The sequence below is a fragment of the Mustela lutreola genome, chromosome 4 (assembly GCF_030435805.1).
Source record: "Mustela lutreola isolate mMusLut2 chromosome 4, mMusLut2.pri, whole genome shotgun sequence".
Classification (NCBI taxonomy): Eukaryota; Metazoa; Chordata; class Mammalia; order Carnivora; family Mustelidae; genus Mustela; species Mustela lutreola.
The window spans coordinates 28,970-97,847 of record NC_081293.1 but is presented as its reverse complement, the minus strand read 5'-3'; the positions used below and the strand labels follow the sequence as shown (position 1 = coordinate 97,847).

Here is a 68,878-nt window from a genome sequence, read left to right as displayed (position 1 = left end):
TCTGGGAAAAGGGCAGGGGCTTTCACTGGTGGGCAGCTGTGGTTTTGTTTCGCGTGGGAAGACTCTGGGCAAAGTGGACAAAGGCAGTAAACTGATGGTGGGAAGAACACCGGGGGAGGTGAGGTGTCAGGTGGAAAGCCAGCCTCAGGGCACCAGCCAGGCATCTGGACACCCAGATGCTTGGGTGCCCAGGCCGGTCAGTTCACCACTTGGGTCCCTCCCGCCTGGAGCCGCTCACCTTGTCCCTCTGCCCCAGGGCATGCAGTAAGTGCTCTGCTGTCCCCTCTTCCCCAGGGATTACTTTCAACAACGGACCAGGCTGGAAGGACACCCGGAGACTCTCCCTGACGATGCTCCGGGACTTCGGCATGGGGAAGCGTGGCAACGAGGAGCGGATCCAGAGGGAGATCCCCTTCCTGCTGGAGGCGCTCAGGGGCACCCGGGGTGCGTGTGGCCACCGGGTCTTTGCACACATGGTCTGGGGGGCAGCCTTGCTGGGCCTGCGAGACCCCGGACTGAACCGAAGCAGTTGGAGCTGAGAGGGTTGCCTTAATCCACAGACACTGTCTGCAGCTCTGGTCCTCTCCATGTCCGGTGTGTTTATCTGGAATAACTGGAAAGTAAAGGGACCCCCACCCACCGCAATAGCCTCCCACAAGCCTTGTAGAATTACGGGGATGCTTAGGATGACAGATCACAGACTCTGGAAAGTGTGAGTGGGTGGGAGCTGGCCTGATCACTCCCCTGTGTTGCAGGCCAGCCCTTCGACCCCACCTTTCTGCTGGGCTTTGCCCCCTGCAACGTCATCGCTGACATCCTCTTCCGTAAGCACTTCGACTACACGGACGAGACGGCTCTGAGGATCCAGAGGCTCTTCAACGAGAACTTCAGGCTGCTCAGCACGGGCTGGCTCCAAGTGAGGCCCCTTAGTCTGCACTTGCCCTTGTCTGCTCCTCTGAGGTTAGGAAAAGGGTGAGGACGGGACCTGGGGACAGGAAGACAGGACCACAAAAGCCAGGGAACCCCCAGGGCTGGTGCAACTCACCATCTGAGAGCCTGGATGTTGCTTCTGAAGACATCCATGGGCCCAGTGTTTGCCTTGCTGACCACGGGAGACCGTTTTACCCTTTAAAACAGGACCCTGCTAACACGCGACCCCACATACCCACAGCGTGGTGCGGAAAAGATACTGTGAGCCCAAATGTTCTAAATATCAGAATATGACATCCATGAGTTCAAGTCGGAGGAAATATATAGCCCAGTACATAAAACCATGTTGCATCTGATCAGGAAAATAGAAATCCCTCCCCCTCTTTTTCTAGCTTTATAACATTTTCCCAAGCTATCTGCACTACCTGCCTGGAAGCCATTGGAAAATGTTAAGAAACGTGTCTGAAATAAAAGACTACACTTCGGCAAGAGTGAAGGAGCACCAGTTGTTGCTGGACGCCGGCTGCCCCCGGGACTTCACGGACTGCCTGCTCCTGGAGCTACAGAAGGTGCGGTGCGGACGCCGGCCCCCGACCCCACCCAGCTAGACACGTTTGCTCGTGGGCAGGGGCGTGCAGTGCACATGGTGGTTGACGCTGTGACACTCCTGCGGCCCCCGGGGGCATGTTCTGCTGTTCCTGGTCTGACCGCACCCTGGCTTCATGTGACCATCCCACCTGTGCTAGAAGTGTGGGGACGCAGACCTTGCCTGCCCAGCTGGCCTCACTGTCCACACGCTGGGCAGCAAGGCGGCTTTGCTGGGGACGCCCTCAGTGGCTGCCAGGCGGGTGTGTGGGCCCCTCATGGTGGTTCCTTCCAGGCTGTACTTCCTCACCATTTCAGACTTTGATGACTGTGTCTCCTTTGGGGAGAAGCCTTCCACCCTCCTGATCAGCATGTAAACCCCAAATTGTACATGACTTCACGGGCTTCCAGCATCATCTCTTTGACAGCCCTCTGGGACCCCCACCCAGATGGTGAAGCTTCTCCTCTCTCCTTTGACATCTCTTTGCTTCTAGAACAGTATGTGAATTCCTGGACAGCTGCGGGGGGCTGTCTGAGAAGCTCTTCCACGAGTGGGGCTCCTCACTGCCCCTCCTGGGTGTCTGGCGTCCTGGTGACTTCCCTGCCTCCTAGACCCAGTGGTGCTGACTATAGGTGTGGAGAAGGCCCAGGGAAGCGTGTGGCCCTTGGGTTGTTAGCATGGACCCCACAGCTCAGACCCGGGCAGCTGGAGGTCATGGCTCAGGACTAGGGAGATTCTTACTACACTCCTTGCTCCCCCACCCCCCATGACTCCGCTCTGTAGGAGGAATACCAAAGCTGCACAGCCCAAGGGAGGAGCATAGTCCTGCCTGTGGCCGGTCTTCTGGGAGCCTTGGTTTCCCTAATTGTGCCATGGAGATGATCATGTCTCCACAGGATAACTTCATGCACATCTGCCCTCTTCTCTCTGTGGAGCTGACAGCAAGGCTGTTGGGTGTGTTTGAGGTGGAGGGAGACAGAGGTCTCTTTCTCATCCACCAAAGAGCTCTTCTTTTATTTATTTATTTATTTTATTTATTTTTATTTTTTATAAACATATATTTTTATCCCCAGGGGTACAGGTCTGTGAATCACCAGGTTTACACACTTCACAGCACTCACCAAAGCACATACCCTCCCCAATGTCCATAATCCCGCCCCCTTCTCCCAAACCCCCTCCCCCCAGCAACCCTCAGTTTGTTTTGTGAGATTAAGAGTCACTTATGGTTTGTCTCCCTCCCAATCCCATCTTGTTTCATTGATTCTTCTCCTACCCCAAAGAGCTCTTCTTATGGAGTCCCTGTGTGTCTCTAATGTCTGCAGGAAAGATACAGTTCGGAGCCCTGGTTCACCCTGGACAATATTGCTGTGACTGTGGCTGACCTGTTCTTTGCGGGCACAGAGACCACCAGCACCACTCTGAGATATGGGCTCCTGGTTCTCATGAAATATCCAGAGGTCGAAGGTATGCTGCACAGGAGACAGGGTTCTGGGGCCACACTTTGTCAGGCCGGAGTGTTTGGGGTGCAGCTTTCTGCCTGTGAAATGAAAGGCTGGCCGTGCTTGCTAAGCCTCATGGCAGTGACATGGGGTTCACCGCCTGGATTCGGTGGAAGCGCTGCTGTATGATGGGTGCCTGGCGCTCTGGGATGCTGTGCCCCGCGCCCCACTGACACATATCTGACTTCAGAACGGAAGAGCCTGCAGCAGCGTGTGGAAAAGCCATGCCTTCTGCATTCTGCTCCACAGAATAACCTACTTTTGACAGTGAAAATAATGTCTACCTTGCCCTGGAACAAGACCTGGCTGGCTACACAGAGCACAGAGAGAGAGGGCAGGATGGGGTGAGGGTGTCCTCATGCCTAAGACCTGCCCCAGCGTCCCGGCTGCCCCTGGGCTCTGCTCCGGGAACACTCATCACCCTGAGGCAAGCTTGCTGCTGCTGCCCATAATAACTTGGCTCCTGCTGTGTGCCAGGCGTGTGTAGGAGCCCTGAAATACACTGTGTTCTTAAGGGCAGGTATTTTGGATACGAGGTAATTTCCCTCAGGGATGCGGACTGTGACCTGTGCAGGATCAGACCTGGCCCCAAAGGCATTGCTTTTTCTGTCTCACAGAAGGGTTGGGGGTGAAGGAGCCCAAGTCTCTGGAGCAAAGCCTTCCACAGATCTGAGAACTTCTGACCAGTCTGGACTGGGGGGACTATAGCCTGAGAAACTGTGATAAGTTGTGAGCAATCTTCCATATAGAGAAAAAGACAGAAAGTAAATAGGACTGACACCCACACACCATTGCCGGATCTGACACGTGTTAGCCTTCACAGGAGCTGCTTTGGGGCTCTTGGAAACCTGTTGCCGAAGCCCTGCCCACCCCAGGCTTGTCCCAGGACTGTGTGTCACCTCTGCACTCAACTTCGTACCCTTAGTGCTGGTTCAGTGTCAGCATGAGTTTCACACTTTTACCTGGGAACCATACAGCACACGACTTTGTCATTCACTCAGCATACTGCAAAGGCCCCAGCAACTTGTCAGTAAGGGAGGCCCAGACTCTGCTCCTCCATTCTTCATGCAGAAGGCCACATGCACCTGTTTCCATTCTGCCTCTCACCTCCACAGCTCCTGAAGCATGCAGTAAACCAGCCTGGGGTAATAATTAATACAGAGATTTCCCTCCGACTGAAATTTCTAAGACCTTTTTGTTACCCTCTACTCCGGGCATCAGGTCAGGCACTGGGTTAGCTGCCATCAGCTACCAGCTGGCCCTAGCCTCACAGAGCGTGACTCTCATTGGCCTTCGTGGAGGAATTATCCAAGGGTCTCCAGCATCCAGGACACCCCCAAGCACTGCTGAGGGTGCCCTGTAAGCCTCTGCTGGGCGGTGGGTGGGTGTGAGCCAGCCCCGAGCGGGTCCTTTGCATCTGTCTTCTTCACGTCTCGGCAGAGAAACTCCACGAAGAAATCGACAGGGTGATAGGGCCAAGCCGCATCCCTGCCATCAAGGACAGGCTGGAGATGCCCTACATGGACGCTGTTGTACATGAGATTCAGCGGTTCATCGACCTCCTGCCCTCCAACCTGCCCCACGAAGCAAACCGGGACACGGTGTTCAGAGGTTACATCATCCCCAAGGTCAGATGGGGCCTGGCATGCATGTCTGAGCACCACCCGCCAGCCCTTCTGCTGGCCCACGGGAAGGCAGGGTCCCTTGACAGATGTGGCTAAATGGGGGGGGGCAGGCCAGTGTTCTTCCCCCTGGAGTGCTGCTTCCCCAGCTGTCCTCACATGGACCTGGTGACCAAGCCGTGGAGGAAATGGAAGGGAACCCCTGGGCCAGTGCCTGGCTTTGTGGTACTCCCACCCCAGGAACCACGGATAGTACCATCTAGCTGGTGAGCTCCTCCCGTGATGAGATTAGAGCTCTCGCTTCTGTTTAGAATCGGCCCCTGACTGCCTCCCATCTAGTCCTGAAGCAGACGACGTCTCCTGCCGGGAGCCCCCGTGGAAAGCCCATGTTCTGGCAACTTCACTGACGCCAGCCTTTGTTCCTTCTAGGGCACGGTTGTAATTCCGACCCTGGACTCCCTCTTGTTTGACAAGCAAGAATTCCCTGACCCAGAGACGTTTAAGCCAGAGCACTTTCTGAACGAAAATGGGAAGTTCAAATATAGTGACTATTTTAAAGCATTTTCCGCAGGTGAGAAGAGGGAAGATGTAGGGAGGGTCTTCCCGGGGAACTGTCCCTCATTGCCGCTCTCTGCCGTGGTCACGCACTGGTGCGGGGACCCAGATGTCTTCTTCCCGTCCACAGAGGCCAAATGGCATCTTCTCGTCAGAGGTCCTGGGAGCGAGAGGGATTTTCCCTTCTGCATGGCAGATACCGCTCTTCAGCGCTAAAATCCTATCCAATAGTGCTTAGTGAAAATCCCTCAAAACTTTATTACCTAATTCTCCATACTTTTAAACAAGGGTCAGTAACTGAAACCTCAGGGTTGGTTACTGAGACTCACCATGGGACACTCTGGCCTTCCCTAGGCTGTGTCCTTGCGTCCTCTCTCAGACCCTTGGTCTCTCCCAGGGCACTTCCTCAGTGCATGGCGGGAGGGAGTCCATGTAAGCAAATCCCTGATACTCTGTGTTAGAGGCCGCCTTCCAACTGTGGCCCCACTTCTTTCCTGCAGGATGTTAGGGGAGCACTGGGCAGAGATCACTGTTCCAACCCCATATAGGTCTATGCTGCTGAGTCCTGGTGAAGGAGACCATATGAAGCCCTATCCCCAAATATGTCTATCACGGATATTTTTATACTGAATGGTGTCATGTGCTTCCTTCTAAGGGGCAGAGAGGGGTCTGTTCTGCGTGAGGGTGACAGTTTGCCCACAACCCCTCCACCCAGTCCCCGCCCCCCCGCCTCACCTGTGCTGCCTCAGAATCTCAGGAGCACTGTTGTCACTTCCAGGAAAGCGGGTGTGTGTCGGAGAAGGCCTGGCTCGCATGGAATTGTTCCTGTTCTTGACCGCTATTCTGCAACACTTTAACCTGAAGTCTCTTGTTGACCCCAAGGATATTGACCTCAGTCCCATCGCCATCGGGTTTGCCAAGATCCCACCCCATTACAAACTCTGTCTCACTCCCCGCTCAGGCTGAACACCACCCCCACCCCCGCCCCAGGCTCTTTGGGGCAAACCTGGAGTTAACCCAGGCCCCCACACCCTCTCTGCTCGGCCCCTCCAGGAAGGCCCTTTCTGCAGAGTCTCAGTGAAAGCAGTCGGCTTCACAGGGAATAAATCGGGCTAGAGATGCTGCTTTCCACAGTTATGTGCATCAGATGAAATTTGGCAGCAAAGTCCAAATTAATTAAACAAATTGAAACAAACTGCGACCTAGTTGAGTCTGTGCGGGGGTCCTTGGAAACAAGGGTGAGCGGTACTCTGGAAAGGTAAACACGCCTTTTCCAGGAAAGCAAAGTAGCCCAGCCACCAGGGTTCACAAAAAAGAATACCAATGCTGTTTTGTAGTTTGGAAAAGCAGAAAATAATAGACCTTTGAAGGCTTGTTAACCATGTCAAAAATGTATCTGCTACCATCTGTCCCTGGGATATGACGTTGTTCCTTTGGGTTCACTTCTCAGCATCACGTGCTATATTTTAAGATTAAAATATGTCTGAAAAGTCAACATAGACATCTGTTTCTATCTCTTATCATTAAAACGTGACTTTGTACCTGGAACAAAAATTCTAGGCTCGTGGGAACCCCGGGTAGAATAAGGCAGAAGTGAGGAGATAACGATCAGTCTGCTCAGTGAACTAAATCATGTCGTGAAGCAGAAGAGGAGTTTGGAACAAGAACTCTGTCCGCACCCTGTTGGCTCTCACCAAAGCCCCATGGGTGCTCGGCCTTCATGCTCTGACTGCCCACCTGTGGGACGAGACTGATGGAGGTCCCTCTACCCCATAGCCTATGAGGGCTGGGCCGTGTAGGCTTGCAGAGTCTTTGGAACCTGTGGGGCAACCAGAAGTCCTGCATAAATGTTCCTTAATAAAATGAGTAATTTTCGAAGCCAGTTGTGTAGCAGCTTTCAGTCTCTCTCTGGCTGACCTCCCGCCTCCCTCTTATACGGGTCCTGTGAGGATCATGGGCCCCCCCAGATAACACAGGATAGTCTCCCTGTCTTAGAGCTCCTACCTTCATCCCACATTCAGAACCCCTTCTCCAGGTAAGATAGCATAGCCCCGGGCTCCGGGATTGGGACGTGTGTGCCATCCTACCCACCACAAGGCACGAGCAAAACCAACACTGACAGACGGGCAAATCACAAACTGAGGGATGGCTGCCCCATTCTGAAAGCTGTCTGTCATTTTCCTGACACACCTACACAGAGTAATACTGCTTCCAACAGAAAAAGATAAGAACGTGTCTTTTCATGTTCTCTGGGAATTTAAAGTGAGAGAATGTCTAGGAAAATCCTAAAGTACTCAAAAGTGATGGAAAACGTTGGGAGGGAGAGTGGGGGGTGTTGGGGTGTGAGCGCTCAACGGATTCGGGCAGCAGCCAGCTCTCAATAGACTTGGGTTGGTTCCTGATCAGCACATTCCAGAATGCCTCCATGCTGTGGTCTCCTGAGCTCCAGCTCTTATGAGCCCTGCTGTCCCCTCAAGGGCAAGCATGGACTGCCAGGTAAAAATAGCTGGAAAATTAGTCTGAACTTAAGAAACCCTCCACTGATCTGAACCACCTTTGGCAGAACAGAAAGAGAAAGGGTGGGGTGGACAAGGGAACAGAGGAATGACTTGGTCTGTTTGCTGTAACGAGGTGCCACAAGACTCGGGCTTATCACTGACTGAAAGGTCTGGAGGCTGGAAGTGCCAGCTCCAGATGCCAGCAGAGTGGGGTTCTGGAGAGGGCAGATGGCTTTTGGGTCGCAGATGGATGACTTCCTGCTGTGTTCTCATGTGCAGAAAGGGAACTAGGTAGCTCTCTGGCCTCTTTTCCTAAGGGCACTGGTTTCATTCATGGTCAGATCACCTCCCAAAGGCCCCTCCTCCTAAGACCATCACATTGGGATTAGGGCTTCCACATAGAAATTCTGGGGGGACACAGACATTTAGTCTATAGCATTCCATTCCTAGCTTCCCCGAATTCACATCTTCCCAGTGTAGAATACCCTCCCTCCATCCCAGCAGCTTCAAAGTCTTACTGCTTGCAGTCAGCGTTTAAGTCCAAAATCCTGTCTCCTCTAAATACCCACTAAATCAAATGGGGTGAGGCTGGAGGCACTGTTTCTTCTCAAGCAAAACCCCTCTCCAGCTGTTACCCATGATGCTAAAGGAGTTATGTGGTGGGGCAGGCTTCTGATAGACACTCCAATGTCAAAAGGGAGAAATGGAGTACAGAGCCTTTACCTCCTTGGTCAGGCTTATTCTCAGGTGTCTTATGACTTTTGGTGCAATAGTAAATGGAATCAGTTCTCTAATTTCCCTTTCTGTATTTCCATTGTTAGTATGAAAGAGAGCAACTGATTTCTCTATATTGATTTTGTATCCTGCCACATTACTGAATTGCTGTATGAGTTCTAGTAGTTTGGGGGTGGCATCTTTTGGGTTTTCCATATAAACTATCATGTCATATTCACAAATGACAGTACAAAGAGCTGATATTCAAGATCCATAAAAAACTCCTCACACTCAATATCCCCAAAACAGATAATCACATCAAAAAAAATGGGCAGAAGATGTGAGCAGACACTTCTCCAAAGAAGACATACAAATGGCCAACAGACACTTGAAAAATGTTCAACATCATTAGCCATTAGGGAAATAAAAATCAAAACACAGAGAGATACAACTTTACACTAGTCAGAATGGCAAAAATTAACAAGACAAGAAACAACAAATGTTGGCAAGGGTGTGGGGAAAAGGGAACCCTCCTACAGTGTTGGGAATGTAAGCTGGTGCAGCCACTCTAGAAAACAGTATGGAGTTTCCTCAAGACATTAAAAATAGAGCTATGCTATGACCCAGCAATTGCACTACAGAGTATTTATCCCAAAGATACAGATGTAGTGAAAAGAAGGAGCATGTGCACCCCAACATTCATAGCAGCAATGTCCACAATTGCCAAACTGTGGAAGGAGCCGAGATGTTCTTTAACAGATGAACAGATAAAGAAGATGTGGTTCATATATACAATGGAATATTACGCAGCCATCAGAAAGGATGAATACCCACCATTTGCATCGACATGGATGGAACTGGAGGGGATTTGTAGGTGAAATAAGTCAATCATTTGTATGTCTTCATTGGAGAAGTGTCTGTTCATATCTTCTGCCCATTTTTTGATATGATTATCTGTTTTGTGTGTGTTGAGTTTGAGGAGTTCTTTATAGATCCTGGATATCAACCTTTTGTCTGTACTGTCATTTGCAAATATCTTCTCCCATTCCGTGGGTTGCCTCTTGGTTTTGTTGGTTGTTTCCTTTGCTGTGCAGAAGCTTTTGATCTTGATGAAGTCCCAAAAGTTCATTTTCACTTCTGTTTCCTTTGACTTTGGAGACATATCTTGAAAGAAGTTGCTGTGGCTGATGTCGAAGAGGTTACTGCCTATGTTCTCCTCTAGGATTCTGATGGATTCCTGTCTCACATTGAGGTCTTTTATCCATTTCGAGTTTATCTTTGTGTACGGTGTAAGAATGGATGAGTTTCATTCTTCTACATATAGCTGTTCAGTTTTCCCAGCACCATTTTTTGAAGAGACTGCCTTTTTTCTACTGTATATTTTTTCCTGTTTTGTCGAAGATTATTTGACCATAGACAGATAATCATATCAAAAATGGGTAGAAGATATGAACAGACACTTCTCCAATGAAAACATACAAATGGCTATCAGACACATGAAAAAATGTTCATCATCACTAGCCATCAGGGAGATTCAAATTAAAACCACATTGAGATACTACCTTACACCAGTTAGAATGGCCAAAATCAGCAAGACAAGAAAAAACGTGTGTTGGAGAGGATGTGGAGAAAGGGGAACCCTCTTACACTGTTGGTGGGAATGCAAGTTGGTGCAGCCACTTTGGAGAACAGTGTAGAGATTCCTCAAGAAATTAAAAATAGAGCTTCCCTATGACCCTGCCATTGCACTACTGGGTATTTACCCCAAAGATACAGATGTAGTGAAAAGAAGGGCCATCTGTACCCTAATGTTTATAGCAGCAATGCCACGGTCGCCAAACTGTGGAAAGAAGCAAGATGCCCTTCAACGGACGAATGGATAAGGAAGATGTGGTCCATATACACTATGAAGTATTAAGCCTCCATCAGAAAGGATGAATACCCAACTTTTTTTTTTTCATAATTAGAAATCTCTTTATTGACAGTAAGTTAAATACCACATTATTTTTTTAAAATTTATTTTTTATTTATTTTAAGCATAACAGTATTCATTATTTTTGCACCACACCCAGTGCTCCATGCAATCTGTGCCCTCTATAATACCCACCACCTGGTACCCCGACCTCCCACCCCCGTCCCTTTAAAACCCTCAGATTGTTTTTCAGAGTCCATAGTCTCTCATGGTTCACCTCCCCTTCCAATTTCCCCCAACTCCCTTCTCCTCTCTATCTCCCAACTTTTGTAGCAACATGGATGGGACTGGAAGAGATTATGCTGAAAGAAGTTGCTGTGGCTTCTCTAAGTCAAGCAGAGAGAGTCAATTATCATATGGTTTTGCTTATTTGTGGAGCATAACAAATGGCATGGAGGACATGGAGAGACGGAGAGGAGAAGGGAGTTGGGGGAAAATGGAGGGGGAGATGAACCATGGGAGACTGTGGACTCTGAGAAACAACCCGAGGGTCTTGAAGGGGCAGGGGGTGGGAGGTTGGGGGATCCAGGTGATGGGTATTAAGGAGGGCAGGGATTGCATAGAGCACTGGGTGTGGTACATAAACAATGAATTCTGGAACACTGAAAAAATAAAATTAAATAAAAAAAGAAATAGCAACAACAGAAAATTAAAATTATGTGAGAAAATCCTTAAGACAGCTTCTTTTACTGTGGGCAAAAAGCAAACAAGAATACTGGAAACAACACAAATGTACCTTCTTGGGGGAATGATTTATTGAGTGTGGTGTATGTCAATGTAAAAATGAACAAATCTTTTAGAATCTCTAAAAAGAAGAGTTTTGTTCGAGCCCAAGTGAGGACAGCCTGGGGAGCTGCCCGGGGAACATGAACTTCACAGAGAAGGGGACGCCCCAGGAAACAGCATTTGGCACAGGGCTGTGGACATTTACATAGAAAGTTACAAGTCATCAGACAAAGGTCATCAGACAAGGTTGCAGACCTCATTTTCAGCTTCTGGTGTGTGCGGGACTGTGTGACCTTGATTATATGGGCACAGGAGAGCTTTCTTCCTTTTGCTTATCTTTGTGTTTGGAACACCCCTATTTGGTTATATTTTAAACAAAGTTGATGTACAAAGTGCGCTAGGGCAGAAACAGAGCCATGTTTTGAGACTTTGGTCATTTTGACCTTGGTAAGTGTTGAGGGATGGCTTCTCTGGGAACCCAGGAGCAGGGCTTTAAAACATTAAAAGTTGAAAATTTCCTTTATTTTCTCATGTATCACACCATGGGATATTATGCAGCATTTATTTTATTTTATTTTATTTTTAAAGATTTTATTTATTTATTTGACAGACAGAGAGAAATCGCAAGTAGGCAGAGAGGCAGGCAGAGAGAGAGGGGAAGCAGGCTCTCCGCTGAGCAGAGAGCCCAATGTGGGACTCGATCCCAGGACCCTGAGATCATGACCCGAGCCGAAGGCAGAGGCTTAACCCACTGAGCCACCCAGGCGCCCTATTATGCAGCATTTAAAGGAATAACGAGAATCTGCATCTATTGATTCAAAGAAGACGCCCAAGAAATATTTGGTGAAGGAACAAAGCACAATAGGCAAGGGGTTCCTGGGTGGGTCAGCCAGTTAAGTGCCTGTCTTTGGCTCAGGTCAGGATCTCAGGGTCCTGCGCTCTAGCCCTACAGTGGGGTCCTTGCTCAGAGGGGAGTCTGCTTCTGCTTCTTACTTTCCCTCTCCCTCTGTGTGTGTACTGTCTCTCTCAAATAAATAAAAAAAGGAGAAGGGAATTGAGGGAAATTGGAAGGGGAGGTGAACTATGAGAGACTGTGGACTCTGAAAAACAACCTGAGGGTTTTGAAGGGGCGGTGGGGGCGGGTGGGAGGTTGGGGGAACCAGGTGGTGGGTATCAGGGAGGGCACGTATTGCATGGAGCACTGGGTGTGGTGCAAAAACAATGAATTCTGTTACGTTGAAAAGAAGTTTAAAAAAAAGTCTTATAAAAAGTAGGGGAGTGGAATAGCAAGTCCCTGTTTGTTTTAAAGATTTTATTTTATTTTGTTATCCACAACTAATGAATCGTTGAACACTACAACGAAAACTTATGATGTACTATGTGTTGGCTAACTGAACATAATGAAAAATAAAAAAAGAATAAAAATAAAGATTCTATTTATTTGAGAGAGAGCATGATTACTAATGGGGGGAGTGGCAGAGGGAGAGGGAGAAGCAGACTCCTCGCTGAGCAGGGGGCCCTAAGCGGGGCTTGATCCCAGGACGCTGGCATCATGACCTGAGCTGAAGGCAGAAGCGTCACTGACTGAGCCCCCCAGGCGTCCAGCAAGGCCCTGTTTTTTAGGATCCAGCAGCACTGGCTCCCCTACCCCACCTCCATGTGGCCATACGTGTGGCCAGAAGGAGCAATGTGTCTCTGGCTGATGACCCCAGGGACTTTGCAGGGGTGAGTCCGGAGGAGAGATGGGAGAGGTAGTAACTTTTTTTACCTTCACATTGTTCCCCCAGTTAAAATGAGGATCTATCTCAAAGAAACGGACTTTAATTTATAACGCAGGAAAGGAATAAATGGTCATTACATTTCTCATGTAAAACATTGTCTTAATATCCTGACGTGAAATTTGACTAACTGATACATAATTGGGGAACATGTCCAGTAAGTTAATGTGCGTATTGTTTGGGTAGATGGTGTTATCGCCTTTTTTGAAAATTGGCTGTATCATTGAAAAATCAGTAAGGTAAATATCTCCTTAGAAAAGTGGTCAAATAACAGTTCAGATATTACCAATGACCCATAAACCTAAAAATACTAATTGTTAATCTTGTTGATAACCAAATACCAGCCATTTGAAATGAAGAAGCAGCCTGCTGTGGGGCGGAAAGCAGGAAGAGCTACGGAAAGGGGGGAGGTGCCTGAGGTGCAGGTGCCAGGGGTTGTGGAGAGCACCTGTATGGTAGAGACATGAACAGCTGGACCCCATCCCCGGGTCCACAGTGAAGTGGGCACCAGCCCACTGTCCTAAACTCCACGGTTTCTATCCAAACCCAGCGGACCATCAGAGTTAATGTATAATCACCACTTAAGACATGAGAGAAGACAAGGTCGTTGTGGCGAGTGTGCAGGAGAGGCTGGGGGCTGGAGGTGCAGGTGAGTCTGCAGAAGAGGCAGAAAGGGCATCATCAGAAGCAGAGGAAGGGGCTGGGGCAATGCCCTGGAGACCACATGGCATGGACTGTTCTTGGAGCTGAGTGGTGGGAGGCCCCACAGGACAGGAAGGCAAGGTGCAGGCTAGTGTGTGTGGGGGGTCTTGAAGGTCTTTGTAAGGTTTTTGGGTCTTACCCTCGGGTAAATTCCTGGGAACCCACTGAGGGTTTTTCAGCAGGTGAATGACCTGGCCTGATCTATGTCTTTTTTTTTTTTTAAAGATTTTTTTTTTATCCATTTGACAGAGAGAAATCACAAGTAGACAGAGAGGCAGGCAGAGAGAGAGAAGCAGGCTCCCTCTGAGCAGAGAGCCCGATGCGGGCCTCGATCCCAGGACCCTGAGATCATGACCTGAGCCAAAGGCAGCGGCTCAACCCACTGAGCCACCCAGGCGCCCCTGATCTATGTCTTTAAAGGAGATTCTGACTGCTTTGTTCTAAATGGACCTAATGGGGCAGGCGTGATGTAGGGACCCAGCGGGAAGGGAGAAGAAGGTGCCACAGGTGAAGGCACTGCCAATGCCAAAGATGGAGAAGATCAGGCAGGACGTGGTTGGGAAGAAGAGAGGCTCAGGGCCTCCAGTTGAAGACCATCTTCCATCTGCCTGCTCTATGTCTGCTGGAGTAGGACTCAGTCTGGCGGCTGCCAAGAGACACCCAAGTTTTCCCTTTGGGGTTTCCTTTCTATTCCAGGAGAAGAGTCAAACTCATGATGAGATGGGGGACAAACAAAGGGACGAGGAGGAGTCCTGTCCCTGGGGATAGTGTAGAGTCTTAACTAAGTGACTTTGAAGATGCCAAACCCATCACATTTCTAAACGTGGCTCAAGGGAGCATGTGGGTCTCCTGTAGACTTGATTTGCAATTACAACAAACTGTCTTCAACTGTGGCTGACATTCTAAGGGACAGTTCCATGGCCCACACAGGGTGGTGACATGGCTCTGCTCAGTCTGCCCACCCTCCTGGTGGCTTGTGGGGCTTTCCTGCTGTTCACCTTTGTGTGGAGAAGAGGAGGCCCACCTGGCCTTCTTCCTCTTCCCATCATTGGGAATATCCTGCAGGTGGAACTTCAGGACCTGCCCACCTCTCTCTCCAGGGTAAGACCCCCTCAGGTATGACCAGCTGCTCCCTGGGCTTATATAAGTGCTTTACTCAGGTTTCCCAGCCAATGTTGGTGGGGGGAGTTTGTTTCTTTCAGTTGTACTAGAATATCCCATTTTTTATTTGATCCTCTTAAAGAGACCAGGAGTTGTGACCCCTCAAACATGATTCCATTCCTAACTGACGGCTCTCTGAGGTCCCTTTCATGGTCTCTGACATGAGAGGAAGCTTCCAGCTTTGATTCAGACTGACACTGAACAAGAGCCCCATAATACATGGGGCACCTGTTTAGTGAGGATTGTATCCATGGCACAGTGTGGTCGTTGCCAAAGCTGCACCCCATTGTCATGGTACAAAGTGCCCACCACCCATCTGGCTTTCCAACTGTAGATCTGGAGGTCAACTCCAGGGAGACCTGTCAGCATGTTATTGCCACATCCCTGCCCTTTGGTTAGTCTAGTGCCTTGTGGACCCAGGGATCAAAGGCATCCCCTCAGGAAGGGCTATGAGGGGTATAGGGGCATCAGAATCCTCAGACAGCAGTGGATTGTGACCTGAGTGAGGGAGAGGTGGATGAACATGTCCTAGACTTCCTTGCGGTCTAGAAGCTTCTGCAGGGCCTTCATGAAGTCCCTCATCCCCGCTGGTGGAGAGAAGGCCGTGGGCACTCAGTGTTGCCCACTGGAGTGTCTCCACTTTTCCCCATGCCCATCTGGGCACCTTCCTGCCCCAACCTGGCTGGGATTCTACTGCTAGTCATGTGCTTCTCTCCCTGGCATCAACTCTCCTCCCCTTTCTCCCTTCCAGGAATCGATGCCTCTGCCAGGTCAGGCTCAGAGGGACACGGGTGGCCCTACTCACAGTCCCCAAGCTCCCGGGGCCCCTTCATACTCCTGCAGCCCCAGGATGTCCCCTCCTTCCTTTTCCCCGCTCTCCTAGGGGACTATTTCTCCTTTCCTGCCTGCTCTTATTTCTTCAAACCTCCATCAGTGTCCCCTCTGGCCCCCATGTGGTTCTCACCTCCATTTCTCTGAGAAAACCAGGCTGTCAGAGAACACGTCCTGAGGCTTCCACGCCAGCAGCCCAGAGCTCTTCAGCTTCCATACCATGAAGCTCACGGGCTCTTTGTACTGACAGGCACGCAGCTGTGCCCCTGCTTCCTGACTCTGCACCTCCCCTGGCTTTCCTCTGTCTAGAAGGAATGCTCTTGTTCTCGGCACTACTCAGACCAGAGGCCAGGAGTCATCCTGACTCCCCTCTCCCACCACATCGTGGCCACCAGCAAACCCCTTACTCTACGAAGAAAAGACATCAGGAATCTGGTCTCTCTGGACCTGGATCAATCCAACACAGCTTCCTGCCCACAGAGGCCCTTTCTTCCATTCTGTCCGTGCTCCACACAGGGAGACCCTGGAGGGGGAAGTCCACTCCCTCAGCAGCCAGTGCCCCTCTCTGACACACACAAAAGGCCTCCCGGGACCTGGACCTCCCACTCCCCCAGACCCATCCTCCCACCACCTAACCCCCTGTACCATCTCCCATGCTCTCCTGTCCTCCGCTGCCCACCATGGCCACTGACCTCCTCACTTCTTCCCAACACAAACACCCTCAATTCTCAAGGCTTTGCTGGCCCTTCTGCAGGGGCTACTGTTCCCACAGATATCCACCTGGCTGGCATTCCCATCTTTCTTGGTGTTAAAATGCTGCATTCGAGGGTACCTATGAAGATGGCGGAGAAGTAGCAAGCTGAGACTGCTTCAGCTAGCCGGAGATCAGCTAGATAGCTTATCTAAAGATTGCAAACACCTGAAAATCCATCGGCAGATCGAAGAGAAGAAGAACAGCAATTCTGGAAACAGAAAAACAACCACTTTCTGAAAGGTAGGACCGGCGGAGAAGTGAATCCAAAGCGACGGGAAGATAGACCCCGGGGGGAGGGGCCGGCTCCCGGCAAGCGGCGGAGCAACCGCGCACAAAATCAGGACTTTTAAAAGTCTGTTCCGCGGAGGGACATCGCTCCAGAGGCTAAACCGGAGCGAAGCCCACGCGGGGTCAGCGTGGCCTCAGGTCCCGCAGGGTCACAGAAGGATCGGGGGTGTCTGAGTGTCGCAGAGCTTGCGGGTATTGGAACGGGAAAGCCGGCTACAGAGACAGAGCCGACAGTAAGCTCGCAGCTCCGTGTTACCTTGAACCGGTCGCAGGCTCGGTGAGCTCGGAGCGCAGCCGGAGGTCAGGCAGACGGGAGTAACTGGGCGCTGTTCTCTGAGGGCGCACTGAGGAGTGGGGCCCTGGGCTCTCGGCTCCTCCGGGCCGGAGACCAGGAGGCCGCCATTTGTATTCCCGTCCTCTGGAACTCTACGGAAAGCGCTCAGGGAACAAAAGCTCCTGAAAGCAAACCCGAGCGGATTACTCACCCCGGCCCCGGGTAAGGGCGGTGTAATTCCGCCTGGGGCAAAGACACTTGAAAATCACTACAACAGGCCCCTCCCCCAGAAGATCAACAAGAAATCCAGCCGAGACCAAGCTCACCTACCAAGGAGTGCGGTTTCAATACCAAGGAGAGCAGCAGAATTCCAGAGGAGGAGAAAGCCAAGCACGGAACTCATGGCTTTTTTCCTGTGATTTTTTTTAGTCTTGCAGTTAATTTAATTTTTTCTTTTTCATTTTTTTTTTTTTTTCTCGCCTTCGGGTAAAATTTTTTTTTTTTTTAACTGTTACCTTTTTCTTTTTTAACGATTTTTTACTAGTTTATCTAATATATATATATTTTTTTTTACATTTTTCTTAGGTGTTTTCTTTTTTAAAAAAAAAATTCTTTTCTTTTTTTTTTTTTTTTCTTTTATCTTTCTTCCTTTTTGAACCTCTTTTTATCCCCTTTCTCCCCACTCACGATTTTGGATCTCTTCTAATTTGGCTAAAGCATATTTTCCTGGGGTTGTTGCCACCCTTTTAGTATTTTACTTGCCCCTTCATTTACTCTTATCTGGACAAAATGACAAGACGTAAAAATTCACCACAAAAAAAAGAACAAGAGGCAGTACCGAAGGCTAGGGACCTAATCAATACAGACATCGGTAATATGTCAGATCTAGAGTTCAGAATGACAATTCTCAAGGTTCTAGCCGGGCTCGAAAAAGGCATGGAAGATATTAGAGAAACCCTCTCGAGAGATATAAAAGCCCTTTCTGGAGAAATAAAAGAACTAAAATCTAACCAAGTTGAAATCAAAAAAGCTATTAATGAGGTGCAATCAAAAATGGAGGCTCTCACTGCTAGGATAAATGAGGCAGAAGAAAGAATTAGTGATATAGAAGACCAAATGACAGAGAATAAAGAAGCTGAGCAAAAGAGGGACAAACAGCTACTGGACCACGAGGGGAGAATTCGAGAAATAAGTGACACCATAAGACGAAACAACATTAGAATAATTGGGATTCCAGAAGAAGAAGAAAGTGAGAGGGGAGCAGAAGGTATACTGGAGAGAATTATTGGGGAGAATTTCCCCAATATGGCAAAGGGAACAAGCATCAAAATTCAGGAGGTTCAGAGAATGCCCCTCAAAATAAATAAGAATAGGCCCACACCCCGTCACATAATAGTAAAATTTACAAGTCTCAATGACAAAGAGAAAATCCTGAAAGCAGCCCGGGAAAAGAAGTCTGTAACATACAATGGTAAAAATATTAGATTGGCAGCTGACTTATCCACAGAGACCTGGCAGGCCAGAAAGAGCTGGCATGATATTTTCAGAGCACTAAACGAGAAAAACATGCAGCCAAGAATACTATATCCAGCTAGGCTATCATTGAAAATAGAAGGAGAGATTAAAAGCTTCCAGGACAAACAACAACTGAAAGAATTTGCAAATACCAAACCAGCTCTACAGGAAATATTGAAAGGGGTCCTCTAAGCAAAGAGAGAGCCTACAAGTGGTAGATCAGAAAGGAACAGAGACCATATACAGTAACAGTCACCTTACAGGCAATACAATGGCACTAAATTCATATCTCTCAATAGTTACCCTGAATGTGAATGGGCTAAATGCCCCTGTCAAAAGACACAGGGTATCAGAATGGATAAAAAAACAAAACCCATCTATATGTTGCCTCCAAGAAACACATTTTAAGCCCGAAGACACCTCCAGATTTAAAGTGAGGGGGTGGAAAAGAATTTACCATGCTAATGGACATCAGAAGAAAGCAGGAGTGGCAATCCTTATATCAGATCAATTAGATTTTAAGCCAAAGACTGTAATAAGAGATGAGGAAGGACACTATATCATACTCAAAGGGTCTGTCCAACAAGAAGATTTAACAATTTTAAATATCTATGCCCCCAACGTGGGAGCAGCCAACTATATAAACCAATTAATAACAAAATCAAAGAAACACATAAACAACAATACAATAATAGTAGGGGACTTTAATATTCCCCTCACTGAAATGGACAGGTCATCCAAGCAAAAGATCAGCAAGGAAATAAAGGCCTTAAATGACACACTGGACCAGATGGACATCACAGATATATTCAGAATATTTCATCCCAAAGCAACAGAATACACATTCTTCTCTAGTGCACATGGTACATTCTCCAGAATAGATCACATCCTCGGTCCTAAATCAGGACTCAACCGGTATCAAAAGATTGGGATCATTCCCTGCATATTTTCAGACCACAATGCTCTAAAGCTAGAACTCAACCACAAAAGGAAGTTTGGAAAGAACCCAAATACATGGAGACTAAACAGTATCCTTCTAAAGAATGAATGGGTCAACCGGGAAATTAAAGAAGAATTGAAAAAAATCATGGAAACAAATGATAATGAAGATACAACGGTTCAAAATCTGTGGGACACAACAAAGGCAGTCCTGAGAGGAAAATATATAGCGGTACAAGCCTTTCTCAAGAAACAAGAAAGGTCTCAGGTACACAACCTAACCCTACACCTAAAGGAGCTGGAGAAGGAACAAGAAAGAAACCCTAAGCCCAGCAGGAGAAGAGAAATCATAAAGATCAGAGCAGAAATCAATGAAATAGAAACCAAAAAAACAATAGAACAAATCAACGAAACTAGGAGCTGGTTCTTTGAAAGAATTAATAAAATTGATAAACCCCTGGCCCGACTTATCAAAAAGAAAAGAGAAAGGACCCAAATAAATAAAATCATGAATGAAAGAGGAGAGATCACAACTAACACCAAGGAAATACAAACTATTATAAGAACATACTATGAGCAACTCTACGGCAATAAATTTGACAATCTGGAAGAAATGGATGCATTCCTAGAAACATATAAACTACCACAACTGAACCATGAAGAAATAGAAAGCCTGAACAGACCCATAACCAGTAAGGAGATTGAAACAGTCATTAAAAATCTCCAAACAAACAAAAGCCCAGGGCCAGACGGCTTCCCGGGGGAATTCTACCAAACATTTAAAGAAGAACTAATTCCTATTCTCCTGAAACTGTTCCAAAAAATAGAAATGGAAGGAAAACTTCCAAACTCATTTTATGAGGCCAGCATCACCTTGATCCCAAAACCAGACAAGGATCCCACCAAAAAAGAGAGCTATAGACCGATATCCTTGATGAACACAGATGCGAAAATACTCAACAAAATACTAGCCAATCGGATTCAACAGTACATTAAAAAGATTATTCACCACGACCAAGTGGGATTTATTCCAGGGCTGCAAGGTTGGTTCAACATCCGCAAATCAGTCAATGTGATACAACACATCAATAAAAGTAAGAACAAGAACCATATGATACTCTCAATAGATGCTGAAAAAGCATTTGACAAAGTACAACATCCCTTCCTGATCAAAACTCTTCAAAGTGTAGGGATAGAGGGCACATACCTCAATATCATCAAAGCCATCTATGAAAAACCCACCGCAAATATCATTCTCAATGGAGAAAAACTGAAAGCTTTTCCGCTAAGGTCAGGAACACGGCAGGGATGTCCATTATCACCACTGCTATTCAACATCGTACTAGAGGTCCTAGCCTCAGCAATCAGACAACAAAAGGAAATTAAAGGCATCCAAATCGGCAAAGAAGAAGTCAAATTATCACTCTTCGCAGATGATATGATACTATATGTGGAAAACCCAAAAGACTCCACTCCAAAACTGCTAGAACTTATACAGGAATTCAGTAAAGTGTCAGGATATAAAATCAATGCACAGAAATCAGTTGCATTTCTCTACACCAACAGCAAGACAGAAGAAAGAGATATTAAGGAGTCAATCTCATTTACAATTGCATCCAAAACCTTAAGATACCTAGGAATAAACCTAACCAAAGAGACACAGAATCTATACCCAGAAAACTATAAAGTACTCATGAAAGAAATTGAGGAAGACACAAAGAAATGGAAAAATGTTCCATGCTCCTGGATTGGAAGAATAAATATTGTGAAAATGTCTATGCTACCTAAAGCAATCTACACATTTAATGCAATTCCTATCAAAGTACCATCCATCTTTTTCAAAGAAATGGAACAAATAATTCTAAAATTTATATGGAACCAGAAAAGACCTCGAATAGCCAAAGGGATATTGAAAAAGAAAGCCAACGTTGGTGGCATCACAATTCCGGACTTCAAGCTCTATTACAAAGCTGTCATCATCAAGACAGCATGGTACTGGCACAAAAACAGACACATAGATCAATGGAACAGAATAGAGAGCCCAGAAATAGACCCTCAACTCTATGGTCAACTAATCTTCGACAAAGCAGGAAAGAATGTCCAATGGAAAAAAGACAGCCTTTTCAATAAATGGTGCTGGGAAAATTGGACAGCCACATGCAGAAAAATGAAATTGGACCATTTCCTTACACCACACACAAAAATAGACTCAAAATGGATGAAGGACCTCAATGTACGAAAGGAATCCATCAAAATCCTTGAGGAGAACACGGGCAGCAACCTCTTCGACCTCTGCCGCAGCAACATCTTCCTAGGAACAACGCAAAAGGCAAGGGAAGCAAGGGAAAAAATGAACTACTGGGATTTCATCAAGATCAAAAGCTTTTGCACAGCAAAGGAAACAGTTAACAAAATCAAAAGACAACTGACAGAATGGGAGAAGATATTTGCAAACGACATATCAGATAAAGGACTAGTGTCCAGAATCTATAAAGAACTTAGCAAACTCAACACCCAAAGAACAAATAATCCAATCAAGAAATGGGCAGAAGACATGAACAGACATTTCTGCAAAGAAGACATCCAGATGGCCAACAGACACATGAAAAAGTGCTCCATATCACTTGGCATCAGGGAAATACAAATCAAAACCACAATGAGATATCACCTCACACCAGTCAGAATGGCTAAAATCAACAAGTCAGGAAATGACAGATGCTGGCGAGGATGCGGAGAAAGGGGAACCCTCCTACACTGTTGGTGGGAATGCAAGCTGGTGCAGCCACTCTGGAAAACAGCATGGAGGTTCCTCAAAATGTTGAAAATAGAACTGCCCTATGACCCAGCAATTGCACTATTGGGTATTTACCCTAAAGATACAAATGTAGTGATCCAAAGGGACACATGCACCCGAATGTTTATAGCAGCAATGTCCACAATAGCCAAACTATGGAAAGAACCTAGATGTCCATCAACAGATGAATGGATCAAGAAGATGTGGTATATATACACAATGGAATACTATGCAGCCATCAAAAGAAATGAAATCTTGCCATTTGCAACAACATGGATGGAACTAGAGCGTATCATGCTTAGCGAAATAAGTCAAGCAGAGAAAGACAACTATCATATGATCTCCCTGATATGAGGAAGTGGTGATGCAACATGGAGGCTTAAGTGGGTAGAAGATTAAATGAAACAAGATGGGATTGGGAGGGAGACAAACCATAAGTGACTCTTAATCTCACAAAACAAACTGAGGGTTGCCGGGGGGAGGGGGTTGGGGAGAAGGGGGTGGGATTATGGACATTGGGGAGGGTATGTGATTTGGTGAGTGCTGTGAAGTGTGTAAACCTGGTGATTCACAGACCTGGGGATAAAAATATATGTATATAAAAAATATATGTTTATAAAAAATAAAAAAAAAAATAAATAAAAAAAAAAAATAAAAAAAAAATAAAAATGGGCAGGAAAAAAAAAAAAATGCTGCATTCGAAGGAGACCCTCCCCAGTGGCCTTCTCTTGAGGATGAGAGCACCACCAGCCTTCCGCCCCTCCTCACTGGTGTTTCCCAACGGCATGTCTGCATGGAGGCATACTCTGGACTTGACCGTCATATGTTGCCCACTAGAATGTGTATCAAAGAAGATAAATTTCTTGCCATGCCCTGTCTTTCCTCAGTCCTGAGACACTGTGTAGTACCTAGTATTTGTCGAACGCTTAGTAAGTGGTTTGTTCTTTCCAATAAAGGAAGGGATTAGGGAAAGGCACAAGAGGTTGAGAGGCCAGAGTGTGAGTCCCTGCACAGACATGCTTCCCTCATGTCAGCATGGCCCCTGTCTGCAGCCCTGAATCTTGGCTGGGAGACACTGATGGAGAGGTGCTGGCCAGACATGGGGGCTGCTGGGAGGGAGTGTCTCCATTTCCAACTGCCCCTGTGCATCCAGGAGTTGGGACAGTTGTTCAGGTGTGCCTTGCCACTGTCTCCAGCTGGCTAAGCAGCATGGCCCCATGTAACCACTGTGTTGGGGCCCCCCATCCAAGTGTCGTGCTATATGGACACCAGGTCCTGAAGGATGTCCTGTGCCCTCGGGAAGTCACTGCAGATGTTGCAGAAACAGCAAGAGAACTTGAATCAGAAATGGGGCCTGAAGATGGGACTGGATTGTTGTGATTTCATGACAAACTTCAGCAGATCAGGAGTTGCTTCTTAGGGGTGAACGAAGAAAGTGGTTTCTTGAGAAGGACTCTACTGCTGGTGGTGATGCCGTGAAGACTGTTGAAATGACAACAAAAGACTGGGGTATCCGATAACCCTAGTTTATTAGATAAACCTAGTTGATCAGGTAGCAGTGGGGCCTGAGAGGACTGACAGCAAGTCTAGAAGAAGGTCTGTGGGTAAGATGCTGTCCAACACCATCCCATGCTACAGAGAAAGTGTTCGTGTTTCCTCCATACGAGGATTTGACCAGTTAGGGACAATGTCTGTCATTCGGTGAAATCAGGATCTCGCCGGTACCCTCACGAAGTTAGAGCCAACTCCCCGGCCCGCACCCGCTCCCGCGCAGCGGGACACATCACCCACCAGGGCTCCTAAAGGACTGGGCGCAGAGGCCTGTGGGAAATGTAGTCTCCCGCGACAACGACGGATCCCGCGCGGGACTCTGGGTCTTCGGGTTCCTTCTGCGCACGTGCGGACCCGCCCCTCCTCTTCCGCCCGGAAATCCGGCTCCCTGCGGGTGTCGGCCGCTGTGGCTGCGGGGCCCGGGGCGTTGGGTCCTGTGTCCCCGAAGGTCGGTGCGAGGGAGAAAGGGGAGCCCTGCGGCCGGCGGGAGCTCAGCGGGGGCGGGGCCTGAAGTGCAGGCGCGACCCGTGGAGCGAGACCCGGTGCGCGGGGCGACGGGGCTTCGGGGCCCGCGGGTCGGGCGCCCTCGGGCTGTGCTGGCGGCGGTCGCTTGGCCGGAGAAGGCGCGCTGCGGGGGGGGCCCGGCCCGGCGGCGGCGAGGGCGGGGGCGGGTCTGCAGGCGTGCGCGTGCCCGTTCCCGCTCGGGCTGGCGCGAGCGTCTCGGTGCGGAGGGCGGGGGCCCCCGGTCCGCGGCGGCGTCCGCGAAGCTCCTCCCGGGAGCGGTCGTGCGCGGGCTCTCTTGAGGCTCCCCCGAGGCCGGGGGTCGGGCCCCCGCGCCCCCCGTGCGGTCTGCCGGGCGCTGTGCGGTCTGCCGGGCGCTGTGCGGTCTGCCGGGCGCTGGGCTCTGCCCCGTGCGCAGGACCCGGTTTGCAGGCGCCGCTGGCTCGCGAGCCATGGCGCGGCCCCGACGGCCGTCGCATGTTCTCTGGAAGGGGCGCCTGTGACTTGAGCGGAGGCAGGGAGAGGACCCCAGCTCCGCATGGCCAAGCGCGCATGGAACGGGGCTGGGGGTGCCACTCCCCAGAGGCCCCAGAGGCTGCGAGTGACGGGAAGGGTGGACCCGCCCTCGGGAGACCTGCGCCAGGCGGAGAGGGGCGGGCGACGGCGCGAGGGGTCACGCGCCCGAGGGGCCCGGTGTGAGGGGAGGGGGACCTGCTGAGGCCGAGAGGCCGCTCGCCCCAAACCCTGCCTGGCTCGGTTCTCGCCTCCCGGCTTCTGTTGCCCGAACTCCTTCCGCTGGCGCGGCCGGCGCGGCCTCGCGCGCTCCCCGCGGTGGCCGGGGAAGGGTCTGCGGGTGCGGCGGGGGTCTGCGAGGAGGCTTCCAGGACGCGAGCGGGCTGCGGGCTCCCCGGCTTGCGCGCGTCGGGGAACCCGACCTGGGGGTGCTGTGCGTTCTCTCTTTTGCCACAGTGAAGCCACGGCCCGTGTCTGTTTCTGACTCATTTCTGGCCAAGGCGGCCACTTAGGACAGCGCTTCTTGGGGGAACTGCCTCAGACGTGCCTGTCCCACTTTCCCTGACGTCTTCTCTGCCCTGCGGGGCTCAAGGCGTTTCCGGGGCAGGTGTTCGCACGGATTCCGGCGACCTGTCTGTGAAGAGCAGAGACTACAGCGCGATGCCAGCGGCCTGGTGTCCATTTTCCGTTGTGGGAAGTGGGAAAATCGGACGCAGTTTTCTTGTCTAACGCATCTTCCCGGACCGCACATCCAACCCCGCATGCGCCCGGCTGTGGCCAACAGACTCGTGGCGCCAAGTCCCGGTGTTAAGACGGGTGTCTGCGGGCTCCCCACGGCCGGTCTTCCAGGGCCTCACTGGCGTCCAGCGAGCGGGCAGTCTTGCCACCCCTCAGAGGTTCGGTGTGGGTTGTCAGGTTCTGTCGATGGTCCTCGGTGTGTAATTCAAGACTCCCCGTGTACATACTGAGTTCGGGGGTTCACGTGTATCACGTGAGCATTTGCTGGGTTACAGGCCAACCGCATTCAGTGACCTTAAACAACAGTCATTTTAGGTTTTGAGGTCCTGTGGCTCCGCACTTGGGGCTGGGTGTACTCGGTCGGGTCCCGTCGGTGCCTGGTTCCCAGCAGAGGCCGTGATCTGGTGCCAAGGCTGGGGTCGGTTGGTGAAAGAGGATTTCGTCTCCTTCCTGGTGGTCAGTGCTGGCTGTTGGCTGAGCCTCGTATCAGGCCAGTCCCGGGCCTCTTCACGGATGTCCGCAGAAACGCGCTCCTCCACCTGTGTCCAGGGTGTGCGCTGCGTTCCTTTTGACGAGGGCAGGTCACGTGGCAAAGCCCACCTCCGTGTTGGAGGAAGTGAGCCGAGGGGAGCAGGTCACGGAGAACCATCACTGGAAGAGTGCCCTGCAGCACAGTGTCCCATGTCCCTTACGGGTGTCTCTTCCTGTAAAGTCACGGGCCAGCAGTGTTGTTGCAGGGTGTCTGCTTCTGTGAAGACGAGCTGTTTACACCGCGGGTGTCCTCACGGAGGCACGACTGTGAAGCCCTGCGTCTGCGTCTCTACTAATAGGAACATAAACAGTCGTTGCTTTAATGAGCATCTTCAAGATCTTAAATTGATTCTTTCTCTTCACTGTTGATAAGTCAGTAGGGAATGTGTGTTTTGATGAACTGTATGTGTAAATTAATGGGCCTGTAATAGGGTCTTTCCTGCCCTTTCTCAAGGTGAAAATTCTCTCGTCCCACAGGAGCAGCACGCTCGCTCCCTCTCGTCTTCTCTGGCCACTGTGGAGAGCTTCAGACAGGACAGTCCAGGTGTGGGAGCCGAGCCCCAGCATCTGGTCTCGCAGCCAGTCCGTTCGCCTCCTGTCCCAGGGGTCCCTCCAGAGCCCTCTGTGGTTTCCCGGAGCAGCGGACGATGAACACCTCTCTGGTGAGTTGTCCGCTTGTTTGGCGTGGCGCTTCCTGAGCTCGGAGAGGAAGGGCTCAGGCTTTATTTATTTTATTTTATTTTATTTCTCAGTGTTCCCGATTCATTGTTTATGCAGCACACCAGTGCTCCATGCGGTACGTGCCTCCTTAATAAGGGCTCATACTGTAAAATAGAAAAGCAGAAGTCGGTAAAATGCAGCTTCGGGGTGATACGCGGAAACACGGCAACAGTGGCATGCGGATGTGGACGGGTTATATGACCTTCGAGTCATCCAGGGTGAGTGCAGGTTGGTCTCTGGGCTTTCTGACGCCGCCGCAGAATGACACACAGCGTTGCTGCCTGTTCAGAAAGGACCCTCAGAAGAGGCGTGTCCCGTTCTCACAGGACCTGAACATTGTAGGCCCAGAAGTCTGAAGTGGTGCCTTTGTTGGTCACACGGCTGAGGGGGCGGACAGCGGTTTGCCACCAGTCTGGAAGGTCACCTGGTGCTGGAATGCTGTTTGCCTGAGAAGCTTTGCTAGAGTCGCGTCCCAGGCAGCTTCTGGAGGGCTCTGCTGGGTCCACGGCCCCACTGCAGCCACGGCCTGAGCCCTGCTAGACTCAGACCCTGGGGTGTCTGCAGGTCTTACCCTCCACGTGTTTCTGTCAGCCGGTCTGTGTAGGCTGTGTGTCCGACTGTGGAGAGTGGTATTTTCTGAGAGAGAGTTCACGGCTCGTTTGCACCTTACCCTCCTCCGTGTCGTGTTAATCCATGTCTTCTAAGTGAAGAAATAATCCTACAGCCTACAGAGCAACCCAGATTATGTCTGATTCAGTGACGGTGCTGTGGGCTGTGCCTTACTCGACTCTTCTGCCGTAGGAAAACTGCCGTCCAGGGTCTTCTCCTGGACATTCTCGTCTCTTAGCGTCTGGGGCGGCCTCCCTGGTGGTTTCTTCTGCTTGTTTCCTCTCCTGAACGCAGCTCATCCAAGGGTTCCGATCTGGGCCCCTTTTTCAAACTCTGGTTTTCCTGCACTTGTCCGGCCCTCTGCGGTCGGCTGTCCTGACAGCGCCTCTCCCCAGCTCGGGCCTCTTCCTGAGCCTTTCGACCACTAGTTCAAGCCCCTGGGGAATGTTTTCGTGCAGCTGTTCCAGAAGGCACCTCACGCGGAGTCAGTCCTGTGGGAAAGCTCATCTTCCTTTCTTCTCTCACGTGTCCTTCTTCGTTAGCCGGCCACCGACACGACCAAACTGGAGTTTCTCTTCTCCCGCTTTCTCCCCCCGAACCTCGGCTGGCGTCGAGATCCGGACACTTGAATCATGAGATGGAGCCTCCGTGTCAGTCACAGCCCACTGCAGCCGTACAGAACAGCGTCATTGTCCTCCACGTCCTCCGTGCTCCTTCCGCTCGTTTTCCTGCCTCCCAGCCCTTGGCCAGTGGTGATGCTTTTCCGGGCTCCGTAGTGTTGCCTCTGACAGGCAGGCGTGCAGTTGGAATCCCACAGTGTGTGGTCCTTGACGCCTGCTCCTCTCCCTTCCTGGGGTGCGTTTGCGCTTCCTCCCCCGTTCTTCCCTTGCCCCGATAGCTCCTTTGTCTTCAGCCCCACGTGGCATTCCGTTGTCAGAGGGGAGCGCAGTTGATTCGTGCATCCGCTGAAGACGTTGGGTCACGTCCGGGTTTGATGGTTATGAATAAAGCGGCGGTACGCATCCTGTGCTGGTGTCCACGTGGACGTGCGTTTTCAGCTCCTCCAGATGCGTACCAGAGGAGCGAGGCAGGGATCGTGGGTTGGGCGTTCGTGCTTACCTGTGCAGACGGTACCAAACTATCTTCCAAATGGCTAAACCATTTTGGTGCCTCGCTACGGCAGCCGTAGCAAATTAAAACTCTGCACTTCATTCCGTTACCTTTTTATTCACTCCTCACAGGGTTTACCACACAAGTCTTTACCAAACATACTGAGTAGTAGTGCCCTACTTCATAGAAAATAGGAACTTTTGAACAGTATAAATCCATTTGCTGCCCCGTCATGTGTACTGTGGATAGTAGACACGTGTGTACATACTGAGCCTATAGACGTTATGAGTGCTCTGTACATCATTGCAGTGTTTTCCCTAAAGGATCATGTCTTTTATAGACGTAAGGAAGAAAAGTGCATATATATATGTATATAGTTCCTTATGTTTACCTACACATTGGCATTTCCAGTGATCTTGATTCTGTCTTATGGATCCAGATCATCTGGTGTCACTTTGTTTCAACCACGGAGAAGGTCCTTTGCCATTGTAGTGCCATCTTCTGATGATGAATTATGTTAGTTTGTGTTCCTCTGAAAATGTATTTCACTTCAGTTTTGTAGCATAACTGCTCAGTGGGTGCAGAATCAAGGAATCGAAGGATTTACGTTCACCACGTTGTTTCCGATAAGTTGCCCGTCCTTCCCCGTACTTGAACCTGAACGTGCTTGCTCTTCTCTGGCTGCTTTCAAGATTTCTCTCTCTCTTCTTTTTTTTTTTTTAAAGATTTTATTTATTTATTTGAGAGAAAGATAGAGCTGAGTGAGGAGAAGGTCAGAGAGAGAAGCAGACTCCCTGTGGAGCTGGGAGCCCCATGCAGGACTCGATCCTGAGACTTCGGGATCATGACCTGAGCCAAAGCAGTCGTCCAACCAGCTGAGCCACCCGGGCGTCCCAAGATTTCTCTTTATTCTTGGATGTTGGCAGGTTGGCTGTGATGTGCCTAGAATAGTTTGTTGGCTTTTTGTTTTTTGTTTTTTTTCTAAATCTAACTTATGGGCACTGAAGTTAATAAATCTGTATATTCAGATCATTCATGAAATTTGGGAAGGTTGGAGCCATTATTTCTGAAATATGTAAATGCTCTATTTTTCCTCCTTTCCTTACGGAACTCCAGTTACATGTTGTTAGATTGGTTTTTAAATTGTTCATGGGCCTCTTTATTTGTCTTCATTTTTTTCTCTCTCTCATAAAGATTAGAAAATACCTGTTGATCCATCTCCCAAGTTCAGAGACTTTCTTTTGCTGTTGTTTCCAGTCTGAGGTAGGAAATTTCTGCTGTGGGATCTCTTTACCTTACCCGGCAGTACAGACTACAAACCATGGGTGTATTTTGTTCAAGACCAAACACACAAAAAAGAATGAACTCCTAGACTTCCTGTTCTGACCCAGGCTGATGCCTTGAATTGAGGCACATGTCATTCCAGGAATTGGTGTCCTTTGAGGACGTGGCTGTGAACTTCTCCTGGGAGGAGTGGCAGGACCTGGATGATGCTCAGAGGACCCTGTACAGGGCCGTGATGCTGGAGACCTACAGGAGCCTGGTGTCCCTGGGTGAGTGAGAGTGTCCCGGCAGGGGCAGGCACTTTCCTCTTCATGGTAAAGGTGCAGCGGTGTATGAAGTGAAAGGCTGCTCAGGGTTAGGCTCCGCGGCCCAGGAGAATGTGCGTGCTCACCCTCTAGTCGGAGGTTCATGTTGGCCCTTCATCGTACAGTCCTTGGAGCTCTGCTCATGTCATTCTTCAAAGGCCCTGAAAGTGAAGCAGTTTGTGAAAAGTCCCACTTATTTCTGATCAACAGGACACTGCATTTCCAAACCTGAGGTGATTGTCAAGTTGGAGCAAGGAGCAGAGCCGTGGGCTGTACGGGAAGCCCCAACCCGGCGCCTCCCAGGTCAGTGAGTGCATACTGGGCAGGGGTCTATGAAGAGAAGAGCACAGCCAGTGTGGGCCGTGCCGGGCTGTTTTCCCAGGTGCTTTTCCCAGGCCCAGACCTCAGGAGAGGGAGTCTGCATGGATCACGCTCCTGCCTTCTTCACTCTCACAGTATGGCTCTCACCCACAAATGTCCCCTTCTTTTCTTAATTGCCCACTCTTTTCTTAGACTTATCCAAAATCCATTCCAGTATTTTCTTCATTAGCCGTTGTCTCTGGGTTCAAAGGTGTCCCCCTTGCATACACTGTTCCCTTTCGAGTGTTTGTTTATCCCTCATTTATTCTTTCGACACAGGTAAAGCATGGGTCATTTTGTAGTTGTGGGGATTATAGTGGTAATCAAATACATGCCGTCCTTTCTAGGAGATTCCTTTCAGTTGAGTCAGAATGAAGCAAATACACAAAACATTAAGAAGTAGGTCACAATCAGAAATAATGTTTTACCACTCTGAGAGAAAAACTGGGGTGTGTTATTTTAGTAGGGAAGCCCAGAGAAAGTATTTTTGAGGGAATTATCAAGACTTTACTTTCGGATAGCTTTAACCTGAGGTGATGATTTAGATTTTCCAGTGTTGACAACATAACCCATACAGGGTATAGTGTCTGCAGTAGAGATTGGGTGTCACTATTAGAAGTTGCAAACTAGTCTTTAGCCTGACTGGTATCTGAGGCACAGGATGAGAGGAGGTTGCCCAGGTAGTTGCTAAGGAAGTAAGGGAGCGCAGGACCAAGCCTTGTCAAGCGCAGAATCAGTGTCACAGGGGGCGGAGAACCATGCACAAGCTGCAAGCTGCAGTGTGGAAAGGGGTGATCCATGGCACGGGGGGAGACTCTGGAGTTCATGCGTTCTCAAGGCCAGTGGAGCCAGGGGTTTCAGGATGCAGTTGCTCCTGCTAAGTAACCCTAATATAACAGAGAGAATCCAGTCCATGCGTGGACTCCATTTCCATTGAAAGTAGGACACAGCTGATACTCCAAAGTTTAAAACAGAAGCCTTTAGAAACAGCACATTGTCAAGTAGGGATGCACCAGCAGGAAGCAAAGCACAGCAAAACAGGTGAGACTGCTTTTCCAAGAAGCAGCCAGAAAAAGACTTTTCAGAGCTCATGAGTGCAGCCTGTGTTGCAGAACCTAAATTGTTTAGACCAGCAGGGAGGGTAGCCCAGGGAGGAGAATTGGAACTTGGTTGTAAGAAGCCAAGGCATAGGGTCTCATTAGGAGTTAGCAGAAATCTGTCTTTGGCTAGCATGGAGAAGGAGAGAGGATGCCCATAGACATCCCCCAAGAAGTAGTGAAAAGATAAAGAAACATGGGTGCAGATCCTTGTCCCTAAGCAATATCCCTGCTTAGGTGAAAAATGGCCGTCTACTGCATCCTAAAGTAGCCAATCCAGGACAGTCCTGTCACCTTCAAAGCTGAGTGATGAGGAAAGGCCAAGCAAAAAGGACTGCACAGTTATTGTGAGAGAAAGCAGGAGACAGAAGGAACACAGATGGCAGATGAAGAACTCAGCCGAAACTGCGGCTAGGGAGTAGGTGACTGTTGGGATTTCCTCCTGGATCCAGTAAGGAAAAAAGAAACTTGGAAAAGCAGAACTGAGGGCGCCTGAGTGGCTCAGTGAGTTAAAGCCTCTGCCTTTCGCTCGGGTCATGGTCCCAGGGTCCTGGGATCGAGCCCCACATCGGGCTCTCTGCTCAGCGGGGAGCCTGCTTCCTCCTTTCTCTCTGCCTGCCTCTCTGCCTACTTGTGATTTCTGTATGTAAAATAAATAAATAAAATCTTAAAAAAAAAAGAACCGACAAATAAAACCATGATTTGATATTCAATAATATATTAGTGTCATTTGTTACATGATTTTGTTAGGGAGAAAAATAATATGCTTATCATAACATACCCATTATCGATTCTTCAAAATTCATATCCTGCTGTTGTTGGGTCTGTTATCAAAGGCACGAGGCGGAGACAAAGTTATGCAAAGCCTTATTCTGTGCCAAGCAATGGCCAGTCAGACTGACCGGCCAGGGCCGTCTCCGAAGAAAGCGATGCCCCTTGGTCTTACAGGCTAGTTTTTATAGGGCACAATCGCAGACATCTGCATAGGTGGCTTTGGCTGATTGGATGTCTCCTACCTGTGTGTTTTAGTAGCGGTTACCTGGAACCAATACTAGTAACTGCTGAGGCATTTTTAAACAACCAAACGGCTATCTAGGCAACATGGAGTCACTCTGGCTAAGCAGGCCCAAGCAGGCCCTAGGGGTTTAACAGGTTTTAACGTGGATTTGGCCCCAATACTGTGATGGAAAGAAACGGCTTTACTCCTACACAAACCTTCCATAAGAAATGCTTAGATGTGGTTACCAGACGTGTCTGGTAACCAGACATGGTTACTTCGTCTCATTTCAGATGTCCAGAGTGCAGGAGACCCGCCAGGACCATCAGAGCAGACATGTGGGGCAAGTTGGGTTCTCCAGCAACAAAAGGTCAACTACGAAGAGAACCGCCTTGGGCAAACCATTTAATTTGAGCGCAATCCACATTTCAGACCTGGTTATAAATAATGGAGACTGTTCAGGAATGAAGCCAGAGGAGTTTGATGTGTGTCAGAACATGTTTCTCCCTGGTGAGCCGGATGAGATGCGTGGTGGAGAGAAGCCCAAGGACTGTAATGTGAGCAGCAAACCCTTCGGGTGTGAACACCGTAGTTTTCATCAGAAGGGTCAGATTTTGCAGCCACTTTTTGAATTTGGTGGGCAAGGGCATGACTTGAACAGGGAGACAACCACCTTTACACATAGCAGTGCTCCTGTGGGAGAGACTGCCTATAACTACGATGACTGTTGGAGAGCCTGTGACAAGTCTGCTGTCGTTGTCCGAGAGAGAACTCACATAGGGGAGGGTCACTGTAGGTGTAACAAATGGGGGAACACCTGTGTGAAACCAAACCAATCGAATCTTCACAGAGCTGATTTGGAGGAGCAACACTGTGAACGTGATCAAAGAGGGGACAATTTCAGCAAGAAATTACACCTTACTTGGCTTTCAAGAACTCAGGAGAGAAAACTTTTGAATGTGACATATGTGGCAAAACTTTCCACGCAAAGTCTAATCTCCGTAAACATCAGAAAATGCACACAGGGGAGAAACCCTATCAATGTAGTAAGTGTGAGGAAACCTTTATCAGTAAAACAGTTCTTACAGTACATTGGAGAACTCATACAGGGGAGAAACCCTACGCATGTATCGAGTGTAAGAAAACTTTCTGCCGTAAGTCTCACCTAACTGTTCATCAGAGAACCCGCATGGGAGAAGAACCATATGAGTGTTACGAATGTGGGAGATCTTTCTCTGTGAAAACCAAACTCACTGTGCATCTGAGAGCACACACAGGGGAGAAGTCCTATGAATGCCACGGGTGTAGGAAATCCTTTTACCAGAAGTCAGCCCTCACTGTACATCGAAGGAGTCACAATAGAGAGACACATCATGAATGCAGTGATTGTGGTAAAACCTTCTGTCAGAAGTCCGTTCTCACTGCGCATTGGAGAACTCACACAGGAGAGAGACCTTATGAATGTCCAGAATGTGGGAAATCCTTTGGCCATCGCCCAGCTCTTACCGTCCATCAGAGAACTCATACAAGAGATAGACCTTATAAATGTAACGAGTGTGGGAGATCTTTCTGTGTAAAGCCAAAGCTCACTGTGCATCTGAGACTTCACACCGGTGAGAGACCATATGAGTGTAAGGAATGTGGGAAAACTTTCTACCAGAAATCAAAACTCACTGTACACCAGAGAACTCACACAGGTGAGAAACCTTATAAATGTGACGAGTGTTGGAAGACCTTTTGTGAGAGGTCAGCTCTCAGTAGGCATCAGAGAACTCACACAGGAGAGAAGCCCTATGGATGCAAAGAATGTAGCAAGACTTTCTACCAGAAGTCAGCCCTGACTGTGCATCAGAGAACTCACACAGGAGAGAAGCCCTGTGGATGTAATGCATGTGGGAAAACCTTCTGTCAGAAGTCACACCTCAGCAAACATCAGAGAACTCACACTGGGGAGAAGCCATGTGTGGCAGAGACTGGCGATATGTACACCAAAACTCACTTTCTCTTTGTGTTGGGCACACAGTTCGCCTGCATTTCTCAGCTCCTGTTTACTGTGGGTGGAAGCACGTAATTGAGCTCTGGCCAAGAGATCATGAACACAAATTATGAACATTACTTCCATGTCTGGCCACAAAAAAACTTACTTGCCTTTGCTGATTTTTCATTCCTGGAATGCATATTACCCACAGGTGTGTTTTTGGAGCCACATGGTGAAGATGGCAACCAGGACTTAAGGCAGAAAGGACTGACTGGGGAGGGCAAAGATCTTCCCAACGCTGCCTCACAAATCTTCACCTGCAGTTACCTGAGGGAGAAGTAGTCACTGTTGAATCCTATGTGTGACCTATTTCCAACAATGTGAGTCCATTGTAGCTAGTTCAGTTTGCGAATTTGAGGTCGGCTTCTGTGAGACGTTACCAGTCCTTGTGTAAGAGAGTCACACAGGAAAGAACCTTTTGTTGTCACTTTTCATCCCCAAGCAATGGATGTAAAAATCAAAGAAATCATAGGAAAAAAATTCAATAAATGCAGGAATGACTTTATTGGGCAGAGACAGGTCATTGAACACTGAGGATAAAGTAAAACCTTATAAATACCTTTAATGTGTCCACTTTTCAACAGAAGGTCCAACTTTGTATCAGTGAGTTTTTCATGAAGCGAAAACTATCAGCGTAGGTAATGTGGATAAAAAAATTTCACATAGAAATGATACTATATTAAAGAAGATTTTTGAAAGACTATAGACCATTTTTTCTCTGGGGTGATTTTTGCCTCTATGGGGACACTTGGCAATGCTACTCCTGGTAAGTAGCACAGTCACTTCTGAATTTTTCTATTTGGGGTTGTTACAGGGCCCACGAAGATCCTAAGGGGTGGAGAAGTAGAGTCCACCTTTACCTGTTGATGTAAAGGCATCTCACAAGAGTGTGTGGTCGTCTCTAGAAAATACAGTAGGACACCACCTGCTTTCTGGCCACAGAGTTCACATCATTTATAAATGCACACTACACTAACACTCAAAGAATTCCAACTTATAAAGCTGTTTGGCTTAACATTGAGGACATCGTCATCTGTATCAGGACAAGGAGCACAGTCTCTTTGGGAGCATGCCTTCTGTGTGGTTCCTCTTAGCCTGAAGCCATGTGACCTCAAGTGGCCACTTAGATGGTCCACAGCGTAGCATGGAGATGGGGAGACTCCGTCCACTCAAAGGGGAGGGCAACTGGGAGGCACTCAGCCATCTGTGGTCCCCACGAACTCTGAAGTCTAGCAGGGCACCCCATCAGCCCCTCAATCAGGGTGCAGTGGGTCTGAGAGTGACTTCCAAGGCTCTGGGTTCTGCACTCTGTCATCTCTCTTCTACCAACACATAACCAGCTTTTTGTTTGTTTTTACACTAACTAGTTTCTTCAGGTGTATTTCCTGCCCAGAGGGCTCTTTTCATTTGAACTGTTTCTAAACTTATTTCAAATTGATTTAATTTCCTTTAAAAAGTTTTTGGATTTTTCATCTATTAAATTATAATCCACTCCATTAGATGAAAGCCATCCCCCACCACTCTGCCTCAAACAGAGTGATGTGGGGACAATGCCCCTAAGATTTGCAAAAACCCTCTGTGTCATCCGTCATGAGGATTTACAAGGCTTAAGAGACTCAGAGGGTCTTCGAGCAGCATCCTTGGTCTGAGATTTACCCTGAGGCTCCATTTTGTGGATACTGTCCTGAATGTGATCTTTAGCCTGAAGTCATTTCCTATCTCAGGGATCCTTTCTTCTGCCTGGAGAAGCTGGGAAGGAGGAACAGTTCCATTTTCAAACCTGGGAAGTCCTGGCTCCTTGGTATTTTGTCTAGATTAATCTTGAAGACTGAACAGTTTCTTTTAGCTCATCTGTCTCTATGTATACCTTCTGGTAAGTGACGCTACCAGCTACGTTTTTCTGTTCGTCTCAGCTAGGGACCCACCCTAGGTAGCCCAGCTCTGTGGTGATGGGGCTACATTCCTCCTTTTCCAGGCGACACGATCTTTGGGTTTCCAAGGAAAGGGCCAGCATTTCTCATCATGAGCTTAGCTGAACTGCAGTTCTCTGAAGTGATGTTTCCATTGTCGTGCAGGGGAATAGACCAGTTTCCAGGAGATGCGAGTTACTTTGATGGTACCAGTTCATGTACGATACAGGTCTGATGAACCCCATCTCAGAACACCGGGAGGTTGATGCTTGGTGTCATATTTTTCCGTTCTTCCACAGAAACGGTGCTCTCCAGACTGGGGGCCTGTTTGGACCCCTCTCCGTCCCACCACGTTACTGTCCTACCTGGATGCGGGAGCCTTTCAAGAGAAGGCATCTCTTTCTTCATAGTCACTGTATTTTGGCTTAGGATCAGACTCTGACAAGCCTTGCTACCCTGAATTGGGCAAGTGCATTCAGGACACTGAAGAACCCTATCACACTGTGTTGTAGTGACGGGTGTCTCGGTTACCTATTTTGTTCCACAAGAGCACAGACTACACTTGGCCTCCAACTGTGTTTCTTTTTCTCAGCTAATTGGTGGGGACTGTGGGCAAAGGACTGATTGGCTGAGAACCCCAACACCCTGCTCCTCATTTTGGGGGTTTCTGGGATCCCGTATAATCCAGGCCTGAATAAGGAATTGAAACAATCACAGGTGAGTCTGCAGAATGTGAATCCTTCTGCCTGGAGACCTAGAACCACAGGTTAAGTCCTAGGAATGAGCAGAGCAGAGACTATAAGGTTAGGGAAGCACTTACTGAGTACCTGCTGCAGAACTCTGGCCGAGGCCAAGAGGAGATGTGGCCAGGGCTTTACCAAGTCTCGAGGGTCAAGGGTCTTGGGCCAGACAAACCCTTCCACCCGTGCACAAACTCTGCTGAGGCAGTTGTACTGAAATAGTGCTTTTATTTCTTGAAGTTCATGGAACATGCTCCAGGGCAGGGAGAGTCCTCCTTGCCTAGGAGGGCACACGACCTTGCTTGGTGGGCAGCTCTGGGTCTTTCTCCTCAATGACTCCTAGGAGCTTGGGATTGGCCTGTGGGAGGTCAGGGTCTGAGGAGGGAAGCCTCCATGCATCCCTGTGACCACACCCTCACTGGGACCAGCCTCTTTCTAACCCACGCCGCCAGCCTCTGCACTTTTGTCTTGGTTGTGCCCTGAGAACACCCTTCCCCAAAGACTCAGATCCTCTGAGGACTCTGTGGTTCCCCTTCCTTGCTTTCCTGTGCCCTGTTCCTTTCGTGAGCTATCTCTGCTCCCTGCCACCTAATTCTAGGACTCACAGGTTCTCCTGGGCCAGCCCCTTCCTCTTGTTTGCTTTGGCCTCGAGCAGGGATCTGCATCCCAAGCTTTTCCAGCTCCTCCTTAAGCCTGGACCAAAAAGGGAGGGTCAGGGGGAGGAAAAGGGACAAGACGGTGTGAGGAGACCAGGAGATCCGTGAAAGAGGAGCTGAGATGCCCTCCTCAGCCACTGTCCCCTTGGGATTAGGGGCCGGGCCTCCATGCCCACCTCTGCCTCCTCTGCTGCAGCTGCCGGCACTTCTGCTGCAGCTGCTCGTGGTGCCGTGCCGAGGCCTCCAGGAGCTCCTGGGCCTTCCTGTTCTCCTCCTCAAACAGATGCCTGAGGGTGCAGCTGTCAGCCACGGCAGCTCCCTCCCTCCTCCCCATTCCCTGTCCCCGTCATCTTTATCTTACACTGCAGCTGCTGCTTCCTGGCTGCGGAGAAAGAGCCCTTCAGCAATGGCCGAGCAGCCATCAGCCCCAAACTGGGAGCACAGGCGATGCTTCACGTCCTCCAGCTTCGCCTCCACAAGCTTCTCTGCAGCAGGAAGGGACCGATGAGCAGGGCAGGCCAGGGCAGGACACATCAGGGTCGCCCCACCCGCCAGGCCTCACCTTCTTTGAGCAGTTGCTCCTTGCTGCTGTCCAGGGTGCCTATCTCCTGGGCCATCTGCTCTGGCCTCTGAGTAGGTAGAGAGGAGGCCTGTCCAGGTGTCCTGTCCTCCTCTCACGCACCTCAGAGAACCCTACCTGGATGTGGTCCCTACTGTGTGCCTCGCTTCCTCCTACTCTGGGCCTCCGGGCACACAAGGCACATTCTGGATTCAGGGCCTTAATGCTGGCCATCTTCTCTCCACCACTGTCTCTGTCTCACCCCAGATCCCATGATGCTGCGCTAGGGAGGCCAGGAGGTTTGGAAGCCCTGAAATCAGGTCTGAGGCAAGTATTTCTTACAGGGGATCCTGAAACCCTTACGAGTCAGTCTGTGCCTGGAGAATCAGTCACCAGACCGGAACTGCAGCTCCTCTTCCCTCTGCGTGGCTTCTCCACCGAACCCCTCCGGCCTAACACTGATCCTCTCTGCCCCTTTTATTTGGCACCGGGACCCTTGGTTTCCCACTCTCTGCCCTGTACCGGTCATCGCTGCTAACACACCCAGGGATCTCCCTTATGGATAACCTCTCCCTGGTTTATCAGGGTTCCTCCTGGCCACTGAAGAGGGCGGGGGGAGGGGGCTGGGAGCAGCAGGGATGGACGGGCAGGATCAGTGAAGTGGACAGCACTGGGTGGTGCCGAGGGACTGAGCTGAGGGCCATTTTATGTATGACCACAAGGGCTGGGTCAGGAGCTGGGTGTGGCAGGTGTGAGGAAGGAGGCCTGCAGTGGAACCCTGAGTTTTGGGCCTGGGACTTCCAGGAAGATGTGGAAAGTGGTAGGAGCAGGTTTGAGTGACTCACATGGAACTTCCAGAGGTCCTTGTGCTGGCCCATCAGATCCTCCAGCTGCTCCTCAAAATCCAGCCTATGGACCAGTCCCACAAGATGAGGCACCACGGGCTGAGACGCTCCCCCCCACCTTGGCCCAGGCCAGAGGTCTTCATGCACAGACCGTGGGAGACTTGCTCCTGTTCTTTGCTCTGCAGGAAGCACCTTCACCACCTTGACCCTCCAAGCCTCAGCCCCGCCAGCTCCACTTCTAAGCCCCATTCCCAGTATTACCACAACCCATCCCAACCCATCGCCCCCATCCTGCCTGGCACTGGGCTCTGGGCTTTACCTCAGTTGCCTCTGTTTGTTCTTCTCTTCCTCAATCTGGGAATTTAGGGCAGAAATCCGCTCCTTGCACTCCTGCAGCATGGTCTGCTTCCTGGGAAGAGGCAAGGCGGCCCTCAGTCATATTCTCTCAATGTTTCTGAATGACGGGGCTGGGGTTGGGCTCCTGCCTCCTCTTGGGTCTGTTCTGGCTTTCCCGGCTGAGGCCCTTCTTTAGTAACTTTGTGGGGGGTGGGGCATGAGCCCATGACCCTGGAATCCTGTTGCGAAATCAGGGAGCTCAACGCTGACACACGTGCACAAGCACACATACATACGGATCTCATCCAAATTTCCCACATAGTTCCAATGTTGGTGTGTGAGGGCTTAGGGGCAAGGATCACAGAATGAGCTAAATCAGGGTTCAGGAAGTGGAGAGATGGATTCACAAATACTGAGGTGGATGGAAGGACAGTGGACAAATACAGAGACACTGGTGGCTTGATGCCTAAATGAAGGGGCAGACGAGTGAAGAGTGAGCCAAGGAGCCGATTTTAAGAAGAGTCACGGGCATAGAATAAGAAAGAGCTGAAAGCTCTAGCAAATGAATGATTATCCCCATGAGTCCGGGTACCCTCAACACTACTGTGCACCATGGGGCCAAGGTGGGAAGCCATGCACCTGGCCTCTCTTTTTTAAAGATTGGAGACAATGTGACCTGTGGATCCAGAACTGATTTTCCTTCTTTCACGAAAGGGGAGAGCAGAGCAAGTCCCAGATGTAAGCTCTTACCTCTGTGCCTCACTTTCCTTCTCCTGGCAGTGGAGCCTGAGGATCCTTAGGGTCTCTGCAGGGAGAAGAGCCAAGGGCCCCATGAAAACCCATAGAAGCATCAGGATTGGGCATTCATGACAGATCATGTGAGGTCTTATGGACACCTGATAGGACTTTGTCATTTGCCAAAAGTGTGGTGGAAGCCACAGGAGGGCTGCAGGCTGATTCGGGTTTCAAAGGGCTTCAGCTGCTCTGCAGAGATTGGCCTCTGCAGGGTGACAAGGGCAAAAGCCTGGAGACAGAGTGGCTGCAATTACCTTGCTTTTTGTTCAAGATCTCTTTCAGGTGTACTTTCTCTCCAGTCACTGGAAAACACAGGAACACATTTAGGCATCAGGAGGCATCACCCCATCCTCAGGGAGCGCATTTGCCCCTCATCACACAGGCAGGTTGGGACAGCACCACCTCAATCCCAAATGTGGACCCCTTGAGTTGATCCCCCTCCCCTCTTGAGCCCACACTCCGTCTAAGCAGCAGAGGGCCCTGGGGTTGATCAAGGCTGACTGTGAGGACCCTGTGGAAGGCCAGTGTGTCTCCATGGACGGGAACAAGAAAACACATCCCTCGGACTGGGACATGGGCTAGGAAGAAACCCAGCAAGCAGTTAAGGGGAATGCGATCGAGTGGGGACAGGGGACAGGGTGCTGTCTCTAGATGGGATGACTCGGGGGAGGCTGACCTGAGAAGGGGACACTGAAGGTAAGAGCTGCTGAGGATGTCGGCACCAGCAACCTGCACTATCTGGGACAGAACAGCCTAGCAAAGGCCCTGAGGTAGGATTATGCTTGGAGGACTCCGGAAACACTCCTACCCACAGAGTGGGGCTGCAGAGGGGTAGGAGCCCTTGCTCACAGCAACAATGTTGTGTCCAGAATACTGAGTTCAGGAAGGCCTGACACTGAAGACCTCTGCGTGAGCCCAGCATGCTTACATGAGTCCATTTCCCTCTGCAGGGCTTCCCAAACAGTCCGGGCCTCTCCCAGCTCTTCACTGGCCTTCTTTTTTGCTGTGCCAAAAAGCAGAACAATGTGTAAGTGCAGCCTCCCACTGCGTTATTCCTTGGAAGCTGACATTTCTCTTGTCTTCCAGGAAATCTGGGGTGGGGGCAGATTTTAAAGCAAGAAATGAGGCTTCCAGAGCACAAGCCTTTCTTGTTGGGCTCAGCTGAGAGCAGCACCAGGCTCATGGACATGCGACCACAGCAGCTGCGTTTAGATGGTCCCATCCTTGGTTTAATGATTGCTGCTGCTGTCACGACCGACTCAGTCATCTTTGAACAAGGAGCCCTGCACATCATGTCGCTGGTGCCTGAGCTCACCTTGCTGAACCTCATTAATCCGATTAATCAGGACTTCAACCCTGGGCTCCAGGCTTCCCGCTGCAGGAAGGAGAGAAGTTGAGTGGAGAGGAGAGCAGGCAGGGGGAGCTGGGGGCCCTGTGGGGACTTCCCTGGGTAGGGGAGGCGAGGACAAGAATTAATACAGGTACTGAGTCGGGCGGTAGTCACTGCAGCCAAGACGCACAGACGGGCAAAGAATGAGAGAGTGAAGGAGTGGGGCCTGCCCTTCAGATAGGGGAAGCCCTGGTAAGGGCCCCGTCCGCGGGAGGGCAGTTCCTGGGGCGGGTGGAGACAGTGAGGCCTGCCCTGAGGTGGGAACGCGGCTGGAAGGAGGCTGGTCAGCAAGTGGAGAGCAGCAGAGCTAAGGGGGAGGGAAGGAGGTGCAGGCGAAAACCTGGACTGAAGGCAGTTGGGGCCAAATGGGCGGCGAGTTAGGAGGTTTGGGAAAAGCTCTGGCCTTCCATCCACTCATACTTGAATTTTGAATCATGGGGCTGTATTTTTACTTCAAGGAATTAAGCTTTAAAAGACAGAGCAAATGAGCTGATTTCCCAAGTCTGTGAATTGTGGGGGCTACAGAGGGCACATGTGACCTTTCTGCAGCTTCTTCACCATTTCCAGCAAGTCTTCCGTTTTCTGTGAGGATTTGGCTTGCCCTGTGGAGACAAAGCCAGACATGTTAGAATCCCGAGGAGTGGGAGTCCAGCAGCTTTGGCCTGGAACCGAGGGGGGCTCAGGTCTCCAGCCAGAGAGGTACGCCTCCCTGCTCCGTGTCCTGAGGTGGGTGCATACTGAGTGAGAGACGAGTCAGGCCATTTCACAGCCAACTTCTAAACTGTGACGAAGCCAGACCACAGATTTCCCCTTAATAAAACCCAGGCCAAGGGGAGGGGTGAACTCCCACTGCCTGTAGTAGTCAAGATTGGGTCAAAGCTCATGATATACCAGTGAAAAAAAAGAAGGGGTACAAAAGACCCCCGGAAACAAGGAGTCAAAAATCATTAACTGTGCGTGGCTAATTAACTAGAAAGTTCTAGAGTTCTTATAAGAAAAATCCCACAAAGAACAAAAGAAAATTCAAGACATCTCATTTAAAAAATGCAGTTCATCCATGTACACTCACTCATTCTTCTGAAGCCTCCCAGGACAATATTTCATGTTAACCCATTTATAACCAATACAGGCACTTATTTTTCATCCCTTCATGAATGGCAGATCCAAGCCATGATTATTCATGGCACTAACCCATCACAGTAAAGATAACTGGACACTATGAGCCACTTGAGGTAAAAATAGAATACAGAATTTTTGCCAAAAAATCAGACGAGTATCTTGCGAATCCTCTCAACCTAAATAGTAACTCAGAGGAAATACAGGGACGCAGGACCCATGCGGACGCAATTAGCAGCATCCAGACTGGGAGCGTCATAGGAAAACCAGCTTCTGCGGGGAAAGGGAGAAAGAAGAGCCTTGCAGACTGAAACGGGTTCCAGACGAAGAAATCAGTCTCAAAAATGGACACATTTAGATCTTGATTCAAAAGCACTTTAAAAAATGTTGATGAGGCAATCAGGGCATTTTGGAAACTGACTGGATAATGGATGAAACTGAGGAATTACTGTCGTAGTTACGCAGCTATGACCCACTGCTGTATTTCGTTACCCTTTAGACACCGGTTAGAGAGTCGCATGGAAATATTTAGGGATGCCAGGCTACGAGGCTGTGACCCTCCAATGCCACAGTGGAGTGGGCGGCCGCGAGGGGGAGGGTACAGAGCAAACAAGGTCGGTCAGAAGCTGTAACTGTTGGAGTGGAAAGATGGGTTCACGGGGTAATTATACTTTGTTCTTGCCTTTTGTGTATGCTTAAGTTTTCCATAATATGTTTCAATCAATATAAAGCAGGCTAGCAATCATTCCTATAAAGGGTGGAGAAAAGGAGTGAACGGTGAAGCAAAAATTATACAAACGGCCACTAAATATTTGAAAAGATGTACAATCCAGTCAAAATTAATGAGCTAAAAATAACATCTTGTACCTGTCTGATCGGTAAAGATGAATAAATCTGACAATGGCCAGTGAGATCGCGTTTACTGAGAAGTTGTGGAAATAGGGTCCACAGCTCGCATCCCCCGTTGCTAACATCTCTGAACCCGAGAAGTCGCAGACGACGCCTCATGACCCGTGACGCCCCAGTGTGAAGTGCCAAGTACACGGACACCCCCCCCAGGCAGTGACCACCGAACAGCAGGTGTTGAACTGGTCTGGTCTGGGGGCGCCCGGCGGTCAGTCGGCCAGGGGTCTGCTTTCAGCTCAGGTCGCGATCCCGCGGTGCGGGAGCCTTGCTCAGCAGGGAGCCTGCTCCCCTCGGTCGTGCCCCGCCCCGCCCCCGCCCCCCATAAATAAAATCCCAGGGAGGGAGGAAGAAATACGGCATGCGCTGTGACCACTCCGGGAGGGGACTGGGTCGTGACGGCGGACGCAGCGCCTCGACGAGACACGGCCAGAGCCGCCGGGCTGCGAGGGCGCAGACCCCGGGAGCGGGTCTCCGCCGGCGGCCGACTCCCGGCCTCCCGGCCTCCGAGCCGCGGTCTGCAGGGCCAGTGGGCCTGGAGCTTCGCGGCGAGCAGCGCAGCCGAGCCTGGCGGAGTAACCCAGCGGCCGGCGGACCGGAGGCGCCCAACGGCCCTACCGAACGGGTCCGTCGGCGCAGGCGCGGCCGCGGCCGGTGCACTCGAGGGCGGGGAGCGCTCGTACCCGGCCCCGCGCCGCCTCCGGGCGCCGCCCCGCTCCGAGCGCGCTCCGGGCTCGGAGCCCGCGTGCTCGCAGGGACCCCGAGGCGCCGCGGCGGACCCCAGGCTGCCCCCGGCGAGGACGTTGAAGGGAACCAGCAAGGCCCGTGCCGCGGACGGCGCTGCGAGCTCCCGGGAACGCGTCCGAGCCGGTTCCTGCCGCCGACGGCTTGGCTCGGGGAAAGCCCCCGCTTCCCCTCGGCGCCGGGCGGTGAGCGCGCCCCGGAGGGCCTGCGCCGGGCTGCCCAGCCGCGTCCGCTGCGCCGGGGGCCGTCGGTCCGCAGGGCGCGTCAGGAGGAGGCCTCGCGGGGCGCTGCGCGGAGCCGGGGCGGCCCGACGTCGGTCACGAAACGCCCCGCTGAGGGCGGGTCTGGGGCCGTCCCGACGCCGCCGCCGGCGGAGCACCGGGACTTCCCGAGGGGCCTGGCCGCCGGGGCCCAAGCGGCCGGGGTCGTTCCCTCGACAGCGCGCTCCCGTGGTCAGTCGGCCCCCACGGCCGTCCCTGCGGGCTCCCCTGCGCTACCTTCGGCCTTCTCAGCCCGCTGCGGGGCTCCTGCCCGTTCCGCGTCCGCAGGCCCCGGCCGCCCGGCCATCTCCTCCGCTCGCGGGCGCCTGGCGGGGGCACCTCGGTGGGGATTGGCCGAAACTCGCGCCCGGGGCGGGGTTTCCTGCCGCACGCCTGCGCACTGCGCTTCCGAGGCGGCGGGCCGGGTCACAACCGCCGCGGACGGGCGCTAACGCGCATGCTTTAGGCCGTTTCGGCCGCACGTTCGGGGGAGGTGGGGCTGGGTGCGCGTGGCTTTGCAGCCTTGCGATTGGCCAGTTGAGAAGTCGGGGCCTGCGCAGGCGCAGACGGCTCTGGAAGAATCGCCCCCGTGGCTGCGGCGGCGGCGGTTGGAGCGAGCGCAAGTGCGCCCCGCGGCGGGCGTGGGGTCGGGTCTTCGGCGCCGGAGCTCGTCTCTGCGCTCGCGGCGCTGGAAGTCCTGGGGCGTCAGCTTTGCGCCGCGTGGCGTTTCCGGGCGTCCGGCGCGGGGAGCGGCCTCGGGAGAGCGGGGCCCCGGGAGCGCGGGCGTCGTGGGGCTGCCGTCGTGCCGGCCCCGCCTGGAGCTCGCGGCGCTTCGTCGGGGCCTCCGGCTGCCCCGTGCGCCGGGCGCGCTGAGCCCGCAAGGCTCGGGGGCTCTGTCGGAAGCGTCTCTGCGCGCCTCGGGGCGGCAGAGCGGCTTTGCGGACGGGGTCGGGGCCGACGCGCTGGCGGGGAGGCGAGGGGCCTGCGGACGGGCCGCGGCCCGGGGCGAGGGGGCCCGCGCGGTCGGCCCCGGGGGACAGGGCGACAGGGCGCTCGTCGCGGGGCGCGTCCGGAAGCGCCGACCCCCGCGGTCCACCGCTGCGGGCGGGGGTGGTCGTCCCGGCGGCGCCGTGCTGCGCTGCCCGCGAAGTGCCCCTCGCTCCGACGTTCATTTGTTTTAGTTTTAGGGGTTACAGATCTTATTTACTTACTTTCATGTTGATTTTAGGTTTTAGTGTTTACAGATCTTATTTATTTACTTGAAGATCACACGGAGGCGGTGCGGGGGAGCAGGTTCCCCGCCGAGGGAGAGCCCGACGCGGGGCGCGATCCCAGGACCCCGGGACCATGACCCGAGCGGAAGGCAGAGGCTGGGCCCACTGCGCCCCCCAGGCGCCCCCAAAGTGCCGTTTATTCTACCGGCACACGATGGGCTTTGGGGTTAGCAGAGAATCAGGACGGGGCCGGGGACAACCGCGCGCGCGAACCCCCGGTGAAGCACAGAACCGGCGAGAAGAGGCCCTTCCGCGGAGGCGGCGGGGCCGGGGGCTGCGGACGGGAGCGGGTCGCCGGGGCCTGCGGCCTGGAAGAGCCGCGGCGTGTGCTCGGCGGCGCGCCCCGTGCACGGCGCCCCTCCCGGTGCTGTAGGACCCCCCCCCCCCCCGGCCCTGCCGCTCGGCGCAGCGGAGTCTTCGGCTTCGGGAACACTTGCAGCCGCGGGGGGCGGGGGCGAGGGCGGCGGGACCGGGCGGAGGCAAGGCCTGGGGTGGGAGCCTTCAGTGTGCGGGGCAGGATTCCGTGCTGGGGGGACGTGCTGCGTTCTGCGGCTCGTGTCCGGCGTCTGACCAGCTGACTGTCCCCGGTCGCGGGCTGTCCCCGGCCGCGGACTGTCCCCGGCCGGTCGCGGGCTGTCCCCGGTTGGTTGCGGGCTGTCCCCGGCCGCGGACTGTCTCCGGTCGGTCGCGGGCTGTCCCCGGCCGCGGGCTGTCCCCGGTCGGTCGTGGACTGTCCCCGGTCGCGGGCTGTCCCCGGCCGCGGGCTGTCTCCGGTCGGTCGCGGGCTGTCCCCGGCCGCGGGCTGTCTCCGGTCGGTCGCGGGCTGTCCCCGGTCGCGGGCTGTCCCCGGCCGCGGACTGTCCCCGGTCGGTCGCGGACTGTCCCCGGTCGCGGGCTGTCCCCGGCCGCGGGCTGTCTTCGGTCGGTTGCGGACTGTCCCTGGTCGCGGGCTGTCCCCGGTCACGGACTGTCCCGGGCCGCGGACTGTCCCCGGTCGCGGGCTCCCTGGCGAAGTCGCCGCCCGTGTGGACTGGGGTCCGTTTCGTTCTGCCGCCGCGACCCTTGCAGCCGCTTCCGTGTCCGGCTTTCAGGGCCGTTCGGGCTCCGTCTCACCCGGTCTCGGGAGGGTCCGGCTGTGCCCGGTCCTTCATGCCCTCAGATGCGCCCTCGGACGTGCCCTCAGGTGCACTCTCGGGCGCGCCGCAGGCTGTTGCTGTTCCGCGGAAAATGCCTCCGGAGTCTGGAGCTCCCGTGGGGTCCGCGCTCGCTTCGGGCGGTCGGACGGGGCCGGACGAGAGTGGGAGAAGCTCGGGAGAAGCTCGGGAGAAGCTCGCAGGTTCGCTGGTGTCTTCGGGGGTGGATCAGCGTCGTCCACTTGCGAAGTCACAGGTTTTCACATCTTAGTTAAGTTTGTTCCTAGATGTTTTATTGATTTTGAGGACATGGTCAGGGACACGGTTTTCTCAACTTTTGCTGGGATGGTTTGCTGTGGATGTGGAAGGAGCGGGAGCCCGGACCCGCCGGCGCCCTCCTCGGCAGACGCGCGTCCAGTTGGCCGGAGGCACAGTGACCGGAGAAAGTGAATTTGACTCTGTGCCTAGGAAGAACCCGGAGAGATGTGGCAACTGCACCATCAGGAAGAAGAGGCGTGTATGTCACCTGAATTAGGGACCAGGCACCTCAGAGGGAGTGAGTGCACTTCCCAAGGAACAGAGAGTCCGTATGTTCGTGTACTCTCGGACACTGAGGTGCAGCGGACTTAGCTCAAGTGGACCTGATAGGTTCCCCCCTTTCTTCCAGACCTGGTTCATAACGAGTTCGTTACCTGATTGGTGGTGACGGCTCTTCCTGGAGCCAGGCCTCTGGGATGGACGCCTCCAGCTCACCCAGTGGCTAGGGTTGGGGCCGAGGGCGCCTGCACGTCTGATCTGCCAGCTGTGTGGCGAGCGTCCCAGGGACTGGGTGGAGGGTGTGGGTCAGGGTGGGTCAGGCTTCGGGTTTGGACCCCGGGAGGGGGTACAGAATGTGGGGGTGGCCAAGGGGGGCATGCAGGTTTCTCCTGCTGTCAGTCCTTGGAGAGATTCCAAGTGGCACGGTTTCCTTCTGGGTGACAGGTTGAGTCCTCTGGTATGGCTTAGAGATGCCCACGTTCCCCCAGCTGCTGGTGGAGTACCTGTTCCTCTTCTCTATGGAGGGCTCGCTCCTGCACCAGCGGTGCCTCCTCTCCTGCCAGCCATTGCCTGCTCTCAGTCTAGGAGGGTGATACCCAGGGGACAGAGCTGGTGCGGGTGGGACATGGTCTCTCAGGAGGCCTGAGGCCAAATCCCCACGGTGCTCACTCCTCGTGTGGGCTCACTGTGCCACGTCCTCTCAGGCTCCCTGGGTCCAAGTCATCCTCTGCTTGGGACCATCTTTGGCTCAACTCCACGTGCTGGGAGTGGGAGCAGGTCATGTGGACCTTCTGCCCTCACACTCCCATGCCTGTAATAAGGGTGCAGTCTGGCCTCCCAGACTCATCCGAGGAGACCCAGCACTGGAAGATGGAGGCCACTGCAAGGGAGATTCCAAGTGACCCCAGGGGAGTGCTCAGGATGTGCACAAAGCACTGAGCTCATGGGACCCAGCATGGAATGTAGGCACCAGGCCACAGGGCATGAGACGTCCTAGCGGGGGAGGCTCTGGAAGGGGTGGGGGTTGGGGAGGCCACAGGAGAATTCCAGAAGAGGTAGGAAGGTGGGAGGTGACAGGACAGAGCTTCCCAAGGACGTCGGGGGAAGAGTCAGAGGATCGAAGAGCCCTTTGGGAAACTCCGAGGTCCTGGAGATGTTTGCTGAAATGCAGTCATTTGGTCACAACCCTCCAGTTGACCCTGGCTGATTTACTGTTTGTTAGATCTCACATTGCATGAAGTCTAGGATATATTTACTTTCTGTCACTTTGTTCAGGACTAGGTGTTTGTAGAGCGAGTGCTAAGCATGGGTCTCCTTTCTGTGCAACTGGCCTCTGTTTTCAGGAGCAGATTCCTGGTGCTCGTCTCCACTGCGAGCCCTGAGGACTGCCCCTGTCACCTCCCGTGATGGACGTGACCACGTGAGTTGAAGGGGTGCTCACTGATGAAGCCCCAGTGCTTGGTAAAGACCAGGGGCCCCAAATCCTCTGCGAATGAGGGGGACGTGAGGAAGGAGGGGGGTGAGGGGGAGAGGGGCCAGGAGGGGGGAGAGGGAAGGAGGGAGGACGAGGTGAGGTGGGGGGGAGGGGTAAGAGGAAGGGGGGAGGGGGGAGGAAGGAGAGAGGGAGAGGGATGGACTGGATGGTGAGGGACTGAATGACGGGGGAGGGAGTGAAACCGCAGAGGCCAGTCTGTGCATCAGGAGTGAGGTCTGAGGGAACTGTAGCTCAGGCCCTGGATGGTGGCTCGGGGCACGTCCCTCGGTCCTCCCAGTGTTGACCTTCCTTGTCCTTGGCCCTCTGTCATCCTGGATCCTCTCTACGTCCTCCTTAAACTATTACGAATGTCCCCAGGAGCAGGGTGGCAGGAGTGGGGTCTCAGAGGGGCTGCCGTGATCCTGTGCCCCAGACAACACTGGGAAAGGAGCCCCAGGACATTGTGTCAGGAGGACGGGGATCAGGATCCCCTCCATCTCCCTGGGCACGAACACTGTTCCATTCCCTGCTGTCTCACCACTGCTGTGCCCAATCCTACTGAAAACACATCCGTGGCCAATCGAGCCAGAGTTTCTGGGGGTGAGTCCCAGGCTGAGCCCTGCTAGGTGACAGGTGCACCTGTGGCCTGGGATGGGTGCCGCTCACGGTTGTCTCAGACAGGGGTGCCCGTCCGCCTTCTCTCCAGGGGCCCTGCATTGGACCTCTGCTTCCTCACGTTCTCCCCAGGGCTGCTGGTCCCCAGACCAGACACCTGCCAGTCTGAGGGTGACCAGCACTGCCTCCCCAGGGTTTCCTTTGCCTGAGTCCTTCCCCGGGAGCTCCTGCATCTCCCGACACATACTCCCTGTGTGCTTCTCCTCCCCCTTGAACTTGCACGTGTCTAGTCTCTGTCCCTGTCTCTGTCCCTGTGGGACGCAGTGACTTGGAGCATGGATTGGAGCAGACCCATGGGAGACCTTTCTCTGGCCTAGGGTTGTGAGCGATGCTTTTGCCCTCCGCAGTGTGTCTTCCAGCTTTCTGCATTTCCCTGGTTTCTGTGTGGGCCACAGGAGGAAACAGCCATGTCCTGTCTGGGGACCGACTGTGGTGTCCCAGCAGGAACAGGGGCCTTGGCCCCGAGATTGTGCTCAGAATTCCTAAAGGGGGTCCCTAGGATGACATCTCCTCTGTAATCCATTGGGCATCTCAAGAACCAAGAAGGGAAATTCTATGTCAAACAGAGAGAAGAAACAAAAACCAAACCAAACCCCAAACGAGGGCCCTTTGAAAATAGGTGCAGACACAAAGGCACCTATTGAGGGATTCCACTTCCAGAAACCTCCAGAACACGTGCAGGAACAGCTTAGGGCTTGCGAGGGGCCAGGCTAGGGGAACAATGGGCAGGAGGGCTTGGGCTCAGGGTCTCGTTTGGGGAAGGAGATAGCCTGCAACGATGTTCTGGGGCGTGGTGGCACAGCGTTGGGAATGCACTTCATGCTCATGACATGTTCAAGGGAAAACAAGAACTTTTATTTAAAATAAATAATACACGGCATAGAGGAGATGGACGGCGACGAGAACGGTGACTCCATACAGGAGAGGAAGAACACAAGGAGGGGGGATGAGAGATTTTGGGGGGATGTCGGGGTCAGGGGATGGAACTGATGGCATTTTTCTGGGAAGATCTCCCCGCAGAGTTGTGGGCTCTGGATGCGGGTCTGGGAGGCCCGCAGGAGAAGGTGTTGGGGCAGGGGTTGGGCTAGGGGCGGAGACAGGGTCAGCAGTAGTGGCCGGTGCAGGATCCAGAGCAGGAGCTGGGTCAGAGGCAGGAACAGGAGCCCAGGCAAGGGCAGGGAAAGGAGCAGGAGCAAAGGAGAGGGACTGGGTCTGGGGTAGGAACAGGGGCACCGGCAGGGAAAGTGGAGGCCTTCCTGGCAGGGGCAGGGTCAGGGACAGGGACAGGGTCAGGCTCAGGGGCAGGGGCAGGGGCAAGAACAGGGTTAGGACTTGGGTCTGGGGCAGGTGTATGGGCAGGTGCATGGGCAGGACCTGGGTCTGGGGCAGGTGCAGGGGCAGGTGCCGGGGCAGTGGCCCTGGCAGGGAAAGGCGAAGGGATAGGGGCGGGGGAAGGGGCAGGGGCAGGAGCTGGGGCAAGGGCAGGGCTGATGGCCGGTGCGAGGTCAAGGGCAGGAGCTGGGTCTGGGGCAGGAACAGGGGCCCAGGGAGGGGTCGGGGAAGGGGAGGGACCAAGGGAGGATGTGGGTCAAGGCCCAGAACAGGAGCACAGGCAGGAGCAGGGGAAGTGGGAGTCGCTCTGGCAGGGGCAGGGGAAGGGGGAGCGGCAGGAGCAGGGGTGGGGGCAGGAGCAGGAGCCAGCTCTCCCTGGACAGCATCAGCATCTCCGTGGGCAGGCGCCCGGGCACCTGTGGGCTCCCGGTCTCCCGCCGAAGTGACTCCAGACACCATCTGCCCCTCCGGAGTTGCTGAAGTTGGGAGTGGGTCTAGCTCCTCCGCTGGAGAAGCTGGGAGAGGAGAGAAGGTCACCCGCGGGCCTGCCTCTCCCTGTGGCTTTGCAGAGACAGAGCCCAGCCCGGGGCCTCCCGGAGAAGCCGCAACCACGAAGGAACCTTCCCGGAGACGTCTCCCCGACTGCAGTCCAGCCCCTGGGTGCTCCGAGCCAAGTCGTGGCTCCTGGCCCCACACCAGCCTGTGGGGGCTTCTCCCTGTGGGGCCCAGCACCGACCCCTCCCCGCACAGCCACAGGCACCCCACACCAGCCTTCTCACCCTTGGACTTGGCCTTCGAGGGCTCTGTGTCCAGGACCGCAATCCAGTGGAGTACCACGGCCAGTGGTCTGGGAGGTAGTGGGTGCCTTCCCAGGACCAGGGCCTCCGGGGTCGGGGAGGAATGCGTGTCTTCCCGCCTCCTTCCTAGTTCATCCGTGGCCTGCCAAAGCAGAGACGGGGAGTGTGCAAGAGGCGTCAGAGCCCTGCCCGGCCGTACCCACCGTGCTCCTGCCCAGTGCCCCTGCTTCTCCCAGATTCCACGCAGACCTGAGCGTGCCCAGCCCCGCACCTGGGTCAGTGACCCGTCCCTGCAGGGTCTCAGGATCAACCCTGGGCAGAAGGGTGCAGCCCCCATACTCCATCCCACCTAGCCAGCCTTAACCTGGGGTGTGAACATGACCTGCCCACCAGGCATCTGACCCTTCATCAGCCTGCTCCTGCTCGGGGCATCTCCATCCCTGATGAGCTCTCTGTACACACACACACACACACGGGGAGGAGACCTAGGCCTACACGGGTCGGTCAGAAGGTGTGGGGCTGTCTGACTCTGAGCCTCCCGGTGTCACCTTTTGATTCTTTTTGCCAAAGGGCCAGAGTCGTCGGGGAAGCCTGACATGACCTGCCCAGTGGGGGGACGTGTTTGGCAGGCGAGCTCTCCTCTGCCTCCATCCTGTGGGCTTCGGTAGGCAGCAGCAGAACATGTCGCTTCCTTCAGGATCTGCCCAGAAATGAGCTGGGCAGGGGGGTTTTCTCTGGAATGTGGATGCCTGGATACGTGGGTTCCAAGTCCGTTGGGCTCTGTCTTCAGGGAAGTGAGGTCACCACTGCCTGGGGCTCCTTACCCGACTTCCTGCTCCCACCAGAGCTCCCTGAGGGCGCCCCTCCCCCAGCTGCTCAAGGCTCCCCCTCCACCCCGTGCCCTGTCCATCCAGTGACCCCCACACAGCCTCCCCACAGCCCCTGGGAGGCTTGGGTGCAGCTGTTGTCCCCGCTGGGAGGGCCCAGCGCTGGGTTCAGACCGGGCTCCTGCTCCTGCCCAGGACTGTGAGCCCGCACACACCCTGTGGCTCTCACACCTCCCCAGGCTCCCCGTCTGCACACTGGGGGTGTCCTGGCTTCTCCCGCTAGGGATGGCATCAGGGGTAGGACCCCTGCGTACGTTCCATCCCCGCTCTCCCAGGAGGCTGGTGCACACACTTGGCCGGGCACGGGTGAGCCAGGGGCTGGGCGGGGGCATGGAACACGGCCCCGAGGGGCCTGGATCTGCTCTGGGATCCAGGCAAAGCCACCGTCCTCCTGCCTGGGTCCCATCCCCCGTGGCAAGGTTGCAGTGCATGGCTTCTGACCTTGGTGACACGGGCTTCCCGGGGCTCCCATTAGGTTGAGGTCCAAGGGCCTCGTCTGCGCCCATGTGCTGGCCAGCGCCCACAGGGGACCCCGGGCATTCCCGAATCCGTCCTCCCAGGGTGGATGGCCCGTGGGACTGAGAAGGGGACACAATGTTTGGCTGCCATTTCCCAGCCGCTGGAGGAAAGTCTGGGACTTCTCCTGGTTCCCTCTCTCCTGGGTTCAGTGTCTGTCTCTGTCTGTGTCTCTGTGCCTGCGTCTGTCTCTGTTTGTGGGTGTCTCCCAGGAGCAGGACCTGTGGGCTCCAGGGCTGAGGGGAGAAACCTCCGAAGTCTCCCTTGTCCCTGTTTCCCTCTCCTGGGCTGGTGCTCGGTTCCTTGCTAAGTAAGGCCTTCTCACCCCGAGCAGAGCTCTGACTCTGGAACCTCTTCCCAATGGGGACCCTGAGGCTGCTACCAGGAGGGTCCTGACCTGGGTCCCCAGACCAGGGGTCCAGTGCTCTGCCACATTCTGCAAGCCCACAAGGTCAGCCCCCCGAGCCCCCAGGCTGTCTTCTGCTCAGAAGGACCTCGAGGGAGTCGAAAGCATTTTCCCAAGACTGGGAGCACAGTGGGTCAGGGAGAGAGATTCAAGGCCAACAGGCTCTTCTGCAAGCCTGTGGGAGACTAGGCACACCCTGTCTCTATGGCCCCACTGATAGAAGAGGAAGGGGAGGCCTTCGGTGTTGTAGCCCTGTCCACACTGGGGGGGGTGCCTCTTCCTACTTCCAGTAGTCCAGGGTGGTGATGGACACCAGGCCCCAGACCCTGTCCCCACCCAGTGCCCTGGCAAAGCCCCTGGGCCCCTTGGGGACCCCTTGACCATCAGCCTGTCCTGTCTCCCCTCCCCATGCTTTGGATCTCGGCCCTTGCCAGGAGTCCTGATGTCCCCGACCCCATGGCCCAGCTGTCTCCAACCTCTTACTTCTTTCCCCCTTGTTACCCACCATTTTCCCAGGGTGTCTCCCCCTCTGACCCCTAGCTGGGCAGAGTGGGGTGTGTATGCGTGTGTGTGTGTGTGTGTGTGTGTGTACACGCCACACACACACGCACGCACGCTCAAACACATATGCCTCTAGCTGTCTGGGGATGCCCGAGGTCATGTCCCCACATGGGATGGGGTGGGTAGCTCTCCCCAAGCATCTGAGGAGCTCTTACCCTCAAAGCAAACCTCATGGGAGGGTCAGGAATTGCCTAGGCCTGGAGGGAAGCTCTGCTCCTTGGACTCTGTACCCGATTTTTGTCCTGGGCCAGTCGCTGCCTCTCTTGAGCCCAGGTTCCCAACTGTCCCTGAGGGTTGGACATGGAAATGCTTGAACCTGGCCGTTCCTCCAGGGGTAGGTGGAGGTGGAAGAAAGGTGCACCAGGCACACAGACCTCCATTCCAAGAGGGCCAGGTGTGCCCAGGAGACCTGCACACAGCACCTGTCCCCGGACCCAGTCTTGTGGTGGATGCGGACCCACCATGGCGCTGTCCCCGACTGGTCCCCCATGTTCCCTCACCACTGCCAAGTTCTCTTTGGCCCCAAAGTCTGCTGAGCACCGGAACCGTGCCTATCCTGGGAAGCAAGGCTCAGGGTGCAAGGCCAGGTGGGTTGGACATCTGGGGATGCAAAAGTCACTGAATTCCCCCCACCCAGCTGGTCTGGATTTCAGACTCCATTACAGGGTCCAGCTAAATGCGGGCTTGAGCCAGAGGACTTGGCGACTTCAGTGGAGGCCAAGTCAGGGCAGGGAGATCAGTCTGCCCCTTTCAGTTCTCCTCTCCTCCTTCTGCTTGTCTTCCCAGCTGTGCCCTGGGGCAGAGCTCTAGCCTGTCCCTGGATTCAGCCCTGGCTAGAGTCAGAGGGGTGGGAAGGAGGGCAGGCAGGAGGGGGTCACCACCAGGATGCCCTAGTGTGAGGGGGTTGTTACCGTAATGAGGGGCCCTGTGGACATGCATGGATTTCAGCCCTTTTTAGACGTGAGCTGTGGCCCCAGGACTCGGCCCCTGCCCCCTCCTTCACCTTCCATGAGGCCGCATTTCCCCCAGCCCAGTTCTCGTCTCCAGCCAGACCTCCCTCCAGCCCCAGGAAATCTGCTGCTCCAGGAGGCTTGAAACTCATTACAAGCTGGAGCCGCGCCAGCCCTATGGGGCCTGATTTTAGGTCCTGGAGTCCCACAGTGAGGAGAGGTTATGTGGCACAGGCGCAGGGAGAGGGCAGAATGGGCTCTCCCTGGGGGCCATGGCTCCCTGGTCTGCACAGACCCTGTTGTGTGCTGGCCCCTAGGGCACCCATACTCCAGCTCCCAGGCAGGCTCTGGGAGGGAAACCAGAGTGTGGCTTGTGCTAGCTCAGACTGTCACTCTGTCCTATAGCTACAGCCTGTCCTGCCAGCTGGACTCCCTCTCCTAGTTGGTCAGCAACACCCTCAGAGCCAAGAACAGCCCATCATCCAGCTCAGGGGCCGGTGTGTGGCCGGGCAGGCAGGGGAGAGCTCGCCCTGGGCTCAGGGAATCCCTGGCTGGGCTAACGGTGGCTCGGGAGGGCTGGCCTTCCAGCCCCTCTGCTGAGTAGCCCTGTGACTGGAGTCATTTGCCTCCCCTCTCTGGGCCTCACTCTCTGCCTCTGTGCAATGCAGTGATCCCGAATGATCCATCGCTCCTGTGGCAGGAACATATGGGATGCTGGTGATTGACCTGTTGTGGGCACAGAGTCTGGATTGCAGAGTGCTGCGGGGGATGGTGCACAGTGTTGCCAGTGAGCACCCCTCCTCCCAAAGCCATTCAGCCCTTCCACGCAGCTGTCAGGCCCCTGAGAGACCACGTTCCTGACACCAGGTCCCTATGTGTGGCTCTTCCTCAGCAGTGGGACAGGGTGGAACCCTGGAACACGGGGTCATCTCCTCACTCTGAGGGCAGGAGAGCAAGGAAGACTTCCCCTGGGGTCCCCCAAGGCCATGTAAGAGGGGAGGTGGCTGCCCCCAAGCAGTACATTGAAATTCTGCTTCTGTTAGAACCTGAGAACTGGGGTTTGGTTCTTTCACTTGCTGGGCTGACAAGACACACACGCTCTCCATGACTCCTCCTTGAATGAAGAGCTCTCGCAGGGTCCTGGGCGTCCTGGACTTGGGAAGGGGGAGGGGCCAGTCCTCTCTGGCTCCTGAAGAAGACCCGTCATCTCAAAGACAGGATTGTTTCTAGCCATGATCCTGGGCCAGAATGGGAGACAGCCCCTTACAGCTCCTGACTCTGGGGCTGAGGGGGCCTTTCTCAGGTGCAGCAATGCCCATTGAAAGTGGGGGTTTCAGGAAGAACATATGCCTGGACCAGGTCCTGCCCCAGGGTGGTGGCTGCCTTCTCCAGCTCTGGAGAAAGAGGGACATCCTCTGCTTCTCTGGGCGTGGGGTCCTCTGACCCATGAGCAGGCACTGGAAGTTTTCCAGTCTGACTCTGGAAGTGCACCAGTGGGTCAATCACTATCCATACATGAATACAGACAACATGCTAAGGAAGTGCCAGAGGTGATCCTGTGCCAATAGCCTGTGGTCGGCGGGGCTGGCAGCTTCAGTGCCCTCCAGCGGACCCCCTTTCCCTGGATGGGAATCCCCCTGGAGTCTCTGTCTTCAGCGTTCTCTTCCTGATGGTTTCAGGACCAAGGGTGAGACTGTGCTGTGGCTTAGAAGCCTCCACCCTTGCCTCCCTCCTTTTGCACACATCACTGCTACCCAGGAAGCAGGGGCTGCTGCTCCCACACTGCCACACACAAGGCTGATTTAAGGCACTCATTCCCTCCATGCCCAGCTGCTCTGGCTCTGTCACACACACAGTGGGCACAGCTTCCTTACCAGGCCAGGAGTCCCAGCAGAGCTTTCCTTTCGCAGGATCAAGGTTCATATTCTTTTTCTTTTTTTTTTTTTAAATATTTTTATTTATTTGACAGAGAGATCACAAGTAGGCAGAGAGAGAGAGAGAGAGAGAAGGAAGCAGGCTCCCTGCTGAGCAGAGATCCCGATGTAGGGCTTGATCCCAGGGCCCTGAGATCATGACCCGAGCTGAAGGCAGAGGCTTTAACCCACTGAGCCACCCAGGCACCCCCAAGGTTCATATTCTTATCCAGAGAAGGAAGCCCCATCTGTCCTCTGCTAGAGAAGGTGAATTCCTGGGTCAGGTGGACCTCAGGTGCCTGAGGAGAGGGGGTCTCCTGCAGTTCCCCTGGAGAGAAGGGTGACGGACACCCCTGTCTGGGAGAATGGTGAGCAGCACCTTTCCTAGGCCATAGGTACACCCGTCACCTGGCAGTGCTTATACTCCGACTCACCCCTGGAAGCTCTGGCACAGTTTTTCATAAATGTATTTTTTTAAAAGATTAATTTATTTATTTGACAGACAGATCACTAATAGGTAGAGGGGCAGTTGGGGGGGGGGGAGAAGTAGGCTTCCTGCTGAGCAGAGATCCCGATATGGGGCTTGATCCCAGGACTCTGGGACCATGACCTGAGCTGAAGGCAGAGGCTTTAACCCACTGAGCCACCCACGTGCCCCTCATAGATGTATTTTCAACAGAGTTCAACACAGTAGTGGTGGAGATAGCAGCGGAGTAAGCAATGCTAGTGCCTGTGGAGGTGGATGGTGGCTCAGTTAAGCCACGGAGTCTTGATTTTGGCTCAGGATGTGGGATCGAGCCCAGTGCAGGGTCTGTGTTCAGTGTAGTTTGGGCTCATGATTCTCTCTTCCCCTCCTGCCTCTCCCACCACTCTCATGCCCCACACTCTCTCTCCGAAATAAATGAGAAAATATAAAAATGGCATCATACAGAATGTACTTTTAAAAAATTATAAAGGATTGAACATTGAGTTTGCCATTTTTAGCATTTTCAGTATAAAGTTGGCAGTGTTAAGTGTGTTTACACTGCTGTGAAACAGATCTTGAGAACGTTTCATCTTATAATCTGAACATTACATCTTACAAATCTGAACTTCTGTTCCCATTGTTGTTTTTCATGTAGAAAGCACATTTATTTATTTATTATTCTCAGTTAGCCACATGTAGTACATTAGATTTCAATGTAGTGTTCAATGATTCGTTAGTTGTGTATAACACCCAGAGCTCATCACAACACGTGCCCTTCTTAATACCCATCACCGTGGTACCCCATTCCCCTCCCTTCTGTAAGCCTCTGTTTGGTTTCCAGAATCCAGAGTCTCTCATGGTTTGTCTCCCTCTCTGATTTCTTCCCACTCAGTTTTCCCTCCTTCCCCTGTGGTCCTCCATGTTATTCCTTACGTTACTCGTATGAATAAAACTGTATGATAGTTGTCTTTCTCTGGTTGACTTACTTCACTCCAGTTCTGTGACTTAATCCCCTCCAGTTCTACCCATGTTGATGCAAATGGTGGGTATTCATCCTTTCTGATGGCGGGGTGATATTCCATCGTATATATGGACCATATATTCTTTATCCGTTCGTCTGTTGAAGGGCATCTCGACTCCTTCCACAGTTTGGTTATTGTGGACATCGCTGCTATGAATATTGGGGTGCACATGTCCCTTATTTTCATTACACCTGTATGTTTCCGGTAAATACCCAGTAGTGCAATTGGTCGGTTGTAGGGTAGCTCTGTTTTTAATGTCTGAGGTACCTCCATACTGTTTTCCAAGGTGGCTGTACCAGCTGACACTCCCACCAGGAGTGTAAGAGGGTTCCCCTTTCTCCACATTCTTGCCAACATTTATGGTTTCCTGTCTTGTTAATTTTTGCCATTCTAACTGGTGTTAGAATGTGGTGACACCTCATTATGGTTTTGACTTGAATTTCCCTGATGGCTAGTGATGTGGAACACTTTTTCATGTGTCTTTTGGCCATTTGTATGTCTTCTTTGGAGAAGTGTCTGTTCATGTCTTCTGTCCATTTCTTGACTTCATTATTTGTTTTTTTGGGTGTTGAGTTTGATAAGTTCTTTATAGATCTTGGATACGAGCCCTTTATCTGTAATGCCATTTGCAAATATCTTCTCTCATTCCATGGGTTGTCTCTTAGTTTTGTTGACGGTTTCCTTTGTTGTGCAGAAGCTTTTCATCTTGATGATGTCCCCAAAATTTATTTCTTTTTTTGTTTCCCTTGACAAGTCTTTTTCTTTTTAAGATTTTTATTTTTTATTAGACAGAGAAAGCCACAGGGAGAGAGGGAACACAAGCAAGGGGAGTGGGAAAGGGAGAGGCAGGCCTCCTGCTGAACAGGGAATCTTATGTGGGGCTTGATCCCAGGAATCTGGGATCATGACCTGAGCTGAAGGCAGACGTTTAATGACCGAGCCACCCAGGTGCCCCTAGAGATGTGTCTTTAAAGAAGTTGCTGTGGCTGAGGTCAAAGAGGTTACTGCCTATGTTCTCCTCTAGGATTTTGATGGATTCCTGTCTCACATTGTGGTCCTTCATCTATTTTGATTTTATCTTTGTGTATGGTGTAAAAGAATGGTCCAGTTTCATTCTTCTGCATGTGGATGTCCAATTTTCCCAGCACAGTTTATTTAAGAGACTGTTCTTTTTCCATTGGATATTCATTCCTGATTTGCCAAAGATGGGTTGACTATAGAAGTGAGGATCCATTTTTGGGTTCTCTACTCTGTCCCATTGATTTATGTTCTGTTTTTGTGCCAATACCATGCTGTGTTGATGCTCACAGCTTTGTAATACAGCTTGACGTCGGGCATCGTGATGTGATGATCCCAGATTTGGTTTTCTTTTTCAACCTTTCCCTTGTTATGTGGAGTCTTTTCTGGTTCCTGTTTGTTCCAGCTCTTTGAAAAATGCCAATGGTATTTTGCTAGGGATGACATTGAACGTGTAGATTGCCCTGGGCAGCATAGATATTTTGACAATGTTTATTCTTCCAACCCATGAACATGGAATATTTTTCCATCTCTTTGTGTCTTCCTCAATTACTTTCATAAGTGTTCTATAGTTTCTAGAGTATATAGCCTTTACCTCTTTGGTTAGGTTTATTCCTAGTTATCTTATGGTTTTTGGCGCTGTTGTAAATGGAATTGATTCCCTAATTTCTCCTTCTACAGTTACATTTTTAGTGTATAGAAAAGCAACTGATTTCTGTGCATTGATTTTGTATTCTGCCACATGACTGAAATGCTGTATGAGTTCTAGTAATATGGGGGTGGGGTCTTCTGGGTTTTCTACATATAGTGTCATGTCATCTGTGAAGAGAGAGAGTTTGACTTTTTTTGTCAGTTTAAATGCTTTCTATTTCTTGTTGTTTTATGATTGCTGATGCTAGGACTTCTATTACTATGTTGAAAAATAGTGGCAAGAATGGGGCATCTTTGTTGTGTTCCTGAGCTTAAGGGAAAAGCTCTCCGCTTTTCCCCATTGAGAATGACATGTGCCATGGACTTTTCATTGGTGTTTTTTATGAAATTGAGGAATGTTCCTCTATCCCTACACTCTGAAGAGTTTTAATTGGGAATATATATTCCATCACAAATGGGCTCATCCTAGAAGGGTGTTTTGAAGGTCTAAGAAGCACTATCCACTCCATGGGTTAGACCAGAAAATGAAGTTCTTTCCACTTGGAGCATTACTATTTGGGTCTTAAAATTGTCTTGGAAATGTGGGAAACCATTGCATTTCCTAAAGCCCAAGCCTCAGAAGGTCTGAGAACAGTTGACCTTGTCAGGAGCCAGGCACAACTCCTCAGGAAGTGTTGGTGCAGGAAGGGAAGGGGCAAGGCTCTGAGGGTGGTCTGCAGCTAGAGGAATCCGGGGAAGGGGCCCTGTTTGTGGGGGCCCCGCCCCAAACTCCGCCAATGCCTGTGCGGCCAGCCAGCTGCAGCCAGCTGTACAGGTGGGAAGGGCCTCCAGGACCCCCTGCAGTTACAGGGAGGCACCGGTATAAGTTCTGGTGCTTGGATGCAGGCAGGTGCAGCCACCAATGGGCTTGGGGCACCACCCTCCCTGACCAGTCACCGTGTGGGGGTGGAGCTACCTCTCTGTGGGTGGGCCCCCAGCTGCCCCTGGATACAGCAGTGAGGCAGGGGAAAGCGAGATTGACCTGTGGGGGTTCCCTGGTGGGTGAGTACACTCTGTGGGCTGGGGTGGGGACTCGGGTGGTAGGCTGAGCTCCATGTGGGAAGTGGGGGTACTGGAAGGGGGCATGGAATGAGCTAATCCTGGGAACTCAGATGAGTTCTCCTTTTTCCCTCGAAAGTCCCTTCTGCCCTATATCCCTTAATTGGCCATACCCCCCAGATCCTTGAACTCTAGGACGCCCACTCACCCCTGGTTTTGTGGGATGAGTTGTGGACATTTCAGGTGTCCCAGTGTTCCCCTGGAAGACTGGGATGCCAGGATGGCACACAGTCCCCACGTCAGTGGGTTGCACCCCGGTCCCTGACACAGTGCAGGTAATAGACCTTGAGCAGCACCTCCAGCTCAGCAGGGTCCCCCTGTTCAGGCACAAGTGTGGCAGCACCAAGCCTCAGAGCCAACCCCCAACTTCAACATTGTGCCCTGTGTCCCTTGGAGATGGTGGTAAAGGCCCGCAAGGATCATGCAGGTGGGTCCTCCAGGTTCCTGTCTCCCGCCCCAGGCACAGGTGTAGATGCCCCAGAGGCATCTCCTAATTTTAGCATTGTTCCCTGTGTCCCTCATGGATGGTGGCAATAGGCTGTGAGGATTGTGCAGGAGGGTCCTCCAGGTCCCTGTTCCCCCAGGCACAGGTGTGGTGGCAATGATCCTCAGAGTAGTCCCCCAACTTCAGCACTGTGCCTCATGCCCTGGGGTTGGTGGTCATAGCCGGTCAGGATCCTGCAGGAGCTTCCCCAGTTGGGGGCCTGGAAGCTGGATTAAAAATATATATGTATTAGACTGGTGACTAGAACAGGGTCACCCATTTAATTTTGGGAGTATCTTGGTCTCTTAGAAGAAACTGCCTTTTTAAATTTTAAAGAATGAAGAACATATTTAAGGGTAAACACAATGAAGGGACGGAACATGCCCATAAAGGTGAAAAAAATTTTTTTTAATTTCTAAAAAAAGAGTTGATATAGTAAGTTGGTTGGGAGAATAAAGAAAAAGAAAGTGGAGAGAATTTGCTTGGGCTGGAGACTAGAACAGGCCTGGAGCTAGCTTTAGGGTATATTTTGATCTATTAGAAGAAGTTGTACCCCAAATTTTTTTAGAAGAAAAAACCCTATGTGTAAGAAAAAAAAAATAAAGTTAGATACAATGAAGGATAAAATATGACTATAATAACAAAGGTTCAAAAAGATTATGATTGGAGCGCCTGGGTGGCTCAGTGGGTTAAAGCCTCTGCCTTTGGCTCAGGTCATGATCCCAGGGTCCTGGGATCGAGTCCTGCATTGGGCTCTCTGCTTGGCAGGGAGCCTGCTTCCTCCTCTTTCTCTCTGCCTACTTGTGATCTCTATCTGTCAAATAAATAAATAAAATCTTTTAAAAAAAGATTATGATTATCTTTTTTTAATGAAAGGTATTCTTAAGATAAACTAGTTAAAAACCGTTAAAAGAGGAAAGGGTAAAAGTTAAAAAAAAATAGCAGAAGAAAAAAAAATTTAAAAAGATTAATTAACTGCAAGACTAAAGAATCATGGGGAGAAAGCCATGAATTCCGTGCTTTGCTTTCTCCTCCTCTGGAATTCTGCTGTTCACCTTGGTAAGTGAACTTAGTCTTGGCTGGATTTTTTGTTGATCTTCTGGGGTGGGGGGCTGTTGTAGTGATTCTCAAGTGTCTTTGCCCGAGGCAGAATTGCACCGCCCTTAGCCGGGGCCAGGCTAAGTCATTCCCTCGGGTTAGCCTTCAAGAGCTTTTGTTCCCTGAACGCTTTCCGTAGAGTTCCGGAGGATGGGGACGAAGATGGCGGCCTCCTGGTCTCCAGCCTGGAGGAGCCGAGAGCCCGGGGCCCCACTCCTCAGTGCGCCCTCAGAGAAAAGCGCGCAATCACTCCCGTCTCCCTGGTCTCCGGCCATGCTCCGAGCTCACCCAGCCTGCGACCGGTCCAAGGTAACCCCGAGCTGCGAGCTCACTGTCGGCTCCGTCTCTGTAGCCGGCTTCCCCGCTCTAATACCTGCGAGCTCTGCGACACTCAGACATCCCGATCCTTCTGTGACCCCGCGGGACCTGGGGCCATGCTGACCCCGCGTGGGCTTCACCCCGGTTAAGCCTCTGGAGCGATGTCCCTCAGTGGAGTGGACTTTTAAAAGTCCCGATTTTGTGCTCCATTGTTCCGTCGCCCGCTTGTCGGGAGCGGCCCCTCCCACCGCGGTCTATCTTCCTGTGCTTTGGATTCGCTTCTCCGCAGGTCCTACCTTTCTGAAAGTGGTCGATTTTCCGTTTCTAGAATTGTTGCTTTTCTTCTCTTTGATCTCCTGTTGGGCTTGTAGGTGTTCAAAATGGTTTGACCAGCTATCTAGCTGGTCTGCTGCCGATGTCGTCTCAGCCTGTTACTTCTCCGCCATCTTGCTCGTGTGTGTGTTTTTTAAAAGATTTTATTTGACCCAGAGGGAGAGACATCACAAGTAGGCAGAGAAGTAGGCAGAGAGAGGGGGAAGCAGGTTCCCTGTTGCGCAGAGAGCCCGATGCGGGCTCGATCCCAGGACCCTGAGATCATGACCTGAGCCGAAGGCAGAGGCCTAACCCACTGGGACACCCAGGCGCCGCACACATGTAGTGTTTTATTCTATCATTTTCCTTACTTCTCTGAAGGGAAAAGGAAGTGGTGACTGGAGCCTGGTTTCCGATTTGAAGAAATGGGAGATGAGAGATTTGACAGCGCAGTGTTCATGCTGACACGGTCCTCAGTGCATAGTGAACAAAGGTTTGAAGCTTGGACTTGGAGGTGTTGGTGTACAGGGAGGATGTTGTCCAAGTTTCCAGCATGCAGAGTCACTTGGCTGGTCTTTCTACTCGGACCAGGTCCTGCCTTTATAAGGGCAGCTTGAAAGTGGCTTGAAACCCTAGGGCACTTGAGGAATGATCGGATGGGACACCTAGGTGGGCCAGTGTAGACAAACTCAGGGGATTTCAGAGGTAATGATGATTACATTTCTGAGGCTGGAGTTTGCTTCTCTGTGAGTAGCATTGAGCCGGGGTGGAAAGCAGTCTCTGGATCTTATGACTCATCGTGTGAGCAGGTCTGAGCCTGGAAGCATTGTCAGATCAGATATCTGGGAGATTGTGAGGCCGTGGTGGTGGACCACTACTCTTGGGGGCAGGCCATCCTGCTCCAGGGACAGGGCTCTGCTTCCTGGCCAGCCCTACTGCTGCAGATGTACCACGAAAGCTACTTTCTCTTTGGTTCTCATGCCCTCAGCTCAGCAGGGTGGTTGGTGGGAAGCAGTCCACAGGCAACCTTATTGATCCTGCCCGGGTGTCCCTTGCTTTCTCAGACGAGGTGCAGCAGGTGTCCTCTGCTGGTGCCTATGAATTCAACGAGCAGAAGAACTTCCAAAGCCACACCCCTGAGAAATCCTCCACTTTCCTGTGCTATGTGGAAGAGGCCAGTTTTCATTTGGAACTGAAATCTCAGCTCCTGTTATTAGGTTCCAAGGCCACACAGCACACCAGTCTCCAGGAAGCTCTAGTTCCACTTGGGGCCTGATGTGCAAGATTGAGGCCAAACCTGGGCAGCCTGCTGCTGCTGCTGCTGCTGCTGCTGCTGCTGGGTCCTTCTTGAAAACTGTGCACCAAAGTCTGGTTTGTGAGGACATCCCAGGAAAGAGGGATAGGTGCAGCACTCTGCCTGACCACAGGAGGATGCTGTGGTCACAGGTAGCTGGTGTAGCGAGGAGAGATGTCTGTTTCCCAGGACGTGGACCAGAGGGAGAATGAGGCCCTGGGATGCTTTTCTGCTCAGTTTTCTCAGGTGAGCTCATCAGGCAAGGGGAGGAAGTGTGTGTGCTCACCTGTAATCGAGGAAGGTGTCTGGTTTCAGTTTTCATGTGCAAGTGGATTCCCCTTATGTTTCATTTCCCTGATGGTGTGGAGGGTGCATTAGGTGGACTCCTTGGCCCAGGCATCGTGACTGTGCAAGAGCTCTGGTCACCTTTTCCCCCAGTGCTCTGGAGTCGGAAATTGGAGTGAGTCAGAAGTGAAACCATCCATGTAGGCCTCTGTTTCTCCCTTGCCAAGATGTACTGGTTACTGTGATAACTGCTCTGGAAATATAAAGCAGGAGGCAGGGCCGGGGTGATGAAAGGGAGGTGGGGTGTTGGTTGATATTCACATGGGGGAAAGTGGTATTTCACTAGGAAGGTGATACTTGAATCAAGATCTAATGAAGGTGACTGATATCACATCAAGAGCCTTCTAAATGGAAGGAAAAGCATGTGCAAAAGCCCTGGGACAGGAGCATATCAGGTATGTCCAGGAGCAGCAAGAAGGCCCTGTGGCCACAGGAGACAGCTTAGGACATGACCTCTGGGAGGTGACAGTAGGGTGATAGAAAGCCATTATGGGGCTTTGACCCCATGGGACCTTGTTTCACTGGGCCATCCTGGCCACAGTGTTGAGAATAGATAACACAGTGTTGAGGATAGACAAGGGAGGTCAATCATGAAGCTTTTCTAGGAACTCAGGCAAGAGATAGGTTCTAGTGTGGACCAGACAGGTGGCCTTGGAAGGAGTAGTTAATCCTATTCTGGGTACATTTTGAAGATGGAGTTCACAGGATTTGCTGATGGCCTGGATATTGGGAATGGGAGAAAGGAGGAATTGAGAGAACTCCCAGCTCTTGTTGGTTGCCCCAAGTGAGGGGAAGGAGGAGGTTTCTGGGAGTAGGAGGGAGTCTGTGTTCCACATGCCGAAGAAGGAGCCTTCCACAGTGGACCTGCTGATGTTTGTGTCTGGGAGAACTCTGAACTTCTACCCCATCAGCAACTTTCAAGTACAAGTCTCCCCCACCTTTTCAAAGTTCATGGTAAGACACTTGACTCTTTTGAAAGATCTACATTTTCACCCAGCTTCAGTAGCAGGAAGAAACCTCAAGAGGATTTCCCTCTTATGAAAAAGGTCAAAGAGTGGACATTGCGTTCAGCATCTGTTTTGTGGGGAACCCCTACAGAGGCAGCGTGAACCCAACCAGCTCCTTCCTGGGCATTGCTCTCCGTATCCAGCCACCAGTGCTTTGAATTATGTCTGTGAGCATCCATTGTGCTTTATCTCCATTTATCTTGGGTATCCATTAGGAAGTTGTGTCCTGAGGCTGAAGAAAGGCCAAGGAGAAGAAATTTTTAGAGTCCGATCATACTCACTAATTTTTCTGTACAATTTAATGGTAATTCCTTCTTTACACAATTTCTGCTTCGAAAGGTCTCCTAGGAAAAATGTACTTTCAAAGAACAGGGGAACCTGGACCCCTCCCGCAGGGTTAGCTTTAGTCTCCATGTGACACAGAATGTTCCATGACTTGCAGATTTTATCCCTCAAACATTGCGCCTCTGACCACCTTCATCTGTTTCCTGCCCCCAACTTCCCTGAATCTGGAAACCACCAATTTGTTTTCAGTATGTATGTGTTCATTATGTTTTTGTGTCCATGTGGACTGGACATGAGAGCATCTGGTTTGTCATTCTGTATCTACTACGTTCCTTAGCATAATGCTCTCAAGGTTTGTTTCCATGTCTGGTTATTGTGAACAATGCTCCAGTGAACTTGGGAGTGCATCTCTCTTTTTGAGGGAGTGTTTTTGTGTGCTCCAAAAAATATTTGATAGAGCAATTACTGGGTCTCATGGTAGTTGCGTTTATTATTTTCAGGAACCTCCCTATTGTTTGCCACTGTGGCTGCAGCAATGTACATTCCCACCTACAGCCCACTGGGTCCCCTCATCTACACATGCTTGACCACACCTGGTATCTGTCTCTGGGATAATTGCCGTTCCAAAAGTTGTGACAGCTGACTCCTGTTTTGACTTACAGTTCCCTGACGACGATTAGTGATGCTGAACAACTTTTTCTGTGTCTGTTGGCCACATGTATGTTATCATTGGAAAGTATCTAGTCACATATTCTTCCCATTTTTATTTAGTTTTTGTTTAGATTTGTATGTGTTTTTGTGTCTTTTGGATATTAGCCTCTTCTCACACGTATGATTTACAGATGATTTTGTCACTGGCTGGGTTGCCTTTTAAGTTTTTGTTGGTTTCTTTTGCCGTGAAGATGATTTCAGTTTGATGTTGTTCCACTTGTTTATTTTTGCCTTTGTTGCCTTTGCTTTTGGTGTCTGATCTGAAGACTGCCAAAACCAATCTCAAGAAACTTACTACTGTGTTTTCTTCTTGGAGGTTTATGGATTCAGGTCTCATGTTCAAGTCATTCATCCGTTTAAAATTTCTGTGTGCGGTGTTGTGATCTGGTTACATTCTTCTGCATTTAGTGTCCAGTTTTCTCTGTATCATTCACTGAAGAGACAGTCTTCTCCGCATTGTACATTTTCTGCTCCTATATAGTAAGTTAAGACCATATATGTGTGGGTTAGTTTTGAGCTTTCTATTTTGTTCTATTCTATTCTGTGTATTTGTGTTTATGCCAGTACCATACAGTTTTGATGATTATAACATTGTATTCTAGTTTGAAATCTGGGAGTGTGGCGACTGCAGCTTTCTATCCCGAGATTGCTTTGGGTATTTGGCATCTTTTGTGAATCCATTTGAATTTTAGAACTGTCTTCTATTTCTTTGAATAATGTCATTGGGATTCGGATAGGGATTTCATCACATCTCTAGATTGCTTTGGCTATGATGAACATGTTAATGTCCAGTTAATGAGCATGGCATACGCTTCTGTTTATTTGCATCATCTTCCATTTCTTTGACCCATGCATTTCTCCCCACCCCAATGCACACATGCACTTCCTTTATTTTCCACCATGTGTTCAGTGTTCCAGGTCTTTCTTTCTTTCTTTCTTTCTTTCTTTCTTTTTTTTTTTTTTAAAGATTTTATTTATTTATTTGACAGAGAGAGATCACAAGTAGGCATAGAGGCAGGCAGAGACAGAGAGAGGAGGAAGCAGGCGCCCTGCTGAGCAGAGAGCCCGATGCGGGACTCGATCCCAGGACCCTGAGATCATGACCTGAGCCGAAGGCAGCGGCTTAACCCACTGAGCCACCCAGGTGCCCGTACCAGGTCTTATTCTTGCTTACTCTTATTCCTAGATATTTTTTCTCCATGTAATTGTAAATGGCATTGCTTTCTTAGTTTCTCTTTGTGAAAGTTTGTCTTCAGTATATAGAAACAACAAGTTGGGGCACCTGGGTGGTTCCACTGTGAAGCATCTGCCTTCAGGTCAGGTCATGATTCTGGGGTCCTGGGATGGAGCCCCTAATCGGGCTCCCTGCTCAGTGGGGAGCCTGTATTTCTCTCTCCCTCTGTTGCTCCCCCTGATTGTGCTCATGCTTCCTCTGTCAAATAAATAAATAAAATCTTTTAAAAGAAGAAATGCAACAGGTCTCTGTATGTCAACTTTGAATCCTGCAGTTTTACTGAATTTGTTTTTTTGTAACAGTTTTTTTGGTGGAATCATTAGGGATTTTTATAC

The 68,878-nt window shown here is 51.8% G+C and overlaps 4 protein-coding genes across 4 annotated transcripts in view; 3 read left to right on the top strand and 1 right to left on the bottom strand.

Moving 5' to 3' along the window:
- LOC131830489 (cytochrome P450 2E1) overlaps positions 1-6,687 on the top strand; it is a 13,185-nt gene extending 6,498 nt beyond the window's left edge. Inside the window, exons 3-9 of the mRNA XM_059172717.1 lie at positions 295-444; positions 756-916; positions 1,323-1,499; positions 2,839-2,980; positions 4,456-4,643; positions 5,067-5,208; positions 5,971-6,687. Coding sequence (XP_059028700.1) covers positions 295-444; positions 756-916; positions 1,323-1,499; positions 2,839-2,980; positions 4,456-4,643; positions 5,067-5,208; positions 5,971-6,158 — 1,148 coding nt within the window. The 3' untranslated portion in view covers positions 6,159-6,687. The remainder of the gene's footprint in view (positions 1-294; positions 445-755; positions 917-1,322; positions 1,500-2,838; positions 2,981-4,455; positions 4,644-5,066; positions 5,209-5,970) is intronic.
- A 17,361-nt stretch (positions 6,688-24,048) lies between these two features.
- Positions 24,049-32,923, top strand: LOC131830488 (zinc finger protein 717-like). The gene is made up of 5 exons (XM_059172715.1): positions 24,049-24,137; positions 26,450-26,634; positions 29,838-29,964; positions 30,211-30,303; positions 32,748-32,923. The coding sequence occupies exons 2-5, from the start codon at positions 26,620-26,622 to the stop codon at positions 32,861-32,863; spliced, it is 351 nt and encodes a 116-aa protein (XP_059028698.1). The 5' UTR covers positions 24,049-24,137; positions 26,450-26,619; the 3' UTR covers positions 32,864-32,923.
- On the top strand, positions 32,877-35,197 carry LOC131830486 (zinc finger protein 182-like). The gene is made up of 2 exons (XM_059172713.1): positions 32,877-34,151; positions 34,236-35,197. Exons 1-2 carry the CDS (start codon positions 33,470-33,472, stop codon positions 34,523-34,525), a joined length of 972 nt encoding a protein of 323 aa, XP_059028696.1. The 5' UTR covers positions 32,877-33,469; the 3' UTR covers positions 34,526-35,197.
- A 2,139-nt stretch (positions 35,198-37,336) lies between these two features.
- On the bottom strand, positions 37,337-45,182 carry SYCE1 (synaptonemal complex central element protein 1). The gene is made up of 13 exons (XM_059172714.1): positions 44,984-45,182; positions 42,263-42,325; positions 41,649-41,708; positions 41,262-41,336; positions 40,588-40,635; positions 40,289-40,343; positions 39,522-39,611; positions 39,203-39,266; positions 38,361-38,427; positions 38,160-38,283; positions 37,975-38,085; positions 37,748-37,835; positions 37,337-37,500 (listed from the first exon to the last, which is right to left on the bottom strand). The coding sequence occupies exons 1-13, from the start codon at positions 45,051-45,053 to the stop codon at positions 37,423-37,425; spliced, it is 993 nt and encodes a 330-aa protein (XP_059028697.1). The 5' UTR covers positions 45,054-45,182; the 3' UTR covers positions 37,337-37,422.
- Positions 45,183-68,878: the final 23,696 nt, after the last annotated feature.

Excerpts from the sequence above, each read along its gene's own strand:
- LOC131830488 (XM_059172715.1), top strand. Across the intron at positions 29,965-30,210 it reads CAGGAGCCTGGTGTCCCTGG|GACACTGCATTTCCAAACCT; the intron begins GTGAGTGAGAGT and ends TCTGATCAACAG. Across the intron at positions 30,304-32,747 it reads CCCAACCCGGCGCCTCCCAG|ATGTCCAGAGTGCAGGAGAC; the intron begins GTCAGTGAGTGC and ends GTCTCATTTCAG.
- LOC131830486 (XM_059172713.1), top strand. The coding sequence starts at position 33,470 with ATGCACACAGGGGAGAAACCCTATCAATGTAGTAAGTGTGAGGAAACC. Across the intron at positions 34,152-34,235 it reads ACACCAGAGAACTCACACAG|GAGAGAAGCCCTATGGATGC; the intron begins GTGAGAAACCTT and ends GAACTCACACAG.
- SYCE1 (XM_059172714.1), bottom strand. The coding sequence starts at position 45,053 with ATGGCCGGGCGGCCGGGGCCTGCGGACGCGGAACGGGCAGGAGCCCCG. Across the intron at positions 40,344-40,587 it reads GATCTTGAACAAAAAGCAAG|AGACCCTAAGGATCCTCAGG; the intron begins GTAATTGCAGCC and ends TTCTCCCTGCAG. Across the intron at positions 37,836-37,974 it reads CTGCAGCAGAGGAGGCAGAG|GCTTAAGGAGGAGCTGGAAA; the intron begins GTGGGCATGGAG and ends TTTTTGGTCCAG.